At 45.0% G+C, this 72089-nt stretch overlaps 1 protein-coding gene across 1 annotated transcript; it reads right to left on the reverse strand.

The window, feature by feature from the left end:
- Positions 1-3771: 3771 nt before the first annotated feature.
- On the reverse strand, positions 3772-51158 carry NDRG1 (N-myc downstream regulated 1). The gene is made up of 16 exons (XM_049765585.1): positions 51081-51158; positions 40325-40401; positions 38041-38076; positions 24907-25012; positions 22524-22644; positions 20006-20068; positions 19113-19173; positions 18508-18594; positions 15735-15791; positions 13626-13729; positions 12629-12685; positions 11649-11700; positions 9701-9748; positions 8333-8368; positions 7382-7433; positions 3772-4156 (listed from the first exon to the last, which is right to left on the reverse strand). Exons 2-16 carry the CDS (start codon positions 40385-40387, stop codon positions 3915-3917), a joined length of 1185 nt encoding a protein of 394 aa, XP_049621542.1. The 5' UTR covers positions 40388-40401; positions 51081-51158; the 3' UTR covers positions 3772-3914.
- Positions 51159-72089: the final 20931 nt, after the last annotated feature.

The following is a 72089-nucleotide window of genomic DNA, read 5'->3' on the forward strand; positions in this document are numbered from 1 at the left end:
GGGAACCTGAGGACCACTAAGAGTCCACCTGAACTCACTTCTGGCCATCTGAGCTGGCACCCAGGGAAGGCCTGGAGTCAGGGGAAAAAGACAAGGACGGCTGGGGGCCTGCCAAGCCTCCCAGCACTCCCCAGGCTAGGGAGAAAGACTCTGGTATGGGGCCTCCCCAAACCCCATGCCTGGCTTTGCTTTGTTTCTTTATATGCCACTTACGAGTGAGATCAGCAAATGTTTATTTTTCTCCTGATTTATTTTGCTTATCATGACATCCTAAAGTTTTAACCATGCTGTTTCACAGACAAAATTTCCCCTTTTCTTATAGCTGAATATATTTCCTTATGTTTATAGAACACATCCTTACTAACTCATGTACCATTGGGCACATGAGTGGTTTCTAGATGTTGGCCTAGCGACAACACTGCAAATGTTTTCAAGTTAGTGTTTATGTGCCCTTGAGATAAATGTCTAAGAATGAAATCGCTGCATCATATAGTAGTTCTGATTTTAATTTTTTTGAAATTCCTATACAGCTTTCTATAAAGTATGAACCAATTTGTATTACCAGTAATAGTGGACCAGAGTTGCAGGATACTTTTTTATAAAAGGCAATGAGTGTGGTCAGAGCAATAAAACAGTTGGTAGGAAAGTAAGGCTTTTCCCTTGCTCCTAGCAGACACAGGTCCTATCCCCTGCATCCCATGTGATGCCCATAAGGCTGCCAAAAGTGATCTCTGAGCAGAGCCAGAAGTAAGCCCTGAATACAGCAGGGTGTGGTGTCCCCCCCATCAGAAACTTCACTTAGTGAGTTACTTTCAATGAATGAGCATGAAAGAACAGGAAAGGGAACTTGGCTTAGCAAGCAAGATCGCATCCAGGTGGTCAAGGTTAAGTGCATGGATGATAACTCTTTCTGTCCCACTGTGTTGAGAAAATGATTAAAATGATGCTTCAGCTCTGTGCCTTTGTTCCTACAGCCTCACACTACTAATTGAAGCATGAGAAAAGCACCACACCAAGCTCAGCTGGGCAGGAGCTGGTCTACAAAATGTCCCACCGGTGTTTTTTCAAAAATCTCAAAGGTCCCTCAAAGCAAGAGAAACTTGAGGAATGGTTAAGGCAGAGAAAGCCAAGGGGATTTGCTGATCAATGTAATAATGTGATATGTTCTTCAGAATAGAGATCCTGGGACAGAGTTTAAGAGACCTGGGGAAAGCTAGTGACATTTCAATCAGGTGGGACCTTAGTGAACAGTAATCGACCTGTGTTGATTTCTTAGTTGCTGCAGAGTTCTCAGTTAAGACGTTATGAACAACTGGGAAACTGACTTTCAAGCTATATGAAATTCTGTGTTGAATTGTTCATTTTAAATTGATCTTAAATAAAAATAGGTTATTCTAAAATATTGTGTTTATTTTGGGGGGAGCCTTTGGGCCACACTCAGCAGTGCTCAGGGGTTACTCCTGTTTCTGCACTTAGAAATCCCTTCTGACAAGTTCAGGGGATCATACAGGATACTGGGGATCAAACCTGCATAGGTCCCAGGTAGGCCGCATACAAGGGAAATGCTCTACTGGCTGTACTATTGCTCTGGCTCCTATAACTTGCTTTTAAATTATAGTCAAAACAAGCATGCAAGATTGGCAAGAGATGGTCTTTCTTCATGCTTTTCTGCGATAAAAAATGAATTGTGGGGGAAAATTCTCTTTAATTAGAGGTTAGAAAGCTTTCTCTCTTGGTTACAGCTTTGTCTTGGTTACAGCAATGGGGCCTTGAAATGAAGCTGGTCTGAACTGAAATGAGCTAATACACACTGGACTTTCTTAATATGAAGATAGTAATAGAAGGTCCGGAGAGAGATCTTAATGGGCTGAAGACACGCTTTGCACGCAGGAAGTCCATGTTTCATTATTAACACATGCCCCTGAGCAGCGCTAGGAGTGATCCTCAAGCTTTGAGCCAGGAGTAGCCCCAGAGCACATCTTAAAAGAGTCCCAAACAAAACAAAACAAAACAAAACAAAACAAAACAAAACAAGAACTTAACAATTGTTTCACTAATTCAGTCTTGGATGCATCAGTTTAAACTAAATATACGGTTAACACCGTTCATCTTATTCGTCCTTCCTGCCTTTTAAATGAAACTATTATTCCGAGTTTCATCCATGGCTCCTGTTATTTGTCTACTTCGCTCTAAAGCAACGTATTCCACAGAAAATATCAGGCAGAGGAGACTCCAATGATGGTGAGACCCACACCAGGAAAAAAAAAATAGCTACAAGCCATTGCAAAGTTACAAATTTATTGGTCCAGAAATAAATACAAATATCTCATTAAGAAACTCCTCTGGAGAGACTTGTACATACATTTCCTGTTTCCTGCCCTAATCCCTAATTCCCCCAGTCAGGCAGGGGAAGCTTTCCAGGTGGTAGGTGGCAGGTAAACTGAGTCACTGTCCTCTAGTGACCTAGGAAAAGCTTGACAATCTCCTTCTACCAACTCTAGGGTCCCAGAAACCATGAGACCTCAGCAGCTAATTCAACAATGGTTGCTCACTTTGCTCCAATCTCCTCTAAAAAGATCCATGGTTAGCCAAAATGAAAATCAAAAGGCAGTAGTAGCACAGGAACTGGGCAGCTTTACTGACATTGCCCAGAAACGTCAGTGGTGCTGCCCATTCGGCAAAAGGAAGTTAAGGGATCAGAGGAGGGATGGAAAGTCTATGGGATATACATTCCAAATCCTTACAACTTCACTCATGCCCCGCTGAATCCCAAGAGCGAACACAGCAATCTGAAGATCGGGCAATGTTACAGAAACATCCAGCTGTTGAGCTCAGATTCAACCCCAACTGTCTCAGACTGGATGCTGAATTTCATGCAATCCCTCCAGATTCCTGGGAAGCAGGCTGGGCTGCCCTGAAGTCACAAATGAACTAAATTCTACCATATCTACAATAATCCCTTACATCTAGTAACCGGAAAATCACCCTTACCCCGATACCCCCTATCTCCCAAGGGCTGAAAGTTGATCGAAGCCAGGCCTATCTGTTCACAATGTAATCCTCCACTTCAAGCAAAACAATTACAACTCTGTAAGATCTGTCCCATGAACAACAAAGTCAGTCACTCATGATCTGGGGGTGGGAAGCAAGGAGAAGAAGGGCAAGCCAAAGCCTTCAATTCCAGCATTTCCAAGCCAATGTTGGTGCAAAGCCTGGAGATTCTATTCCATGCTTTCTCTGTCTTTTCTGAGTGGCCAGAAACACGGGCTTTGGCATGAGAAAGTGGAAAGATGAATCCATTTTTGTTTTAAAAAAAATCTACTCTTAAACATTAACTAAGCAAATCCAAACACTGCTGGATTCCACATAAAAATTCCATCTTTTTTCCATTTCCTGTTTGTCCAAGTTCAAAGAGTCCCCCACAATTTGCTGTTCTCCCCCTCCCCAAATCTGAAAGGCTTTTGTTTTCAGAAACTAGGTCTGTTCTTAGCTTGAGCTGGAGAGGAAACAGGACGTAGGTGGGCCAAGCCCTCCAACAAACCGTCCATTGAAATCAGGATGCACAGGTCAACCTAGCTAGGCTCAATGAAGTGTTGACTGCCGTGTTTCTTGTTTTTGGCAATATGTCGGGTCTCGGGAGGGTTGGGGGCTAGGAGTAGGGAGGGACAGTAGCACCAGGCTGGTTGCTTATGGAAACAGGACATTGATGACCTGCTTCCTTTGGTCTACTCTCTCATTCTTATCCCAAAAGGTGCTCTCGACAAATCCAGTCTAGCTCACTTACTCAAAACAAGCTTTGGATTAACATCGAGTTACAAGTGTTTTGGCAGGTACAGGCAGGGGTACAGGAAGGGACTGGAGGAAGGGAAGCTACAGCAATCCAGAGTCCAGGGGTGGCCATTCCTGCAGGCCACTTAGCAGGAGACCTCCATAGACTTGGGCCCTGCATTGTTCCCGGTGGTGCCAGAGTTGGGAGTGATATCTAAGCGGGCACCCTCACTGGTGTGGGACCGGCTGCGGGTGCCCTCACTGGTGTGAGAACGGCTTCGGGTGCCCTCGCTGGTGTGGGAGCGGCTGCGGGTGCCCTCCAGGGAGGTGACACTGGAACCTGAAGCTGTGCGGGATCGCATCAGGCGGGTCATGCTGGCCGAGGGCACTGGGGAGAGAGAGAAAACAGTGAGTTAGGAGAAGCGAGAGGCTAGGCGTCACTGCAGACCATCAGGGGTGCCTCCTACAGGCCCACCTCTGGTCTCAAACCCATGTCCTGCTCATCCTCAGAGAAACCCAGCTTCCCAGCTCTCTGCCATTCTGTATCTGCTCAGAGATGGAGCATGGCATCCAAAGGAGCAAAGACTTTTGCAGTATCATTGGCCTGGTCCCTCCAAAGCAGGTCTGCGGTTGCGTTTCAGTTCTTTTACTTCCCTTTGTGTGTGTTCTTCTCCCCAGTCCCATTTGTAAAAGTGGAAAGATTCATTCTAATCCCCATGTGTCAATGCCTGGTATAATCTCACCGTCGTATGTTTTCATTTATTGGCTTCAAGAGGGTATTTGAAGATACTGATGCACTTGCCTTGCAAGTCATGGGCAAAGGACTTAGGTTGAAGTATAGCTAGCTATCAGTCCCCCCCCCCCACACACACACAGAAGAATGATGAGATTTCAGGAATGATCATTGTACCTTCTTTTGGACTTTCTATGTCCTCATGCATGGCAGGTGGCTGATAGAGGGTGGCAAAAACAAAAAAATCTGACCATCCCTACAGAGCTGAACTAGTCATCTCCAAACTTATGTCTCCGAAGACCTTAAACTGGAACCTTATTAGGAAATAAGGTCTTTGCAGTAGTAAAGAGGAGGCCCTAGAGGATTGGAGTGAGCATTCTCATAATGGCTAGGATCCTTACAGGAACAAATATAGATAGACTGGGAAGACAGAGACACAGAGTCAGCAATATAACAGTTATCCAGCGAAGTTAACCTCATCCACCAGAAGCCAGGAAGAGGCAAGGAAGGATGCTTTCCAGAACCACTGTAAGTATAGCCCTGACTACAGATTGAGTTTTTTTTTTAATGTCTAGACTTTAGAACTGTACTGGAAGAGCATATATAGTTAGTGTTTTAAGCTACTCCACTAATGGAACTTTTTAGTTCCTGGCTTCAGGAGAGGAAAGCACCACTTAACCAAAGCAATGAAGCACATGCCATATTGAAGAACCACGAGTGGAGGCAACTGGAAAATTCATATGTATGAATTCATATGTATGAATGTCATTCTGTGCTCATAGGTAGATGACAGCTCTCTGCGAGATACCCATACACAGACAATTAACTAGACTTTACTATACTAAATTCTTTCCTCAAAGGCTTCATGATTGAGCCTATAAAATATGGGGATAAACTCCAGACATGTCTTTATCTTGATCTTAAATCTTGATATTGTACTGATCTCAGCTGACTTTGGTAAAGACCGAATAATGAAAGGCCAATCCTGCCTGTTGCAGCAGCTAGAAGGAAAGTGAGTACAGTTGATGCTTGAAAAACAGAGGTCTGAAGTGCAAGGGTTCATTTCAATGGAATTTTCTCATGAATGGATGATATGTGGCATCAATAAAATGCTGTTGAGTACTGAAAATAGGTGCATTTCCCTTCCTTATAACATTTCTTAAGAACATTTTCTTTTCTCTAGCTTTGCTGTAGGCATACTGTTTTACATATATAATAAATATAACGTATATACATCTATATACACAAAACGTGCTACTTGGCTAATTATATCATCAGGGAGACTTCTAGTCAACAGCATAAGGTTAGTAGTTAAGTCCACACTCGGATGTGCAAGGGGTTCAATATCCCTGTTCTCAGATTGTTTCAGATTTAACTATCTTTTCTCCTTGGTTGATGCCTCTGGGATGTTAGCTGTGCATATTGTCTTCCCTAAAACTTGCAGGATTGCTTTCTGGAAATAGAAGCTGATTTAGGGTTGAGATGGGACTAAGACTTGCTTTTCACTTCCTTCCTCTCTATAAAACACTTTGAAGGCAAAAAGTAAAACCCAAGGCAGGTCCAAGACAAGCACACTGATTGAGATTTACAGCCTACAAGGGGCAGAAGGCTATAAGGAATCTTTCTGCAGTGGCTGCTTTGGAACTTCCGGTCCTGAAAGGACACCAGCCCTAAAGGTGGGAGACCACAGACAGATGGTTGATGTTGAGGGCACCTGGGGATTCCAGCCCCACTCCTCCACAGCCCAGCACTCAGCCTTGCTGAAATTAAAGCTGGCTGGAGCCCATTTCAAAACTGCGGTCAGTTTACCAAACATATTGTTACTATTTTAGACGCACAAGCAGTTTAAGTCTCAGGAAAAACATAAAAGGTTAGCAGTTCAGAGTAACCAGTTAAAAGGTGAACACATAAATCATATGTCAAAGCAAGAGACAGAAAGAGTCAAAAGTAATCCTATGGCAGCCCAAATCATGGCTAGCATGGATGGTGGGTGCCAAAAAAAGACACCTCTCTAGGGAAGAAGGGACTGAGTGTGCAAGAACCAGTGAGAAACCTCACAAACTGGAATCCTCAGGGAAGACTTTACAAAGTTCTTGAATTTTGTTCCTGTTTATCCTTCTATTCCTGAATCTACTTCTTAGCAAAGACTTGCTCTGGAGTAAAACTACTTAATTAGCCTCTTACACGGAGCTTAGTTTTCAAAGACCCACGTAGAGCCCAAATGTGCTTCTTACTTAATCTCTCAAAGCTTTAGGTTGTAAAACAAGGATGAGAGTGTTTTGGAGGATTATGTGATGGTAACAAGAGGAGAAAATAAATGATGTATTAGTCATCTTCAACACATCACCTTCATCATCAAAAACAGTATGGGGGTTGTCTCTTGGGACTGTAAATGGGGACCTGGGATGTGGATCAGAGGTCAAAAGCATGCCTTCCTTTTATGCAATAGACCTGACTTTGGTTGTAAAGAAAAGAGGAAAAAAAGGGGGGAAATGGTAAAGAAAAGGAAAACCCATGCAGTTGAGCTGGAATGATGGCTCAAAGGGCAGGAGCACATAGATTTTATGCAGAAGGCTTGATCCTTAGCACCACAGAGACACAAACATCAACAGATATGGTCACAAAACAAACAAATTCTCTGTGTGGACCAATTTCTGTTCGACAATGGAAGAAGAAGGTAAGATAGGACCTCATGCTGCAGCTCAATGGGCTTCTCCCTCACCCTCAATTTTCATTCCCTGGATTTGTTTATCTGGCAAAGGGCTAATTCCACTGGAGAGACTTCAGTTTATCCATCCCACTATCCTGGTTTCAGGCATCAAGTCTCCATTTTCCTGCCCTTTCCCCTTGCCCTACCCCTCCTGGAACCCGCATACTTACTATAGCCCATGCCCTGCACAAAGTACTTGAAGGCCTCGGCGAGCTTGGCAGGCTGTAGGGAAGAAAAAGTAGGGTCAGTCACCAAAAATCCTGACTATGACAGCTCCAGGGGGAAGAGCCAGGGGTCAGCAGGAAAGAGTCTGGCAAGGGTCAGGGTTACCTGCAGGAGTCAGGTGCATGCATATGGTTAGTGTGTCCTGACCCTGATTTGGTCTCTGGCACTGCCAATAATCACTGTCTGGTATAGCCCTTGGTGGTCCTGGCCCTAGTAGGGCATGGCGGTGGGTCACTTGGGAGACTCAATAAACAAATAAAAAGAAAAAAAAGAACTTGGCTCAAATAAGGCCCACTGTGGTGACAGTACAACACAGAGCAAGCCTGTGGCCTGCTCTGGGAGACTATGATTAGTTTTGGCCCAGGAGATAAAGTTCAAACATAGGCCAGGCCTGGGAGAGCCTGATTGAGGTGTCTGATTGGATGAGGCAGCCATGTCTGGAAAATCAAGGCAGAACACTTCCTGCTCCTGTTCCGAGGGGTTCTTTGCAGTTTGCGCTAGAGAAAGAGAAGTTCTCAGAGCAAGCCAAAGGTCTCACTGACTTCCGCCACTGAGAGAGGCTGGGGGCTAGAGAGTTCTGGAGTCCCTGGCAAGTCTGGAAGAAGAAAGAGTGGGAGCCCAGGATTAGCATGGCGAGCAGCCTACCATGTACAAAGACCTCACTTTCCTGAGAAGGACACAGAAAAGTATGTCGTGGAGATTGTGAGGCTACAGGTAGAAGAGCATCCAGGTCTCACTTGGTAGGGAATTGAGTCGGTTGAGAGGAAAGCAGCAAGTAGAGGCAGATGTGGAGGTGGGGACAGGTGTAGAGGACAGGTGTGGAGATGGGGACGGGTGGGGGGCAGCTATGGAGGTAAGCATGGGGTGGGAGCAGAATGGACCTGGGGCACACTCACCTGGGAGATCTGAGGCAGGCCACCACAGTCAGCCATCTGGAGAGAGAGGGAAGCTGTCAGTGCTTGAGAGTGTTCAGGGCAGCTCAGCTGGATACCAGCTGTCCCAAGCCCTGGTGAGGTGGACTGGCTAGGTGCCAGCCCCACCTAGCGAGGCTGCTTTGATTAGCCTTCATGCCAATAACCAGCTGTCTCTGGTGCAACTCCAGTGCTTATAGTGCCTACCATGCCCGGCCTTTTGGATCATGTGTCTGTGTTCCCAGGAACACTAAGTTGGAGGGCTGTCTCTGTCCACCTTCCTTATCTGCAGCAGCATGAAGGCTGCAGAAGGACCAATGCAGATGTTTGGGAGACCTGGACAAAGGGGCTCAGAGGCCAGCCCATGCATGAGTTACCCTCTCAGGCCCAAAGCCCATCATATCATTACATGCTTTTCTAGAATGCTTTTTTGTTTGTTTGTTTGTGTTTTGGGCCACACCCAGTGGTGCTGAAGTAGGTTATTACTGGCTCTACACTCAGAAATTGCTCCTGGCTTGGGGGACCATATGGGATGATGGGAATTGAACCCGTGTCCACCCTGGGTTAACCACATGAAAGGCAAACACCCTACCACTGTGCTACCACTCCAGCCACTCTTTTCTTGGCAGAAGAAGACACAAGACACAAAAATAATGATAAAACATGGGTCTTGAAAGAGCTCCGATGGATTAGAAGATACGTTTTGAATGCAGGAGGCCTGGGTTCAATCCCTGTTCCCCCAACACTGCTGACAATCGCCAACCTCTCACTTCACATGGCCCTATCTTTACATAGATACAAGGAAGGTCTGGTCTTAGAAAGTCTCTTGGGTCATGACTGCCCCAAGCATTCCACTGGCTTGGGTGATCCACACTTGCCAGCATGTTGGCAGGCCATGATATAGACCCTCATTTAGCACAGAGATCACAAACTTAATGCTCAAATGAGCTCTGGCCTTTCTTCTTCTCTAGTCTTGGGCAATGGTAGTTTCCCTTTTGGACAGACAGTGCAGAGCTGGGCTGGAAGGATATGCAGTCGGTAGGAGAGCCTTTGTCTCATATATTCCTGGAGTCCCAGAAGTCAATAGATATGGAACTTCGTAAACATATTTTTATCTTATCTTTTAGTTTCTTGGGACACACCAAATTCATGGCTGGGGAACTATGTGGTGCTTCTGGGAACTGGATCCAGGGCAGTCAGTACATGTATGCATGCTCAGCACATTTCCAGCCTTAAATAAATACTCAAACAATAATTTCTAGGGTTCCTGACCATCAGATTCGACTCAATCATGCACACCTCGGTTTTACAAAAAATTTCGAATCAAGACCAAACCAAGCACCCATCCTGTACCTTAAGGAGCGTGGTCTTTGTTGGGTCCAATTTTGAGTTGCACTCCACCTGGATAAGAAAATCAAGAACAAAATTCATTAACTTTCCTACCTACACCCTGACACATACTTTCTGTTTATTTCTGTACCTCTGCCACTATCATTAAAAAATTTTGACAGTGTTTCTACTAGCAGAGAGAAAGGAATGTGGGTTTGGGAGAAAACTTTGTCTTTAAAACACAGCGCTCCCATGACTAGCTATGAAGTCTTTCCTCCGTGAAGTTTAGTTTCCTCATCAATAGAAAGAATATAATGATTTTCCAAAGGGCTGGTATGATGATTAGCTAAAATAGAACTACTTGCTAAATGACACTCTGAAAATGTTTTTATTTTTGACTTATAATACTGTTAATATAATTCTGTCACCATATCCCTCACCTGTGTACCATTTTTCTCCACCCAACCCCCTCTCACCACTTCTAACTCAATTATTTGGGTCAGATACCCTGCTATGCTGCCTTTGGGTCTTTGTTTCCTCACTTTATATCTTTAAATCCCACATAAGAGAGATCATTCCATGTCTGTTCCTTTCATTCTGACTGACTTCACTAAAAAAATAAAGGCTTTATATCCAAGAAATCATATATATCTAGAATATATATATATATCTAGAAATATATAGAAATATATCTAGAAATCACTCACTAAACATACCAAAAAGAATATACTAACTCTATCCATAAATAAGGTGAGAAGATGAACAGATATTTCCCCAAAGAAGACATACTGATGGTCAACAGGTATGTGAAAAATTGTCATTCATAATTAAAGAAATGCAAATCAAAACAATGATATACCATCATATTCCTGTGAGGATGAAAGGTATAAAAAATTTTGGAAACAGTCATTGTTGGTGGGCTATTGTAAGAAAGGAACCCTTATCTTCCTTAGTGGGAATTTCATCTAGTTCAATCTCTATGGAAAGCAATATGAAAATTCCTCAAAATAAAAAAGAATAGAACTCCCATATGATCCAGCAATACCATTTTTTGGCACCTGTCCCACAAACAACAAAACATTAATTAAAAAGAATACACACACACACACACACACACACACACACACACACACACACCCCTATACTCAATGCTGCACTCAGCTATGGAAATAACCCAAATGCCTAATTACAGATAAATGGATCAAGAAGGTGTGGGATATATACACAATGGAATACTATGAAGCTATAGAGAACAAAAACATGCATTTTGTAGCAACATGAATAGAACTAGAGGACCTAAGACTAAATAAATGCTCTTAATCAGAAATGTTAAGGTTCATCATCCTCAGTTCCTATACCATCAAGCTTGATGTCTCTCTCCATAATGCTAATCTACATCTAAAACTGGGCAAAATACCTACCCATAACCTATGATAAACTCATCGTTCATGAGGAGACATCAAATCTTTACTAAGTTATGTGACCTCTTCGGGTCTCTGATCCATACAGCCCAATTCCTAAAGGGCCCAGCTCTGTGGTTAATGGAAAAAGAGAATCTTTGCTTTACCTCACAACATTACCAGTGGTGGTTAGATTTTAAATGAACCAGGAACCCATGCTCTCCAGGTTCCTCTCCACTCTGCCAGACAATCAGGCACCAACTGGTTCCCCAATTCCCAAAAGGGAGGAGAGCATCTTGGCCAGGAAGCCAAGTGACAAACACACCCATAAAAATAAACTGTGGGAAGTGGGAGGTGGTGGTGGGGTGGAGCCAGAAAAAGTGACAGAGCTTGTGCCCAGTAGCAACCACCGGAACTAATGACCAGATTAAGAGTATGAAGGATGGGCCAACCGGCATTCAAAAGACGTCAATGCACAGAAGAGAGCAGAGGAGCAGTGGACAAGGGGTGTCCTACAGAGCCAGCTAGATTTGAACCTGCATTCTACACAGAAACCACTGAGTTCTACTTACCACAGCATCCACGGCAGGAGAATTATCTCCAACCACCAACAAAGCTGGACACCTGGAAAATAGGGAGACAAAAAGAAGGGGCGGTCAGTATCTTAATCACTTGTAGATTTCCAGACACCAGGTCTGGACTCAACAAATGCATCATTCCTATTTCTTCACTTCCTTTTGCTATTGTTACTTCATTTCCTTTATCTTGTTTAGTCCTAAGTATAAATACTTAAGTGATGTGAATTTCAGTCAGAGAATTTCTGTCTCCTGATATTTTTACTATTTCGAGACCGTCCTTCTCTATGGAAAGATGTGTAGGACTTTGTCAACAATCCAGTCTAGAGACAAACTGACTTGCCCAACAAAGGAAATGGCATGTGCCAAATTCAGGTACCCAAGGCTACAATTTGCACAAGGAACTATATAAAGCACATGGTTATTTTTGTTGGGATGTTAGAAAGTTTGCATCTACAGCTGTCTTTTTCTCCTCGGTTTATAGACCACTTTAGGGTGGCCACGGTTTTTCCTCTCTGTGCTTGGAGGTAACGCACTTCCCACCATATGTAAAACATGATATGTACCTGACAAATTCTGCAGATGACTCTCAGTTCTTCTCTTAGATGGGGAACTCACACAGAAGTCTAAGAGGTACCCTAAGAATTGTACAGGAACTGAAGAGATACAAGTGGAGTGCTTGCTCTGCATGTGGCCAACCCAGATTTGATCCCTGACTCCCAATATGGTTTCCCCAGCCCTGGCAGGATTGATACCTGAGCACAGAGCCAGGAGTAAGTCCTACGTATAGCTGGATAGACTGAGGGGACAAAAATCACTTCACAAAGAGTAAAAGGTTGTGCTCAGGTGGTCCCTCGGCAAATTGCCTTCAGTCCTTATTGATGTAAGATACTACCACAGGCAAGTCTCACCAATCTCAGATGACCTAATAAGCAACTGCAAAGCTAAAACATATGCAGGAGAGAGAAAGGACTCACTGTAAGGTGACTGTGTGGGTTCCAGGCATGGGGCGCTCGATCTCCAGGTCCCGACGGCTACAGACAACAAACACACCATTAGCACCAGCTGAACCTCCCTTGGAAACACAGCATTCAGCCAAGGTCCCCAGTTCTGCCACTTGCCCCAGGCCCTGAAAATTGCTCCTGTACTGGCAGTTTGGGGTCTTTGCAGAACTCTACCTGTTACATTGAGTCCATCCAGGTGATTTCAGAAATAGTGCGCCTCAAACCTTTCCCCAAGAGCATCCCCCATTCTTTGTCCCCAATGGTCTATCTTGGTTCTTCCCAAATTGTCTCTCTCTCCTGGAAGTCCACCTGTCCAGCAGCAAGTCTCCCCACTGTACCCAGCTTCTCTATTCAGACTGAGCTACACTCTCACTTGTCCTCAATTTAAGGGTTGAATGGGATAGTTGTATTATTCTCAGGGCAAGAGGAGGGTGTTGAGCTGTTGTTGGCATCCTATGTGCCCACTGTCCAACTGAGAGTCTTACCTGATGAGCAATGCCTTTACTCCTGTGCCCTCAAATGGAGCAGGATAGAGCATGGTGCATTCATGGAGATCCAAGTCTCTAGGACAACTAGACCCAAGCTGCCATTTCCAGGCTGAGGTCCTAACTAGCCCCACCTAGAGTTAATGCCAAAAACTGTGGGAAAGAGCACCTTGTTCATAAATAGATCACTTGTTTTCCAATGATCTCCCTGGAATCCTCCATTTTTTCCACAGAATTTTACTTAGTTGTTCTGGGATCGGGCCTCACCTGAATTGGCCTGGACACAGACATTTCCTCCATACACTGGAGGGTACGAATGGTCACGGATACTTACACCCCTAATAGTATGTCTCTTTAATCTCTATGCTCAATTTCAGAGGCTAAATCTTCTACTAATTGAGAATTGCCTTTGCCCCTCCCTGTGCTCCAAATCTACAGAAGGAGGCTGCTGAGTGGTTGTGCTGTCCCAGCACTGGAGCCCATACCTGTTATAGGCATTGATGAATAGGTGCAGGTTGCCAGGGTTCATGTCATGGATGATATGATGGCGGTAGGTGTGGACCACCTCCACGTTATTCTGCATTTCCTCCTGTTCAAAAAGAGGGATTTAATTGGCACTGCAGTCTGGGCCATCACTTCTCTATGCTTTCCCTGTTTTTGAGATTCCCAGTGAAGACAATGAAGCCTAACTCCTAGAGAAAGCTGTGGAGCCTACATTACCTTACAGAAGTCAGAAGTCACTACTCAGAGGAAGATTATGATAGAATCTCAGCTGAGAGCAGGAAGAACAATAGATCTTCCTGGAGAAAACCTGTCCTTTGGGGCTCATGGATTCTTGAGTTCAGTTAGCCCAGACCAAGCTTAGCTCAATCAGTGCCCTATGAGATAGGCACTTGCTCTAACAGTTCTGAGCCTAAGTTTCCCCAGGTAAACAAGAAATCACATTTCTACTTCATTAGAACCTAGAATTTAACAACCATGTGATTACTTTAAAACATATAACACCTCATGCAACAATTAGCCAGTGGTGTTTTCTAAGGGGGACATCTGAAGAGATATTGTTCTTATTTGAAAAACAAAGAACACTCCAGTCATAGAAAGTGCCCTGAAAGGAGTGAAATCACCATCCCAATACCCATGCAGGCTAGCCTCAGTTGTCCCTCTCCCTGTTTCCGTTCTGAATGTGATTTGGGATGGACAAACAAGTTAGGCACTTGATCTGTTTCTCATTTAGACATCAGCAGATGCTGTAGGTTTACAGAGCAGTGTAGTGTTATGAGTGCCTGCAGAGCCATTCTGGGAAGGAGCTGTGAGTATCCAAGCCAAGTTCAGGCCACAACGTCCAAACAGCTCCCACCATTCCCACAACACAAAAGACGATTGCTTATTAACTGAAAATTATAGAATGGAAGGTAGAATCTGAGGTGTAGTGCCAGAGCTTCAGAGCAAGACACACTTGTAGTAAGTTGGTACTACCTGTACCAGCCCCAGATCATCTGCCTTGATGGATATGACTGAATCTTAACCTCTACTTGACACCTTTCCTTTGAGGAAGTACAGATCTTTTGCCACATTTCTATCAGACACTCAGTGAGAAGAGAGAATGTATCAAAAGCTGTGAAGTGAAGTTTGAAAAAAGAAAGGGGACCCATGTGGGCAGATGGTAGCCCCCAAAGAATGCAGGCATGGCATGTCCTGAAAGTGAATCATTTGGATTTAATTAAAAGGTGATTACAGAATTAAGGGAAGTGTTCTGAAAGGGAAGGTCATGGTGGATTAGCTCAATGGATTCTAAGTCCAATGACGAGTGTTCACCTAACAGAAAAGCAAAGATAGGAGACTGAAGAAGTCAGGAAAAGCTGGAGGCAGAATTAGGAGTAACCAACCACAAGTCAATAAACGGCTAAAGCTCTGGGTCCTGGGACTACTGGCACAGTTAAAACTTTTAAAAGCTACACTACTACTCTAACTACACACACATAGCAAACATCAAAGAGCCTTTATTCTGGGCAATGACCTCAAGCAGGAAATAACCAGGATGTACCTTCAGCTGTGAATGGCAAACCTACCCAGGAACCAATCACCACACGTTCCACCCAGGACCACAGAGCAGTGCAAGGCTCCCACATCCAGAAAAACTGAGTATGTCAACATAAAGCTGCCGTGAACCCAGAAATGAAGTGTTGCCGGAGCTCAAATGTGCTGGAGGCTATTAGAGCTATCTCTGGGGGGGGGGTGGTGGTGATCAGGGGCCCATCAAGGGCTGCAAATAGAACTCAGGGTCTTGTGTATCCCAGGCAGGGGCTTCCATTCTTTAAGATCTTCTAGCCCCACCCCTTATCTTGGTTTTGCTTCTGATTTTATTGTCAATCTTTTTCAAGTTCTACCTTTCAATGTGTACATTTGTCTTTATTCAATAAGGTTGTTTTCAAGTCTGAAGGCTAAGGATACGACTTGATTATGAACCAACAATGTCACACTTACGTGGGGGTAACAGCATGTGGCACTGCTTGCCTGTGTCTTGCTGGTCTCTCTGTCCCATGTGCCAGGGAGCACACAGACAGACACTCAGAAAGCTCGGCCACAGAACTTACCTTCCCAAAGAAGTGTGACACCACCATGTCCGGAAGGGCTTGGGTCCATCCAGAAATCTGGGGAATAATTTGTAGAATTAGAGAATGGGGAGGGGGGGTCACAGTGAAACAAGTTTGCGAACCCTGACAAAGAGGTGATATATGTGCTTTCTGGGTCAGAGGCCTCGGAAAGGCAATCTCCCCTTTTTGTCAGAGTTCCACACACAAGAGGCATACAGTGAGTGAGTGAGTGTTCAATAGAAATGAGACTTTCTTCTAACTTTGTCCCTCCTGGGGTCACCGAGTCCTCAGCAAAGGTTTCTAAGCACACCCCAGGATCTGCTTTCCTCAAACTAACCTTCCTATACCAGTCTTCGGATATCCTCCCTCAAGATAATTTCTTCTCTTGGAATATAGTAAGGATTCTGAGGACACCGCAAACCTCCCCTGTCTCCTCTCTCTAGTGGAAATTATTAGTATCTAACAAAAATTCCATAAATGTTCCACATAGCTGGAGATTCATAAATATGAGATATGCATGCAAATGGATAAAGTTTATATATCTGTTTTGTTTGGGGGGGGAAGGTACACTCAGCAAATGATTAAAGGTTAACTCTGGCTCTGTGCTCAGGAATTATTTCTAGCAGTGCTCGGAAGACTGAGGCTGGGATGCAGGGGATAGAACCTGGATCAGCCATGTGTAAAGCAAATGTCCTATCACTATACATTGTTAAGCTCTGCAATATTAGGTACACAGCAGGAATTCCCTAAGTGCTAGGCACACAGCAGGACCTCCTTAAGGAAATGCTGTCCTGTTTACTTCACTGTAGGAACTGTTTGGCTCCAACCAAGCAATCCTGCTATCTAACTGCCACCCCAGCACTAAGGCTCAGAGCACTTCTGAGCTATCACAGGGTGCCAGGAACTTCAGAGACAAGACCAAGTGAAACCTCACAGGAGATACCATGCGTCCCAGGATCTTCCAGGGCCCTGATGCATCACTGATCCTAGTGATGACTTCTTTCTCAGAGCTGAGGTTAACAGGACATAGCATAGAAAGTGAAGCCCCACTAACTTTATTCTATTCCATGTCAGTCATTTATGAATGTCCTCTACCCTCCACTCCTGGTTCAGGAACCAAATGAGCTGACCAGGATGTTAAGTTTTTCCAGAGAATATAGTAAAAAAAAAAAATAGTGTTACTTCTCCCCAAGGCCAAATTCTAATCTTACCTGGATGGTCAGACCCTCCCACCCCTGGGAGGGGTCTGTGGTTGGTAATTAAAGTGGCCTGGGGAGGGGCGAGGAAGAGACTGAGCAAGGAAGACACAGCAGGTAGAGAGGAAACATAGGCTGGGTGCAAAAAGGCTGTTTAGTTTAAAGGCCATGTGAAGAATATGCACATGGTGGTTAGGGCCTTGTAAATAAAGTTGGATGTCTCCTGAAACTTCATCTGACTGCTGTGGGTCATTTCCTTACCATTACCCTGATACCTACAGACCCACCAGGCCATAGGGGCTGCTGGCACTGGGCTGAGCTGAGAAAAACCTCACCATCCATTCCACCCATCACTAGGCCTTTATAATTATTAATTAATACAACAAAAAAGGAGAGTGTCTGCTTCTAAATGTGACACAGGAGGAAAGCTTGTATTTTTGGACAGGGAGGGGCATCATCCTTTCGAACACTGTGGCATGACGGCCACTGCCACTTGGCAAAAACACACGTCCACGGTGAGAAGCCAAGATCATCTCAGCTTGAAAGGCTTTGCCCTGTTGCAATTGGAATGATTCCCCCCTCATCTTGGCAGATACCAGAGCCTTTATGAAAAAAAAAAGCTTCATATTTAAAAGATAAACAAGCAGTCCTAGGCCAGCTGCCAGAGCCAGAGCCCAGCTTCCCAGAGCACAGGGTCCTTCCTCTCTGGGGCTCTGCAGTCACCTGCAGTGCTTGGTCAAAACAGCAGCTGGATGAGGCGGGACAGGAGAACACAGCATTCTGGTAAGTGTAAGAGCCACCGAAGCAGCACTGGGCCCAGGTGTCCCACTAGTTGGCTTTGTGTACCCCTGGTCAGCTTTCTTCATTCTGCTGAGACTCAGTTTCCCTTTCTATAAAGCAGTCCTGGCTATCCACACTACTGGCACTGCCACAGAGTTAACTAGACTCATGCATATAGAGCCAGAGAGGAGAGAAACAGCAGCTGGTAGACAATCAATAAATGTTAGCTAATTATTATTGGACTTCATGTTAAGTAGCCCAGATGGGTACTCAATCGCAATGTCTTTACTCCTTGATAAGATGTGGGTTCCTGAGATTAAGGACCTTAGTTTTCTTCTGATTTTCAAACACTTCTTTTGCAGGGAGGTGCTCCTCGTTAGTGCTCCATGGGTCCATAGTTCTACTACCACTCATACTTGGCCAAACTGTGCAGGGCTGTTGGTTCGGTGCTCAGTCCTCGTGATATTGTGATAGCCTGGTTGGGGACTACATGATGCTAGGGATGGCACTCCAGCCCTTGCACATGGCCAGGCATATCCTCAATCCTCTAAGCTATCTTCCTAGAATCAGCAAATATTTCTGACTCACACTCTACTTATCAAAACTGGCTTAAGGATTCCGGTTTCACTAGAATCTGCTTTATATGGTGGCCTCTCAATGACCTTTATGTGGCACATAGTGGAGGCCATTTACTTCTCTAGACAAATCTGTTTTCTTTGCAGGGCAGAACATTGAGGGCTAGGAGAATGGAGTGTAGCACTGGATGCCAGATATGCGACCCAGGGTTCCAACCTTACCTTGGAAGCAGCCCAGTCCATCCAGCCTTCTGCACAGGGATTTACATTGATGAGAACAAGGCCCTCTACCATCTCAGGGTTGTTCAGCTGCAAATCAAGACAGGAAATAGGAGAGAAGCTCAAGTAAGACATGAGGAGTTTCAAAAAATCAAACCAAGGGCTATGGAGAAAGCTCCAAGGCTCAAGAGCTTGCTTGAAGCGTGGGAGGTTGGGGTCCCTTTGTTCCCTGAATACCACTGAGAGCAACCTGGGAGCACTGAGACAGTAGTAACTCCCGATGTCCACCAGGTATGAATCCAAAACAAACCAACAAAATCAAACCCTAGATGGAATAAAAGACACCAGAACAGGGCTCTGTGGGGTGCCAAGTGGGTTGCTATTCTCAATAGTACCATCATTCAGAACCAGAACGAGATACTTGTCATGTATGCAGTGGATTGGGTTCAATCCTAGGCATCCCAAATGGTCTCCAAGCATTATTATTTTATGTAATATTTTATATAATATATGAATTTTACATAATATATAATTATTTTATATAATATATTATTTAAATCATTTAAATACTTTTATTTAAAATACAGTTTTTTAGCTAAAAAACTCACAGCGAAACGAGTGAGGATGTAGGCGCCAGCTCCAGTTCCCATGCCAATAACACTTTTCAGTCTGGAAACAGAAAGAAAGTTCATGTCACAGAAGGCCCTAACAACAGCTTTAACACCAGGATGTCCCACTTCCTCGCTGTCTTAGCTGTTACTGGGGTCTTAAGCTGAACTGGGCTCTATGAGTTAAGAAAAGTCATGTTCTTCTCTGTATGTTTCCCTTTTTCTTTCTCCTCTCCTGTTTTTGCCTAGACTTTAAAAACCACCTAACATTTTGAGGAAGGTCCACTATGGCATCACAACTCGTAAACTTTAGCCTAGATTTGAAGAGTTGGAATGAAAGTAAATCAAGCAAAAGCTCTCAAAACGTCATCACATAATATCCCAGAAAAATAATAAAGGCCAGAGAGAAAGTATCGTGGGTTAAGTGCTTGCTTTGCACATGGCTATCACTGGCATCCTTTATTGTCACCACCCTACATCACCAAGAGTGATTCCTGAGTGCAGAGTCAGAAATAACTCCTGAACACTGCTAGATGTGGCCCAAGAAAATGAGCATTGGAGAAATAAGACGCTGGGTAAAGGTATAGAGGGATTAGAAAAGCCTATTCTAAATTGTTCCATTAGAAAAGGAACTCAGTAGAGAAGAGACAAGGAAAGGATGGGCAGGTGAGTAGCTATGATGAGGTAAAGTATTCAGAACAAGGAGAAAAACCTTATGCTACAAGATAAAGAACTAAAGAGACAGTACAAGAGTGTTTATACAGGAAATAAGCTCATTTATCTCTAGACTATCAAATTCGACCTAAACTTCAGTGGTCAGGCTGAGGCAAGGCCAAAAGGAGAAGCAGAAATGAGAAGGCAACCTTCTTGAAGGCTGAATTGCTCAGTCTTACCCAAACTGGTGAAGGACTCCAGGCAGCATTTCAGCCAGTTGATCCATAGATGGGTACATGTACCTTGGGAGAAGTCCAGGAGAGAAGTTAGCTAAATTATGCTCAGACTTTGGCAAAAGTGCAGACTATGGCAGAGGTGCCAACAGGAACGCCCTGAAAAGCAGTGAGCCCACGTTCACCAATCCTAGCCTATATACTCACACTCCCCAATTTGGCCTCCCGGAGTCAGAACATGGCCTTGCTCCAGTGGGTCAGGACAGCCTCATCCCTAGAGCTCCTCCTTTCATTCTGTAACCCTAATGAAAAAGCTGGCAAGCTTTTTATGGGTGTTTTAAGATCATTTAGTCCTTACTCCAGCTCTCAGAGGTTGCTGTAATTTCCCTCTCTATAAAGATTATAAATACCACCTGGGCTTGGAGATAAATAACTTGGTTCCACATCTGAGCAAGAAATTGGAGCCTCATCTTATGTGGCCTTTGGGTTTGTGTCCAGGTCATGTATACACTCGCCCTCAGAAGCTCTACTCTCCAATCTCCCTAAAGTAGCCCTGAAAATAAAGAAGTTTTCTCCTCTCCCAGCCTGCCCCTAAACCCATGGGATTTTCTGTAAAGGTTCTGGCAAGCCACTCATGGGCTCCATCATCTTGGACGTTGTTGCCTAGGGTGGGGGACTAAGGCACAAAAAAGCCTGAATTTATGCATCTATTAACAGAGGGCTGGGCTCTTCTTCCACTCAAAACTAGTTCAAAATCAGGTTGGGAAGAAGATGAGAACTTGAGGATTAGGGCTTAGCAAACCTGCAGACAGTCCTGTGTCTGTTCATTCAAGAGTGGAAACAGGAACCAACAGTTTCCTACCACCCGCTCCGCAATCAGGCCCAAAACGGTTCTTTGTTCCCACATGCCCACTTCTAATAGTCATAGCAGTCACCAACCCATAATCCCACCAGGAAACACTTCTCTGTGTGACTATATACAGTCCCTTGAGCCCAACCTGCCTTTTAGTTTCTCTCCCTGTATCACCTCTTGCAGCCCTTTGCAGAAGGCACTCCTTCCATCTCTTCAGAAGTGAGTGCTGACCCTCCATCCCCAGCCTTATACCTATACCATCATTGGCAAAGAAGCACGGGGCCTCCGTCTCATCGGGGACCATCAGTGCTAGCCTAAGTTCTGCCCTGTTTCCTTCACCTTCCTCCACTAGGAGCTCCATCCTTTCAGCAAGCCCAGATGTCATCAGTGATTCTGGCCTTTTTCATTTGCTAGTTTGTTTACTGATGGCATTTGTTGTGGTTCTTTAAGTGTTTGGAGGTATTTTTATTGCAATCTTGTTTAAATGGAGGCACATAATTTCTTTCTTTGTTTTGGGCCACACCTGGCAGTGCTCAGAGATTCCTCGGGCTCTACACTCAGGGGTCATTCTCGGCAATGTATTTAGTAGAAACATAGATGGGGCAACTTTCGTGATGTGATGTGATGTTGGGTTGTGGCTGTTGAGTCACAGCTTTTCGGAAGTTAGTTTTTCCATGGGCCCAGTTTGAGCGCACAGTTGGGTGACATGTGCCACTAGAAGTTAAAAAAAGATCTGTCCAATGGGATTTGCTGATTTTTAACCATATCAGACGCCAGAAATTGAACTCAGGTTGGCTACATATAAGGCAAATGCCCTATCCGCTGCGCTGTTGCTCCAGCCCCAATGGAGGCACATTATTATATTAGAGTGGTTAGGGACATACTATAGGGATTAAATCACATGTTTTGCATGCTCCTGATTTAGGCTAAAGCCCATAAATCTTGTGGTCCCCTGAGTAATACTGGGTTTAACCCTAAAGACTCAGAAGCAGCTCCAGGTATGGTTGTAAAAGACTCAAGTGCCACAGAACAATTCAACTGTCAAGGCACAGAGAATGACGCATTAGTGTTTCATAGGGATGGGGCTTCATTTTGGGGTGATGAAAGAGCCCTGGAGGTGGGTGGGGCACTGGTTTCTCCACAATATGAATGTGCTGAATGTCACAGAGCTGAGCATTGAAAAGAGCTCACATAGATTATTCCTCAGTCTCCTGACTAAGATTAGGGTAGAGTTAAAAGTCAGCAAATCCCATTGGACAGATCTTCCTTAACTTCTGTCACATGTCACCCAACTGTGCTCTCAAACTGGGCCCATGGCAAAACTAACTTCTCAAAGCTGTGACGCAACAGCCACAACCCAGCATCACATCACGAAAGTTGCCCCATCAGTGTTTCTACTAAATGCAGCCACCAAAGCAGTCAAAGTAGTAATACTAGGATCTGTCTGTCTGTCTGTCTGTCTATCTATCTATCTATCTATCTATCTATCTATCTATCTATCTATCTATCTATCTATCTATCTATCTATCTATCCATCCATCCATCCATCCATCCAAAGTTACAATGATAAAACAAATTCAAAGTCTGTCTCATCCATTCTTTTCCCCACCTATTTGAACCCTGCACAGCGTAAGTTCATCCCTCCATTTCTCATGGGTGTTCCCTGCTTACCCTGCAGGGAAAGATGCAGCGCCATCCTGTTGTCCCGGGGCATCCACATGGCAGACAGCAAAGTGCTGTGTGATCTCTTGCATATCCTCAGAGTTGAAGAGGGGGTTGTAGCAGGTTTTGTCTGAAAAACAGGTAAGACAGAGAAGAATAAAGGAGAGAACACATAAGGTTGCTCAGTAGCAACCTATTTCATTTTGTTCTTTTACTCCTACTTAGCAGGGAGAAAAGAACATGTACAGGTCTCTATTCTAACACCAGCTGCTACTCCATCCTTCTTTCTAAGAGTTACTGGACAGAAAACATGATTATCAAATGGAATGCACAAGAGCGAAAAGCACAGACCTTCCATGAATTATGAGGCCACAGATGAGTCTCTAAATGACGAAAGTATAAGACAAATCTCCACATACTACATTTCCTCTTTCTTCCTGGACAGAGTTGAACTACATTTCTCAGCCTCTCTTGCATTTAGAAATAATTCTGGCCAAGAGCATAGGGTTCATCTATCATTTTCTCACAACTCAATCATCTTATCCTCCAAGTCTCTTTTATGTCATCTAGTTTATAGATATATAGATAGCAGTAAAAGTCTCTCAGACGCCAAGGAATGTCATAGCCAGAGATGACCAAAATATGGGTCTCTAAGTCATCTGTGGGAAGATATCCCACAAGATGCCTGCTGATAGTTACCTAGTGAGAAGCAATTATTTTGTGAAGCCACAGAGAAACAAGCCCTTGTTCTATTGTAAGAGACACAAAGTCTCTCTATATTGAGAGACTACCATATGCAATTCCATTTCCCTATCAGAGGCCTATTAAGTAAGAAAAAATATAACAAAACATACCTAGCATGATATCCAGGATAGGGTGGAAGAGGGCTGGGAACAAGGAAAGAAATGAAATGACAGAGAAGCAAGAGTGAAGGAAGGTTTCAATAACTGACACCCCCAGCCTCAGACTCTGAATAAACTATCAGGAAAGAATGCAAATTATGTAGTCTGTCAATCAAACATCAAGCAAGCATCTGCCATGTGGTGCTCATGTACAGAAGTCAGAGGACCAGGAAGGTGTAGAAGAGTCTTCTGAATTCCCAGAGAAGTATTTCACTCCATTGCATCGTTTTATTTTATTTTTGTGACTAGAATGTAGCTTATTTAGTTTTAAAATCCTTTTTATTATAAGACCCTGATTTATCAAATTGTTTATAACACAGCTGTTTCAGGCTTTAAATGTCCCAACACCAAGCCCGATGTCACCAGTTTCCCACTGACCTGACCCCTTATCGGGGTCAAACAAATTTACTTTATATTATTCATTCCAGCACAAGTCAAATAGAATTCTCAAAACTTAGATCAATAAAGTCCACTTGTTGGGGCCTGAGTGGTGGCGCAAGCCGTAAGGCGTCTGCCTTGCGCACACTAACCTAGGATGGACCGCAATTCGTTCCCCGACATCCCATATGGTCCCCCAAGCCAGGAGTGATTTCTGAGCACAAAGCCAGGAGTAACTCCTGAGCATCACCAGGTGTGGCCGAAAAACAAACAAACAAAAAATAAATTCCATTTGTGATAATTATTGTATCTCACAATGATTTTACTGAAATTATCACCTGACGATGTACTGACCTGGTCCATGCTAGTAAAAGTTGTCATTTTAGTATTCTGTTGGTCTTTTTCCTTTCCCAGCTTTGAAACATAAACATACTATCTAGGGGAACATTAACTGGCACTTTTAAGAATTCACCTGTAAACATTCAGAGCAGATACTCGGAAATGCCCAAGAGTAGAAACAAACTAAATGCCCATCAGATAAAGACTAGAGAGAGAAAACAAATGTGGCAGACTCGCACAATGGCGTATCGTTCTGAGAAAAAGGGAATAGTACTGATGTGGCTATGACATGGAGGGATCCTGGAAAAGCTAGGAGAAGGCCATAGAGGCCTGGAATGTGATTCCTCTCAGACCATTCCTTAGAGAACGGAAATCGTCACTGATTCCCATAGGCTGGGGTAGAGACACAAAGCGGTCTAAGATTATGGGGTAATGAATACAGAATACAGGATTCCTTTCCAAGTAATAAACATGCTCTAGAACGGCTTTGGCTGATGGCTGCCTGATTCCGTAAAAACAGTAAAAAATAATGCTGCGATATGAACTCAATAGTCAGAGACTATTACAGAGACTGTAACCTTTTGGCACAGAAATATCTCTATGCCCCAAAGTGGCACTTTCCAGACCCTGCCAGTCTGTGGCAAGAGCTCTTCCCAGAACAGCTCCAGGAAGTGACAGAAAGGAGACGCTGGCCCCACTACCCACACAGCCTATCTCCACCCTCGCAGGCTTAGGCTCAGGCTAGCAGGGAACCCAGGCTCCTTAGAACTTACGGTTCATGCCAATATCATGGTAGGTGAGGATGACAGGCCGGTTTCCTTTGGGGGTTCCACAGAGCGTGACATGGAGTGAGCCATGTAAAGTCTCTATGTCTTGCTCCTGGAGAAGATAGAAGGCAGAGAGGGCTGTCAGGAGAGCAGCTCGACACTAGACACTGTGTGGTTCTAATTACAGACTGCAGACAGTGGGTGAGTTCCACCAAGCAAGAGCTTTTTTCTCATTCAGTTCTGAGGGCTTTGGGTTTGGGGCAGCAGAAGCAAAGAACTTCTTCAAGAAGCAAAGAAGAGGAAAGGATTCAATCAGGAGGTAGGGGAGTTCAATTCAGAATATACCTTTAACAACACAAAACCTGGGGAGGGTCCAACCACAGCCACCATGGCCTTCTCTCCCCAGGGACTTTTGTTTCTATCACTCAAGAGCTGAGGCCACAAAGGCATAAACTTTCCCCCTTTTATACCTCCTCTAGCCCTAGAGCCAGTAGCACAGGAAATGGGCATTGAGTGGTTTAAGGCTGCCCAAAATATATTCCCCTCTTGCCACAAGTGGCCCCTGATTTCCTGTAAAAGTCTAATTCAAACAGGCTGACACAGAGAGCAGAAGCTGCCAAGAGAGATCCAGCATCTGGGATACTCTTGAAAAGGTCAGAGTCTCACTTTATAACCTTCGTAACCCGGAAACACATGCCAAGTGTGCTCATGTTCTTGAGGTAGTCTAGACCCTGCTTTTAAAATAACGTGGTTTGGAATTCCTAACTCTGTACTCTCCTGCTAGCTGCCTACAAACGCCTCGGATATTCTATAAAATGGAGCATTAGCTTTGTTCTGAACCCAGACCTGAAGTTGGAGCTCCATTGGTTCTGCTAGAATACTATAATAAGGTTTTCCATGTTGTTTGCTTTGTCTCTGGTTTCTGGTGGGTATTTCAACAAATTCATTCTATTCATCCTCCGTCTTGGTAGGTCTGTGTGTGCTAAGTTCCTTCTTCTACATTCCACAGATAATGCCAACGTGTTCATTCCCACCTTACAATTATAGGACAAATTAAGGGAAGGACACTTTAATTAGGGCTATCACAGTCGATTATACTCATGATCAGCTCTTGGGAAAGTAGACGGGATTTGATCCAGCAATGCTAAGAGGACTGGATCTGTAGCTGCCATATTGTTATCAGAAAGCAGGGATCTGTCTGGTAACAGCCAGAGCAGAGAGGAAAAGAAAAATGCTCTCACCACCTCAAATTTCAGTTACACAAATCAGTAACCTCTAAACCCCCTCTAGTCAATGTGATTTGCTGCCCCAAATCCTAAGTGATATATCCATCTCCCATTTGTCATCCTTTTCCAAAGGAGAGCTTCACAAGGTCAATTCTCCAGTCTGTGTTGTCACCCTGGCTCACTCAGTCAATCTGTCCCACACTCATGGATGTTGGCTTAGAGACTCTATAGACACACCCAGCTGCTCAAACCCTGTGCTCCCCAAACCTCCTCCCCCTCCCACTCTGAGACACTTAAAAGTCAAACTCCGCTCACAGCCCAGAAGTCCAGCCTAGGTCAGTGGTCACTATTGATTTTCCCAAGAGCACATGTGAAATACGGATTAATCAAGATGCCAACATTCCCACTCCTAGAAGCCAGATGCAATGTTTGCCTACTTGCCACTGCTGAATGATGGAAGAGAGAAACAGGATGCTAATCTCACCTGAGAAGGAGAGGATGGTAGAACAACCCAGCAAGGAGCCCTGTCGACTTGCACTGTTTTCTATCCTTGACCCTCCTGGGACTCTGGGTGGTCACAGAACACAGTAGGAAGGACTGTGCCTGCCATACTTAGCACCCAAACCTACGGAAGATCACTTCAACCAGTGTGTTATGGTCCATTATCTCCACCCCCTGGGGGAGACCAAATTCTACCTCTGCTGTTGCTTTCTGTTAAAGCCTAAGCCACTTAATCTTCATTCAACCTACTTTCATCACATAACCATTATATATCAGATCCCTTCCTACCTGGAGGGCTGGAGGAGGATGATAGAGAGATGAGGAAGCAAAAATTCATTAGTCATCTGTATGGGCCCATCAGATGGACCACCAAGATAAAAATAAAAGGTGTCAAGATTTTACTACAAATTTTTTTTCATAATAGAAAGGAAGAGGATCTAAATCATGGGAAGTGGAAGGGCAGGACCTAACCCTTTATATCAATGGTTCTCCATCTTAGGAACTTGGTTCAAAGATGAAGATAATTCAAGGGACTGAGCACTTATGTGGCATACAGAACAGGAGGTTTAAGTCCGTTGAACACCAGGGGAATGATCCCCAAACAACAGAACATCTTCTGATCACATCTGGATATAGCCTATAAACCCACAATGTATAGACAAGTACCCAAATTCCCAGCTTTATACCCAGAGAACTGGTAAGCATAATATCTGCCTCTGTGAACATAAGCTTTTCCCTCTAAAGCTGGTCTAAAAGGTATAGAGCCAAGAGCTTCCTGGCCTTCCCTTTGAAGACCCCTGAAGAGAGTTTGCCTGAACAGGGGTGAGTGAAGGGTGCATTTCCCACCATGATGCCTCAGTAAAGACAACTTCATCTGCAACTGGAAATGCTCAGGGACTTAAAGGTGCCCTAGGACATAGCTGGAAGAGGAGCCCTGGCCCCAGCACAGGGCCCTTTGAAGCACCTGCTTATCATCCCTACAAAATGTGTCCCTGGCACTCTCTACATCTGGGCACCCAACCCCTCTCCTGACTTGAGCAAACACTGGAAAAATCCACAGAGGATGAAGCAACAGTCTCTGCAGCATCCTGCATCAGCTGCTGGGCTGAGCCCTGGCCCTGGGAAAACAACAGCCCATTGTGGGGGGCCACATTCTCCATTGTCTTTCAAGCTGAACCCACATGGTGCCTTCTAAAAATAGCACAAGCCTGGCAGTGCCCCACCAGCCTGGGGGCACCAGAGTTCAAATCCAAGTTCAGTCTTTCCTCAGTCCCTCTGAACCATCAGGATCCTTCAGCAAGGAGATCACCTGGCAGTGGGAGACATAGTAAGAGAGGAGCCTTGGCCATAGGTGATATTAAATGCGTTGTCAGGGCAGTACCTTGGGGGGAAGATATGGGACCCTCAGGTCCAGGTGGAACCCAGAAGTCCTTGGCAGACTCCTGAGGGGAGAGGGGGTCATGGTGGCAGATGGCAGATATTGACTCATCTCTTTAGAAGCCTTAGCATGAGAACAGGTAGTGTTCAAAGGCAAAGAGCTGCCCACTTCCTGACACCACTACGTGCTCACAATCTAGGCTCAGAATCTTCTCCCAGCACCCTTGTCTGCCCACAGTGAGGGTTCAAGGTCTGTTGGAGCAAAGTCTCTCAAGATCATAGTACCGTAATTTCGGCGTATAAGACAACTTTTGAAACAAAAAGAGTCAACCGAAAATCGGGGGGGGGGGGTCGTCTTATATGCCGAGTATATCCCGAAAAATGTTTCAATATGCCGCTAAACGAAAATTGTCTGAATATTGCCACAAAACAAATTTTCCAACTCGATCCTGCACCAATCACTGCCAGGCTGGAACCCAAGTCATAGTACAGTGGGTAGAGTGCTCGCCTTGGTCCATACTGGCTGTGCTCAGAACTTACTCCTGCCTCCCCAACTGTGCATTACTCCTAGAGAGAGAGGCTTCCGTGACAAAACTTCGACTTGGGTCAACTGCTAGACAGGTGCCCTACCCACTGTGCTCTTCTCTCCACCCTTGTAGATTAGTGTTTTTGTTTTGTTTTGTGTTGAGGCCACACTTGGCAGGGTTCAGAAATTACTGCAGGTTCTGCGGTCAGAATTGCTCCTGGCAACATAGAGATGAATTTTACTAACTCATCATCTCCAAGGACCAGAGATCCTCAGGGCTCACACTGGGCTAAAAGGCACAGAATTGAGAGAGCGCATTTATCCCTCCCATTTGCCCCACCTCTAAACCCCACAAGTGACTGGTCAAAAGGCTCTGCTCAATGGCTGGAGTGTCGCTTTCTACACAGGCCTTTCTTCTCTTCCTTCTAGCACCTGTCACCATGACAAATCTTCTCCCTTTGGGCTCTGACCTGCCTGCCAATTCCCAGAAAGAGAAATGCTGGCTCAGTGCAGGCAAGACCTGGCCAGTAGATTCAGGCTGAGATTTATAGTCTACTCTACACTGCCTGAAACGCCACAGGAAGTAGTAACCTACCACTAAGTAATCCTCCAAGATGTCATTTCCTAGCTGCTGATCTTGGCTCTGGAGCTTTCTGGAATGTGACAGGCTCCTTGGTCTGGCCTTGCAAACACTTCCTGAGGCTGGAATTCCCAGCAGAGAGAGAGCCTCATCAAAGCCACCCCTCCAAAGTCTCTCCCTGGTAGCTAAAGCAGATCTAAAGATTTAATTCCATACCCTGAAATGTCAGCAGAACTTGCCAGATGTTTGAGAATCATTTGTTTAAGGCTCAAGCTAGATATTTTTTCCCCTTTCACCTTTGTCTCTACTTTCTATCTGTAATATCCACGAGATGCTTAGTAGTTCTACAGCTACCTCATGAGCAAGAGGACAGAAACTGTTATGTGGGAATGACAGAGGAGTAAGCTATGAAAGAAGGGAGGGACTAGTGACACATGTCATATGCTACGCAGGCCTCCAAGGTAGGAAAAGGGAAGAAAAATATTTACTTGCTGAGGGCATTGATGGCTGAGTGATCTCAATCTGATTGTGCACTCATTGGCCAGGGGACAAGATACTTCTTAAAATCCTTTCTCTGCACTATTTATCCAGATCATTACAAGCCCATCTGTTCAGGAAGCTGCTCGCAAGCCTGAAACTGCAGCACAGATGGGTGAAGTAGCCTGCAAACTCCAGTGCTTCCCTCCACGCTGTCTTCTTCAAGTGTTTGTCCCGATCATGAACACTGAGAAGCCACAAAGGCTGACCGCAGTCATCCAAGGGAGTCCTGGATCTAGTTACTGCTACCCTACTCCTTAATCCCCCGTCCAGCCATCCTAGAAGCCAGCCCTAAAGAGAACTCTAAATCAATTGATGTGCTGGGCTGGCCCTAACCACTGTCTCTGCTCCCTGTAAGCCTTGGCCAGGCCCAAGGTGGATCCCACCTTCTGAACCCTCTGTAGAAAGCTGATTTTAAATAGTCAGTGGCAGCATTCATTAAGCCAGGACTTGCCCAAGTGAGGGAAAAAGGATCATAGAGAAGGCAGAGAGGCTCCAGAGAAAATGTCAGGGGATATCATCCCATCACCATCTTTGAGGGAGATAATGCCTTATTGCCTTAAAGTCTTAGGTCTGCCATCCTGGTGATCAAAAGAATGAGGAAGGTGAGAAAGGCACACCCGTGGAAAGGTGATGTAACAGTATCTGCATGTAACACAAATGTACAGGCAAGTCTGCTGCTATGAAGGTAATACTCATGGCACAGAGAGAAAAGAGGCCTGGAGCTGAAGGACAGCACTTGAGCTGCAAGCCCACTAAGCAAGGAGAAAAGAATTAAGATTCCAGAAGGGACCTGAGGCCCTGGCTCCTGCCTCTAGGTCACAGCTTAACTTCTGGGAGTTAAGAAGACATCAAGGAAAGCAAGCTGGACTTAGGACTAGCCCTCACTGTCTCAAGCCCCACTGTTCTGCCATCAGAACTTGAGAGGGAAGGAACACAAGGTGAGAGGGAAAGTACTGTAGGCAGGGGCCCTCCACCATCACCAATGAAGCAGAACCCATACCAAGGGAGTCCTTTCTCGGGTGGGAAGAGCCAAGGAGGGACAGCCATTCAGAGAATGTCTATGTGCTGAGTCCCATGTTTGAGAATGTTCTATTTGCTGCATTCCCAGAAATGACGATGCGACCCCCAGCACGCACACACACCTACCCATCAAGTTTATAGATTAGAAAATTAGGCTAAGGGCACAGAGCTGGCCAACACAGGGGCAGCTCTTACCACAACACCTGTTATGAGGTAGACTCAGGCAGCTACATTACATTGGTCTGAGCTGAACAAACTGGGAACACAATCAAGCCTATGCTCCTGGGTGCCAGGTGGGTCAGGCAGGCTTTTCTTCCTCCCCCAGGGCAATATTCAGGAGGAGGAAGAGGAGGCCACAGCTCCATGGGCACCGACCCAGACATGAGATCCCAGCCTTCACCTGCTATACGGCTTTGTGAAGACATGGGGCTGGCACTAGACAGGAGGAGAAGTGTGGGCCAAATGCTTCCAAGCCTTGATTTTCTGCCCAGGGGGCATGAAAATCAGAAGCAACTGTGTGGAAAGAAATAAATCAGCAGAAGGTCATTTTTTCCACTTTCCCTGGGAGCTGATCTGCTTCTGAGACAGCTGGGGCTCCACCTCACAGGATGAATTGCCCCAGCACCCCACCAACATCAGTTCTTGCAGATCGAGAACTCTAGATGGGAACCCATCCACAAGAGTCCTGGCTCTTGCCCCTCCTGCCCTAATCCCCTTTCCTCACCCAAACTCTCCCTTTGTCACATTGGGTAATATTAGTTCATTGCCCCAAGAACCCTAATACCTGCCCCAAACCAGCTTCCCATAGAAACAAAATTGAGGGGACCCTCTGAAAACTAAAGATCCAAATGGAAAAAAATTAGATATCACAAAATCTAACAGGAGCACTGCTGGTGGTGGTGGAAAAAGAAAGAGACCATCTAGGGAAAAAGTAATGAGCTTCGGTGGCTCAACACAGCTGTCCTCCCCCAGGGCCAGCTGACCCGGACACTGAGTCAGATCTCAACCATCTTTCTGTGATGCTGACTGTATGCCTCAGAACTTCTCTGGCCTCACCCCTTCCTTCAACAATAAAAGGCCCCTCTCTTGTCCTGAGGGTTAACTGAGATGCTACAGGAAGAGATGTAAGCAATTTCTGGGGTAGTTTCTGGGGTACTAAAACGATATCAGGGTCCAAAGTGGTGGCACAAGCGATAGGGTGTTTGCCTTGCATGCGCTAACCTAGGATGAACTTGGTTCGATCCTCCGGCTTCCCATATGGTCTCCAAGCCAGGAATGATTTCTGAGCACAGAGTCAGGACTAACCCGAGTGTCACCGGATGTGGCCCTCCCCCAAAACAATTCCTATCATTCCTATAATTGATATCTCTGGGCCCAAGAGATAACATGGAGCTGGGGCCATTTGCCTCGCATGCAGAAGGACAGTGGTTCAAATCCCAGCATCCCATATGGTCCCCCGAATCTGCCAGGAGCGATTTCTGAGTGCAAAGCCAGGAGTATCCCCTATGTGATGCCGGGTGTGATCCCCAAACCAAAAAAAAAAAAAAATCCCTATAATTATTTCCTACTATTAAATTTTTGTTCTGTTTTGGGAGCACACCTGGCAGTACGCAGGAGCTACTCCTGTCTCAGTGCTCAAGGTTACTCCATATAGTTTTGAGAAACTATGTGTCCTGGGGATGGAATGTCCATCTGCATGCAAAGCATCTTAGCTGGTTGATGTATCTCCTGTCCAGATCAAGATTCAGCTAGGGAACCGGGTTGGTGGCGCTAGAGGTAAGGTGCCTGCCTTGCCTGCGCTAGCCTAGGACAGACCTAGTTCGATCCCCTGACGTCCCATATGGTCCCCCCAAGCCAGGCGCGATTTCTGAGCTCATAGCCAGGAGTAAGCCCTGAGCGTCACTGGGTGTGGCCCCAAAACCAAAAACCAAAACAAAACAAGATTCAACTAGGCTGAAAGCTGGAACTCTCTTAGTAAAAACCCTTTGACAAGTTTCTTACCATCTAGACCAGTTCTTCCATCTTCTCACTTCAGCAAGAGCCTCAAGATAAGTAAGCGAACGAACATTCAGTATCAGCTTCCCACCCTCTCCTCAAGGCCCTGCCAAATAGTCCTTTACCCAAAGCGGAAGGGGTTCAGTAGAATGCTAAAGCTTCTGCCAACTCTAGATATTCTTGGATTCTAGAATTCTAGCCAAAGAAAAGAAGCCAGAACCCAAAATACTTCCACCTCCTCATGCATGAAATTTGCAAACACAACTGTCTACCACCTGATGCCAGCACCTTCTCTGCAAAATCAACTCAAATGCCTCATTCCTGCCATCTCAACCCCTCAGCTGGCAGACCACCCAGCTGGAATATTCTAGGGCCAAGGAACACAACAATTAGCCCAGCTAGCATATGAAGTGCACTCAAACATCAGCAGGCCTAAGAAACAGCCTCCCCTAAAGTCATGTAAGCCGGGACAGAGAAGGTCTCGCTTAGGGAGCTATGCTGTGTCCTGAAACAGGCAGAGCATTCAGGCAACAAGTCTTAGATCAACTTCTCCCTGTAAATTCTAGGCTACAAAATATAATTGGTATCAGGAAAAGACAATGTCTTGGATCAGATAAATAGCACAGGGATTATATTCTTGCGTTGCATGCGGCTGACCCCAATCCCAAGCACCACAAACGACCTCCTGAGTGCTTTGAGGAGTTATCCTTGAGCAGAGTGCCAGAAGTAATTCTGAGCACCATCGGGTATGGCTTAACCCCCAATCTTTACCTCCTCCACAAAATACTGACTTAAGGAAAGAAAGAGAATCTGTCTGACTTCATCAAAATGCTTAAACATCAAATTTTTCAGAAAACAACACTGCCTGCTTTCAGATACACAGTCAGATAGCTCAGCTGCCTTAAACTCGATGTCCAAGGAACTGCCCAATTAAATGATACCCCCCAAACCAACAAGCAGTAGGAAATCAACTGAAAGCACTTTACATATTAAGTTTGCATATGCCAAACACATAGACTCTTAAGCTGGGAGAAGGCTCAAAGGGTGAGAGCACACCAGAGACCTAGGTTCAAAATCCAGCAACACTTCCTTCTCTGAGCACCTCCAGTTATGTTAGAAAAATAAAAATAGGGCCCAGAGAGATAGCACAGCGGCGTTTGCCTTGCAAGCAGCCAAACCAGAACCAAAGGTGGTTGGTTCGAATCCCCGTGTCCCATATGGTCCCCCGTGCCTGCCAGGAGCTATTTCTGAGCAGACAGCCAGGAGTAACCCCTGAGCACTGCTGGGTGTGGCCCAAAAACCAAAAATAAAAAAAAAAACACAAAAATAAATGGAACAGAAGGGAGCATATTGACTATGGAATCCTATATCCCTACATCATTTGTCTCAGAAAGTTAACCCAGAGCCCATCAAAGAAAGCATCACTAGGGATGACCTGCTTAGACACAGACATATCTAGGGAGGATGGGAATTGACCAGAGGGCTGGAATCTAGTGTTTATGCTGGAATCTAGTTTTTACATTGTTTATAATGATACAAACTGGTTGGAATCAGAGATGGGTTTGGAGTTGGGTTTCGATTCTTTCACAGTTCACTTTCAGAAACTCTAGGATTCAATCAAGACAATCTGTTTCATCAGCTCATGTATACACAGGCTTTCCCTGGGTGATTCACACATGTGTGAGTTTTTGGGAGATGCAGATGAATGCTGGAGCCCCCAACTTGGGAAGAAGAAACAAAGAGCCTCAACACAGGCATCCCACCACATGAACCTGGGCTTCTCCCTTATTCAAGAAGACTTGGCTATGATCCAAGGCCCACCCTTCTGGTCTTAGTGACCGAAAGGGTAAAGCAGGAGTGCTCAAGCAGGAGAAAATAAATGAATAAGTAGCATAAATAAGTCGTTGATTGGGAAGCCCCTTGTACAGCTACCCATAAGGGTGGCCAGGATAAACAGGGCTGGGAGATTGTTGGCCTGGAGATCTGCCACCACCTTCACAGGCACTGCAGCTGGCCCAAGAAGTCATTCTTCAGCTCCAACCCAGTTCCAACATGGTGGCTTCACGAGGTAGGAATGTGAGTGCCTGAAAAGCCATGGAAGATGCCAAATCCTGGGTGCAGATGTGGCCACTGAAATATCAAGTTCAGGGATCCAGAACTTGACTCCATGGCTTAGAGCACTTGCTTGGGCAGTTTGAAGCTATCAATTCGAATACCAGTGCCACCCCCTTATAATGTGGCTATCTCAACAAAACTGCCATTAGGAATCCCCAACAAAGAAAAGATACAGGAAATAGTGCTATGGTTTAGAAAGCACCCAGGAGGAACATGAGATCTAGAACTTAAATGTTCATATTCCAGATAAGCCTTATCTCCCCAAAGGCTAAGATCCCCAGCAAGAGGGTAAAAACAATGATGATCAACTAATAATAGTAATAAAGCCAGAATTATTGTACAGGAGATAAGATACTTACAAGTAGTTGACCCTGGTTTAGGCACTGGCACTCTCTACTCTCTACGCTACGCTATGCTACTGTGTCCATCAGAGTAACACCAGGAGTCATCCCTGAGCATAGACTGGGAGCAAACCCTGACAACAGCTGGGCAAAAGCCCCAAAGCAAAGAAAAAAATTAAGTCCTCCACGAGTTCAAGCTCTGTACTGTCTGCAGTGGCCTAGCAGATGGCTGCCAGTCTAGAACACAATGGGTAAGAGAACTAGACAGTGGGAAGAGTGGGCACAGGAAATGACCTTTCATCCCGCTGGTTCACATTTAATCCAGGTCCTTCCTTTTCCTCCCAGGGCTGGACTAATACAGCCAGATGGCGCATTTCCAGTTCTAATGGGGCTTTAGGCTCAGCCACATATACTCTGAGACAGTACCCTCATATATACATATATCCTCAGTGTCCTCGGAGAAGGGGAACCAGAAGTCCTGGGACAGTCTGCCTTAGATCTCTCTCACTCCAAGGATGGCAGCAGGAAGAAACAAAGCCTCAAGGGCCTTGCACTGGTGTTAACGGAACCACATCCACCCACCCATTCATGCCTGAACTCCGTACTCTAGCTGGAGATATGACTTCTCCTTTGGGAGCAACAGGCAACTCCATAAAGAAAGTGGGTGCAAAGAGGACCCAAAACCAGGGAGAATGGACATCTCAGTGTTCCAGAGAGTCCATCTTAGTGGCCTGCCTCCCAGGCTAAGTGAGTTGGAAGCCCACAAGCCACTTCTGTGATAGTAGAACCAATGGTCCAGAGCTTTGGTGAAGCCCAAATTGAATCCAAAGCAGCGTACTTAGAATAGCACTACAAGAGCGAATGCCCCAAAGCAGCCATTTGTGACCTGTTCACTTACAGGAGGTGAAACAAAGAGGCTCAGGGAAGACATGCACTGAAATTGCTTCCCAAGGAGTGTTGGACAATAAAGTGTGAGCCACCAGCAGTACGTGCAAGGGAGGAAAGAGTTCTGATGTTGTGAGCAAAGTTAACTACCAATTCATAGTGTTCTTCTCAGACTAAGAAGAACCTCTCCTAACTAAACAATATACAGTGTAGGGTAACCAATGGCCCCTGATCCTACTCTTGAACCATGAAAACGACACTAGGTGATTCTGAGAACAGGTTTGTAGACTCAAACTCCTGAGTCCCACACCAATGTTGCCTTGTTCAAAGTCATGGCCCAGGCTCTCTGAACCTCTGTGAATGAATCTCATCAGTATTCCTGGGGCTAGAGAGATATGACAGTGGTTAGGGATTTTGTTTTGCATGCGGCCAACCCAGGTCTGATTCCCAGCACCACATATGTTTCCCCCACAACCCCCATTACTGCCAGGAACTGCCTGTACCCCCAATACTGCCCTGAACACTGCTGGGTATTCCCACACTCAACTAAAATAAAATGCAATAAAATAAAATAAGATTTAAAAAGGGGAAGGTCTAGGCCTGAATACAGATGGTAAATGTTTTCCTTGTGCACAGTTAAAGATTATTCTATTCCCAGCACCATATATAGTCACCAGGCACCTTCAGGAGTGACCTCTATAGCATAATGCAGGAGTAAGCCCTGAGCAGTTGGGTACAGCCCCAAATCCAGCCCCCACACAAAAATGGGAGAAAATTAGATGAGAGTATGGATAAATGTTGGTATAAATGCAACCATAGATCCATCACTGACACCACTGGTCCACCAAGCATTACGTGGGATAGCCCTGGAGATACCCAAGTACTGATGGAGTGGCCCTTGTTGGCCCTGGAATTGAAGGCCTGAATAACTCTGCATGGAACCATAAAGTCTGCATGGCAAGGAATCACAGAAAGTAGCCCCTGGGCCCCCTGAACACTGGCCTAAAAATAGGGGAGAAAATAATCTCACCTTTACAGGACTGTTAGGGTATAAATAAGGTGATGTTGGCAGTAAAGGTGCCAGCATGTGGGGTCTGGTTCATGAGAGAAGATCAGTGAATGTGTCTGGACAAACCTGAATAAGAATGTGCAGGAACAAATGACCAGACAGAAATCTCTGACCACAGGGAGGTGACAAAGTACAGATGGCAACCAAGAAAACAGGGAGACCAAGTCCCTGGTGCGTTGCTTAAGGTAGCCAGTATCTTGCACCAGACAATGCTTCCAACCCTTCCCATATTTCTCTCTTCCTTCCAAAAGCAAAATTCCCAGCTTCTGCCTCGACAATGGCCAATCACAGAGTGAGGAGATTTATGAGAGATGTGGGGTTGTTTATAAACAAGGGACAGCAGAGCTCAGGACAGAGTCTATGTAATGAGCAGCGGCAGTGCAAGCAAGCAAACCAGCCTACACCTCTCTGTACTTGCTTCTTTATCTTTTCCAGAAAGTCCACAAGCCCTGATAACTCTGGCTTCCTGTCCTCTCTCCAGGGCACCACATACCAGGGAGGAAGATGCATCCAGGATTTACAACTCTTGAGATGCCATCTATGTTCTCAGCCAAGAGACACCAGCCAGCTCTGAGGAAAGATGACTCTTAAAATTTTAGGTGCTTGCCTCTACTCTCCCTGCCCTCAAGTCAGCCCAAAGCAGGGCTGGTCTCACATTCCCAAGCAAAGCCAAGAGTGAGGGTCTGTGTTTCTATTCCCTCTCTCTTGCAAAACTCTGGCCACCATGCATAACCATTGTTCTTCATGGCCCCATCCACACCCTGCAATGTCTTCAACTTTGCAGGCTCTATAAGGACTTGTCCTAAGAGTGGCCCACTTCTTTAGCCAAAACTCAAACCACTTTTTCTCTATGGAGAAGGATGAGCTTTCTTTCCCCAACCATGAAGTCTGAAGACAGAGTTATTTTAAGTCAGAGGAAGGAGGAAGGAAAATTGGGAGAGGAAAAGGGGTTGCCCAGTACTTACCTGAACATCAAACTCCTGCAGGAGGCCAGTGATGGTCTGTGGAGACAAAGGAGATATAGTCAGTGCCATTAATTACCTTGGGCCAAGTAATAATATCAGTGTACCAGTTTCCTAAAAGCCCTGTTATGTATCTACCTTTCTTGCTCTTGCAAAAAAAAAACTTTCTAACTCAAAGAAGAGCTTAGCAGAAAAGTAAAACACATAGGCTGGAATCCATTTTTACTATAGCCTTGTTTTTGTTTTGTTTTATTTTGTTTAAGCGATCTCCTAGGCACTGAGCCAAGAATCATTGCTGTATAATAGTGATGTGGTTCCAAAACAAATAACAAAGACATCAATTCAAATCTCAAGGTGGATGTTGGCCTCAAGCTTGAAGCAATGATGTTGTAGCTGAGAATCTGTCCGAGTTTTCCCTGTATGTGTATTTGCATATTTGGATGCAAATGCCCTGCAGTGCTGTAGGGAATTCAAAGGGTTGGAAAGACCCGAGGGTCTTTAATGGTCAAGTAAATTTGGTGGGATATTGAAAAGCTGGAAAGAGAAAAGAAAACATTCCAATGATCAATACAAGAAAGATCTCCTAAAAATAAATGAATAAACCCAAGAGTAGCATACTAAGTAATAGAGAAAGTAAGAATATATTGATATATATCTGTATTTATCTGTTTTCTTATAGTATGTCTCAGAATCAGGTTGAAGAGGACATGGATTGAGAGCATGTATAGTGAACAGCAAACTGCAGTCCACCAATTGATTTACAGATAAAGTTTTATCAGAAGACAACAAGCATTTGCTACAGCTTGTCTAGGGCTGCCCATGTTGTAATTGTAAAGCTGAACAGTTGCCCTATTGAATAGCCACAGTCTTAGATATTTTCTCTTGAGTCCTATAAGGAAATATTTGCAGGCACAAAATATGGAACAAAGGGTATTCTGTAGCTCCCTGGGGCCCAATTTTTCCCCTGGTTGTTCACTTATCAGAAGAACCCAAGCAATTCCCTCCCCAGTTTCCATCTCATTTCATGAGAAGTTCATGAAATCACAGAGTGGCTATGTGCAGAGTCATAAAGGACCAAAATGAAGAAACTATTCAGCAAATGCAGTGGGCCTTGGGTTTGATTCCATGCTTCATAATTTGTAGATGGCTATCTAACTGAGGAGAAATTTACCTCCTTGAAACTCAGTTTCCTGTAGTAAAATGAGGCTAATTGCAGAATCGAGCATCTCACCAATAGCAGAGGTAAGTCTGGAAATATGGCTGGCCCTGAGGCAGGGCTATCATACAGAGTTCATTCATAACAATAAATACTATTTAAGACATTTGGGTAACTTCACTTCTGAGTTTGTTTCTAAATTTTAAAAAAGATATGTCATCCCAGGCAGTTATGCAGCTCAGTAAGAAAAGGTATGAACACAACCCTGAAATCCAATGTCAACTGTGCAAGAATAAAAGTCTTTGATCAGGACCACTAGTCCAGGACAGATCATGGCAACCTAAGAAGGGCCAAGTGACATAAGAAGTTGGGCCCGGAGAGATAGCACAGTGGCGTTTGCCTGACAAGCAGCCTATTTAGGACCAAAGGTGGTTGGTTCGAATCCCGGTGTCCCATATGGTCCTCCGTGCCTGTCAGGAGCTATTTCTGAGCAGACAGCCAGGAGTAACCCCTGAGCACTGCCGGGTGTGGCCCCAAAACCAAAAACTTATAAAAAAAAAAAAAAAGAAGTTTGACTTCAAAACTGATCACTAGAGAGAAACAAGGGTTCATAGCAGATTAACCTGGCCCCATGATATCCTTATATCCCTATTTTATAGTTAGAGCTTAAAGAGGTGTGATATCTGGCAGTGGGCACAAAACTGCACTGCCACCACCAGGACCTGGATATGCAATGGCTGGCTTTTTGAGTTCGAACTCCTTACTTTACACCTTTAGGGGTATAGACTTCATGGGTAATGGGGCTTCAGTGTTGCTTACTCTAGAACAAGATGATGTCAAGGTGGTTGGGCTCAATGCCCTCACTTAGACAATAAAAATGATGGGATATGAGCAATTGCACAGAAAGGTGGGCAAAAGGCCATGGCAACTAGTGGCCAATCGGGAGCTGGACTGGGAACTCTCATCCCTTTGCATTATCGAACAGGAGCAAAATGTGGAAATAAGAGAAACATGAAACTGGCATGCATATGAACATGCACATTTGGGCATTCATAGTGTTCACATGTGTGTGGTTGTTTATATCTATGCATCAAAGCCTATGTCTTGGGCACCAGGAGCATTCCCACTTACCTCTCCTTTTTCCACCAGAGGTTTCACCTCAGCAAGGTCCACGTCCTGCAACTCCCGAGACATGTTCCAGCTGTCACCTGCCAGCAAAAGAACAAGGCCCGGAAGTCAATCTTTTCTGCTGAGAGAGGGCTCTCACATAGCCCAAACCCTCCCTTGATGCATTTTACAAAAATGGCTGCTTAAACTCAGGTAGGCTGATTCAAGTTGATAAGCAGATTGTAGACAGACAGACAGACAGACAGACAGACACACACACACACACACACACACAACCATCAGTGCAGGGATTTCTAGAACTGGGAATAAAGGGATGGGGAGGCAGGGTAACTTTAAGCCCAGATTCTGACTGGCTCAAAGGCTCAGGAGAATTCTGAAAAAGAAAATCAAAACCAAGATATTTCTTAAACCACAGTAGGGAGTGGGAACAAGGAGTAGGCCAAAGCAGATCTCCCTCTTGTGGCATCTGCAGGGTGTAAAGGGGTTAGTCAAGAATGCCAGAGTGAGACAGGGATAGAGGCAGAGTCTAAGGAATGGCACCATCATCATGTTAGCAAGGAACCAAACTGAAATATTAATGTGACTGAGCAGAGTCTGGTAGTTTAATCTAGGAGCCAGAGGTACAAATAAAGACAAACTAGAAAAATGAGGGGCCCTCTGTACCCAGGAAAAGCCCAAATAACCCAGAATAAGGGGTAAGCATTGCAAGCGATGGACTGAACAAGGAGGGGTTACTATGTCCCCTTCATCCTCAAGGCAATTCTTCAGATAACAAACCTCCCATGACCAGTTTCTGGAAAGAGAACTAGGACTTGTAGCTGCCCAAGACCCCCAATAATAGGAGAGACAGAGACAGACAGAGGAAGGGGGAAGAGAAAAAGGGGAGAAGAGAGAGAGAGAGAGAGGGAGAGAGAGAGAGAGGGAGAGAGAGAAAGAGAGAGAGAGAGAGAGAGAGAGAGAGAGAGAGAGAGAGAGAGAGAGAGAGAGAGAGAGAGAGAGCGCCTCTGAAATTCCAGCCCAGGATGACTGAAGACTCAGCTCCCAAATCACAGAATCCTCTTTGTGAAACACCTCTGAGAGGTCAGCTGGAGATGCCAGGGTAACCCTACCATGCCAACACATGCATTCCAGAGGCAGGCCCTCAGGGATGCTCTGGTCAGGGGCCTCAGCCTGATTTTCTTCAGTCGATAACCAGCCCCACAAGAACGCCTTTATGCTGTCTTTGGAGCCTATGCTCCAGAAAATTCCAAACACAAAGTCGGTTTTATATTTGTTAGCATTCATGGGTAACTGCCAGCACGGAGGCAGGAGGCTGAAAAGCCATGGTCTTGCTAATTCAGCATGTTCATGGTCCCGAGACCCTGGCTCGTGGGACACCTCGCCTACACACCCCAGGGAACCTTCCAGAATTGCTGGCAATGCCATGCCCCATGAAAAGAAGAAAAGCACCCCACATTTCACAAAGGCTCCCTGAGAACCCAGTGGTCTTGAGTGGGTTCCCACGGGCTTTTCTCAGCCATCTGGAAACTCTCTTGGACAGGTAGCCCAAAAGTCTTGTCCAAGCCCACTTTGACCACAAAAGCAAGGATGGACAGATTTTTGCAGTTTATAAGTTGTGACATATCTCTTAAGTGATGCTGGCAATGAATTTCCCTCTTAAATGAGCACTGCCCCCACAGAGGGAAATGTTTAGGAAGTTAAGTCTCCATATATATAAACACAGTAGTGTTACTTCCACCAGATTGAAGTGGCGCTTGGAGACTTCCAGAAGCCCTGATTAACTGCAGCCTGGACAGTATCCATCCTTCAAAACAAAAGGACCCTTGCCCAGCCCTCCTGCTTTTCCAAACATGCTAATGCAAACATGCTATATTGTTCAAGTCCCTCTTTCCCACAAGCTCTTAGCTTCCCAGATTCACCAGGAAGGACATTGAAATGGTGAGTTGCCCTCCCATAGCAAGCACTGGAGGAGCAGCTGTTTTGGAGAATTGAAGCTTAAGCAGCCCACCCCACTGCCTGTTCTCCCCACAGCTGAGGGAGCAAGAGTGTGCCCCCTGAGAACTCTCATTAGTATGTTTAAATCCTAGGTTGTTAAACTGGGTCTAAATATGAGGGCACTGGCATACTGTTTTACATTAAGTTTATAATGAATTATCAGTAAGTATTTGATTTATTCATGTTGTGGGGTTATTGTTTGAAGCCACCCATGATGCTCGGTGGTTAGACCTGTCTTTAGAATTGCTATGGACAGTACTGTAATAATCTGAGCTCCTTGGGAAGCATGAAATCAGCACATGGAGTTCTCCCATGTATAGACCCTTCTATACCTAGCTTATATATCCAGGAGCATATCAACATTTCTCAGGCCAAAAAAGAGTGGCTAATGGAACCAGCGAGCTCATATGGTAAGTAAGGCCCCCATCGACTGTGGCTGGCTTGAATAGAATCTCCAGCATTGAGCAAGGTCTCCTGAGCACAACCAGGTGTGATCCCTAAACACTCTCCCTCCAAAGTCCTAAACAGAAAGCAATCACGAGTGGAAAAAGATTAGCAGGCCAGGTCAGAAGTTAACACTGACATTCAGCAATGTCTGCACATCTATTTGACATGTCAGGCAGGCATCTCAGTGGGTGGGGACCAGGCTTGCTGTTGCTTTCACATCACATAGCCCAGAACAGTCCCCATTAGAATTGTCAGAAGTCAAATGACAACCATACTAAGACTGAGTCACAGCATCAGCTAGGTTGCACCCTGGATCTGAGGTATGTAGGGAAATAACCTGGAGCATTCTTGTCCATAGGGGCAGTGGAAAAACTACAGGGCGTTATGAGGAGGCAATGAAAGATATGCATATTTTCCTTAAATTTCATCTAAAGAAGATCTCATACAGAAGTCCAACATGAAGCCAGTGATATAAAAGAGAGCTAAGGACAGGACATAATAGTCCCCAGAATCTCCTCTCCCTCTGGCCTCAGGTCCCCTTCTCCCCCAAATCCCCACTACAAACCAGATGACCTCAAAGGCCAGCAGAGTTCTGGGAAAGGTGTTTGCAACAGTGCTTGGTTCCTAGGCTGTGTCCTCATGGTCTCGGTTCACAGTTGGCCAACCCCATAAAGCCCCAACAACCTTGTAAAAGGATCTGGTTAGGTGACAGTAGGGTTAAGCCCATGAACAAATAGATCCCTCTAGGAGCTCCTAACCTCATGGGCTGGGCTCCCTTCCTCTCTTTAGGTCCCAAGTCCACCCACTGCTCAGTTAGCAGGTGAGGTAACAATTGTCCTATCTCCCAAGTCAACCTGAGACATTTCTTCTTTAGAGAATTGTCATAGCGGGGTCCCAGCAAAGGAAACTGATCATGTGTGCACCTCATCAAGTCCTCCTTCCATATTCTCTGTCCCTCTCTGGAACTGGGGGGTGAAGGTAGAGGCCACATGAAGGGCTTTGTCCATTCTTCTGGGGAGTGGGCACCATTGGCAGGTCCCACGTGGTGAGTACTTGGTGGAGTGGTGAACGGGAACTTAGACTATGTGGTCAAACCTGTCACCTACCCACCCAAAACTCTGTTGGTACAACTATGCTGGAATTTTCCAAAAAATAGTCAGAAAAAATTGGCTCATGACCCTCCACTCCCAACCCCTTTCCTGGTAAAGTTGCTCTTGGTTGTGTGTGAAGTTACATCAATCAATATCAGCTGCCTCAGGACTTTAAGGACTGGGCTGTGCGTTTGCAAATGTTTGGGGTGGGAGAAGGGAAGAGGAAAAATATGTGTCCCAGAGTCTTCCTCTGAAAGATGTTCCACAAGTGTGCTATGAGGGATGTCAGTGATCCTACCCAAAGTATCAAGTTGGAGTCCACCCTACATTGACCACACAGATCCATAAGCAACAAGGATTCAGAAGAAGCAGGACAAATTCTTTTGTGGTTTGACTGACATGGAAGGCAGGAAGGAAAAAGTTGGACACCTTGAGTCTTAGAGGAAATAAAATTTGGAGTTCTCCTATAGAAGAGAAGAGGATGCCCTTAGGGGCTGAGAGGGTACTAAACATGGACAACCTCCATCACCAGGTCACATAAGAATTGGGAAAAGCATCCAAGAAGCCTGTTTATCCAAACTGGAATGAATAGCAAGAGCAGTGTTAAAAATGTCAGGGTGTGCGAATCTTGTCCTCTCTCTCACTACAGGACCCAAAATCTTTAGGGAATTTAGTCACACACACACACACACACACACACACACACACACACACACACACACACACACACACACACACACACGGAAATCTACATCATTAAGGACAATAAATCTGTAAGAAACTTAGCTCAGACGAGAAATCAGATGGAAAACTTTAAAACTGAGTCCCTAGTCCCGTAAACTTGACTCTACCAGAATGATCCCAGGGATGATGTAAGACAAGCAATCAACTATCTCTCTGGTCCCTAATCTCCCTTCCTAAAGATTCCATGTTTCTCTCTCTTTCAAAGGTCCTTCCTACAGCAAATTCCACACTTCTAGAAGAGTGTTAGCACCATCATTCCATTCCTTCCTCAAGGAGGCCCCTGGGGGAAAAAGGATGTCATCGCCTCAACTTTCAGATGGGTAACCTGAGACTCCAAGAATCCAACTATCCACTCAAGAGAAAAAGAACATTCACTCCTTGGGCAAAGGCACAGGAGAGGGAAAGAGGCAGGCAGACTAAACCTCCCAGAACCAGTTAGTGAAGCCTGCTGGAAAGAGGGGGCTCCCTCACTCCAGGGACTGTTGACAAGTTCACATCGATTGTGACTATCGACAACTGGCCCAGATTTCATCTCCACCATAACATGCTTGGTTTCAAAACCATGTGAGCTGCGTTCTTTCCAGCACACCAGGCTCTTTATAGAAGAGAATTGAGAGGGTGGAGGAGGGGAATCGATTTACTCCACTGTTGTCTGGCATAGCACTTCCTTGAATTCAGCGATTCCCAGAAGGCTGCAGAACAGTCCCCCTGTCAGCATGAGCCTCAAAAATACGGTTTTGCCCAGATGCCCCCTCTTTTCCCTGCATATGCTCTGTTATCCTTGCTCAGCCAACCAGATTTTGACGTCAAGCTATAAGGGAAATCAAGGATCCCTTAGACATTTCCTAGACCCGAAGCTCTTTACTGTAGAAAAGGGGAGGAAGTAAATTGCTTTAACTTGATATTTTTATTGTGCATTCAACCCACATAAGCAATAGGTCAGTACTAGCTGGACCTTGAAGAATGTTCACTTATACAAGGGAAGGAAAGTCAGTGATACAGGGACGCGAAAACAAACAGGCAAAATTCAGATAGACTAAGGCACAAGAAATATCTGGGGGGTGCCTGGCACTTTGAAGGAGTCTAAAGTCAGCTTGGGAAGTGAAACTTCGTAAACTGAATGATTGAAACGGAGAATTACTGAAGACAGGACAAGCCCTAGCTGCACTAGGTTACTGGGTATGAATGGGAAACAAAACTTCTCTGTTCAACCCAACTCCAGATCTAGAAGGAAGGATAGGCCTCAGGAGTGTCTGGGACATCATAGCAGGAAGACAAACTGTCAGTGGTCTGGTTATTATATCCCTTTCCCCCATCCCTACACCTAACCCTTCCAGTAGATTTTCCATAAAGTTTTTTTCTTTTTTTTTGTAGGAGGGCTACACCCGGTGACGCTCAGGGGTTACTCCTGGCTATGCGCTCAGAAATCGCTCCTGGCTTGAGGGACCATATAGGACACGGGGAATCAAACCAAGGTCCATCCTGGGTCAGCCACGTGCAAGGCAAGCGCCCTACTGCTGTGCTACCGCTCCAGCTCTGACTCTCCATAAAGTTTTAACAGCTCAGATTATCCACTGGTCAGAAAGCAGATGACCCGCTGAGGGGACAGGTCAAGTTGCAAGTCTAAAGCAGGACACTGCGGAGTGAAGGATCCTCTGTAAATGCACAGAACCCGGAAGCCCAGAAGAACCTAGTCGGTGAAATTTTTTAGTGAAATCATACAAACAGGGTCAGTGTGAGTCTTGGCCATGGAAATAGGTTCTGGCTACAAAACCCTTTGTCCCTGACATCCCAGGGATGATTTCCCTGCTGGCTCACCGGATCCTTTTCCTGTCTTGTCATCCCAATCGTCTCAGAAGGCCTTTCAATCTTTCCAAAACAAAAGAGAGCAAGTTATAACCTTTCTGAATGGAGGTTTCCATCTTACCCACATTTGATGAATCTTCAGGTCTGATATGAAAACACAGCCAAAAAGACTAAGGAGGAGAGTCATGAAACACTTGAGGTAGCCAACCTACAACCAGCTCCAGGAGGCTATCAGAGAGGACACTCCAGAAGGAAGAGGAGAACTTGGCGATTAAAATGAGAAGAGAAAGGAAGGAGTTGTACATTCACACTTGGAAAAGGATCACCAGAAACTTCTTAAAGGCAACAAGTAGAACGGGGGGGGGGGGGGGGGGGATAGTGGAATAGGATGGAGTTAGAGCTTCTTCCAGTTCTGCAAGCAGAGTTGCACATGGGTGTAGGATTTATGCTGATGTCGAGGTTTCCATCCATGGAGGAGGAATACTATACAGGAAAAGAAATTCCTAAGCAGACATTCAAGGTCCCACAAAATGCCAAAGAACCTCATCTCTTATTCCCTCCCTAAGCTGAAGGAACATCTCTTGTTAGACCAAAATCACAGAGAAGACCAAAGAGAAAAGAGCAGATAGGGTGTCTGTACTGCATACAGTCAACCCACATTTAATCCCAACACCTGATTTTGTTCTCCTTATAGCACCAGCCAGGAGTGATACCTGAGCATAGAGCAGAAAGTAAACCCTGAGCAGTGACCCCCAAATCCAACCAAACCAACTACACAGAGCCCAGGCAGTTCAGGGGTGGGGTGGTGTTTGGTCAACATTAGGGGCAAAGTTCAGTTGAACCTGAGTCCTGCCTATGGGCTTTCTTCTTATCATCAGTCCCATGCTATGCATCAAATTAAACTCCCCAGGACACTCCCCCAACAGCTAGGGTCTGTTCTTTAGTATTTACTCAGCACACTTCCCACCCCGACACACCCACCTCCAGCAAGCTAGTGCTGGCCCAGTGGGAGACCCAGGGAATTTAAGAATCACCCCGCAGCAGAGCAGTTTGCCTGCAACAGTGGGTTTCCAGATAAAAGAGAAAACAAGACAGGGAGGCAGCTCAGAGACCTCACAAGAATAGAGGAGACCAAGTTCGTGCCCCCAAAATATTTGGAAGAACAAGAAGGGCTATGCAAGAGACAGAGATCCCAAGTAGCTTGTCTGGCATAGCGCTCTACCCACTTGCTTCTGTGGCAAAACAAGCAAATTTCCTGCCCATGTTAGTTTTCTGACCTAATGAATGGCAAATGTCTCCTTTCTCCAGTGGAGGAGGCACAGAAAAGATCAGGCTGGTTAGCCGCATAAAAGTTACTGACGAAGCACTGACCTCTGACTGCTTCAGTGGTCCCTGGCCCCTGCCCAAACCAGGACTCTGTGAAAGAACATAGAGGCTCAGCCCAGACCTCCCCAACCAGGAAAAGAGACTGGGCTTTGGAAGCAAACATGAAAAAGCCAAACCCAAGTTTGCAGGTGTTTTGACTGATCTGGGTGAGTTTTGCACCGAAGTCTGTGTTATTGATGGCCAAGGAAAACGGTCCTTTGAGAATGTCCCTGTGCAAAGAAAGGGAATCAAACACCAAATGATATTTCCCTGATCTGACACTGTTCTCAGCTCTTTCCTTAAATTCACTCATGAAAATGTAGAAGCCCTCACCAGACACTCTGAATTTCATTTGACAGTGATGAAAACTGAGCCGGTGTGGGCTCCATATTGTTCTTCCCAGTCCAAATATCCGACGAGCTATTTTCCTCAATGATGTTTCATTTTAATATCATAAGAACAAAACAATCTGTCTATGATGGATTTGATTTAAGCACCTACTTTGTAATAAGTTCCTGGGCTGCAACTTCAAGCCTGGGAGATACAGGTGGCTCAGTAGTTGGGGTATGTGTGAGGCCCTGCATTTGAGCCCTGGACCACACAGAAAAGTTGTCATGCAAGGGGCTGAAGCGGTGGCGCAACCAGTAGGGCATCTCTGCTTTGCACGCGCTAATCGAGGACGGACACTGCTGTTTGATACCCCAGCATCCCATATAGTCCCCCAAGCCAGGAGCGATTTCTGAGTGCATAGCCAGGAGTAACCCCTGAGTGTCAGCAGGGGTGGCCCAAAATCCAACAAAAAAAGTTTTCATTCAATATTAATTTGAAGCTTCAAAAACCTAACCAAGACTTGAAATAAGAACTTATTATCCTTTCCAGTCTAGACTCTCATAGCCCCCCAACATCCTACTGTAGTAAAGAATGCTGAAGAAACTTCCAAAAAAGCCCCGTTCCCCCTTAGCTGGCCAAATGGCTAGAACCAAGACCAACTCATAAGCCTGTTCTTTCCTGTTTCGTGCAAACAGGACAAGCCAGATAAATCTGGGCAAGGTGGAGAGAGTATGAGGGGGCTGCAGCAGGCTCCTCTAGAGAGATTCTGGCCCTTCCCTGCCTGAGCCAGGCCCCTTTCCTCTTCCCCTTGAGAATCCTCCATGCTGACTCATTTGCCTGGCTTCCTCTCGGAGGCACAGGGCCTTTGAGTCATGCCTTGGATGGGCTTCTCTGGACTGGGGTCCCAAGCAAGAACTGCAGCTTAAGGCTAGCTGGGAAACAGAAAACAAACTGTCATCTTTCTTCCCAACCCTGCTGAGGCTAGCAGAGGTGGGAAGGTGCCTTTGAACCTCCTGTGTGGGGACTGGACCAGTGGTCCAATTCAGTTCAAGTGTGACATCTAAACTGTGAGGGTAACCAGAATACAGGCAGGTTGGCCCGATCATACTCAGCAGAATGCAACCCATCCTGGCACAAAGGCTTTGTTAAAGGTCTAAAATACAAACACAAGAAGCACCAAAGTTTTGCCTAGAGAGCTAGGCACTCAGTAAAGACTCAACTTCTTTTCTATGCTCTGTTAGCAAAAAGACTAAAGATGAAGAGAAGAATAATCCCTTCCTTGCCTTTTTTTTCCCCACCACATGATCCTCAGTTTCCATCTGAAAAATGGGTAGAAGTTTGGCCTGAAACCTGTCTGCTTGTAATGACATCTTACATGATCAAATCAGTGATCAGTGAGCCTGGGTTGGCTTGTCTGTTTGGTTTCACAGGAAAGGAGCAGAGAGAATGGAAAATTCAATTCACTCGAAGAAGATATCAATGCGGGACCTTGGGCAAGGCCGCCAAAGTTTCCCTCCTCGCTATCCAGGAGGGAGAGTGAAGGATAAATTCCACAAGATTAGATCTCATCAGTCGGTGAGTTGCCCTTGAGAGATTCTGTTCGCCTTTGTTCACTGACCCCTGCTATGCTCGGTGCTACCCAGATCTGTGGTCTGTGCCATCACATGTCACCTGTACATCTTGCTACCCTTTGTTAAGAATCCCCTTAATAAAATAAATAAATAATAATCCCCATTTTCAACTTATGTTGCTGAGATTCAGGTAAGCTAAATTCTGTAACTTCTGGGCAGTGCAAGAAAAGCCTGGGCTGAATTTCAGAACTGCCTTTGAAGCTGCATCCTGGTGGCAAGAAGGCATTTGTTTTCAAACACTGTTTTCCCTGGAGAGTTTTGGAGAAGGAACTCTCCAGAACACACACCCACAAGAGGACCTGGCCGTGGCTGCTGGCTGAACTCTTCTTGAATCTCCGATCATCTCCAATCATTGGGAAAAACTCAACCCTTCCAGGTGGGAAGAAGAGCTGGTCCCACCAGATGTCGTTCCTCCCTCCCCATACACTTATACTCTTAGGCATTCTCTCCCTTTCCCCAGTCCCTGTGCTCTCCAGGCAGCAGAGGTAACAGAGAGGAAAGCTGGTGACTGTTGGAAGGAGCCCTAAGTCCCACTCTCAGCCTCTGATTTCACACTGTGACACCTTTCCCAAGCCGGCACTTTCTTCGGGTGCTGCCTATTTCTGAAAATTGGAGATGAGCCATTCCAGCTGTTGTGCCCTGGAGGAGAGGCTGAACAACTGTCTGGTCTGGCCAGCCACCGGGGTGGGGAGGAAAGTGGGGGCGTTGGGTGGAAGCTAAGATGACCCGCTTCCACCCCAGCTCCTCCAGGTGATCTGGGGGGGGTGCACCCCACCCCTCCCAGAGGCCTCTCTTCCAGAACCTTATATCCAAAGCCAGAGAGTCCCAACCAAGTGCTGTCCCATACCAAGAATTCTCTCTCCCCCAGGGGTGCTTGCTTGCTTAGCACCCACCCACCCACAAGGCCTTCTGTCTCCCCCCCCCACCTTCTTCCCTAAGAGATCCTGCTCCCCATCAGCTCAGGAAGGGACCTCACCCCATCCCACATGCACCCCGGGGTAGGGGGGGGGCGTCCTTCTTTCTCGTCCACTTTTGGGACACAGCAGCTTGGACTGAGAGAGCAGTCTCTGGGGGTCCCTGGCTCCTTCCTCTCCTTTCACCCCAGGAGGTCCCAAGCCCGGGGAATGAACAACCGGGGGGGGGGGTTTCCCTCTGCTGCTGCCAAGGCTGGGGGCCCCCACTGCAGCAGGGGGGGACTCCCCAGATGTTGCTCCCCGGGGGTGCTCCCCAGATGGTGCTCCCCAGATGTTGCCCCCCAGATGTTGCCCCCAGATGTTGCCCCCAGATGTTGCACCCCAGATGTTGCTCCCCGCCCCGGGAAGCCAAAGGCCTTCTGTCGGGCTCACCCACCTGAGCAGACCGATCCGGACAGCAGGAGCCGGGTTGGGTTCGGCTGGCGGCGGGGAGACGCGACGCGCAGCTGGGAGCACCGCTGGAGGCGCAAGACAGACGAGCTCGTCCTAGCAAGGTCCAGGCGCGGTTTGTTGCCGGCGCGGGCAGACGGAGGCTTTATAGGCGAGCTCTGGCCACGCCCCCTGGTCTCCCCGCCCACGACACGCCCTCTAGCCACGCCCACTCCCTGAGCAAAGGGAGCCTTGCAAGTTCTCGGGCGTCTGGCCACGCCTCCTCGAGGCATTGGCCACGCCCCCTTCGCTGAGCAGAGGGGCGGGCTTTCTAGGCGCGGGCTATGGCCACGCCCCCAGCCGCTCTCTGGACACGCCCCGGACACGCCCCCTAGGCTCCGTGCAGCGAGGCACGCCCCGCCCGCCCGGCCGCCGCCTGTTGCGCAAGCCCGGTGGGGCGCGGCCGGGCGCGTGTTCGAGGCCCGCTGCCGCCCTCCGCCCGCCCGCCCGGGGAGGCCGCGTCTGCGCAGATGAGTCTCACGCAGGTGTCATTTTCAACTCTCCCTCACTCTCTCTCTCTCTGTCTCTCTGTCTCTCCTCCCTCTCCTCTCTCTCTCTCTCTGTGTCTTTGTCTCTCCTCTCTTCTCTCTCTGTCTCTGTCTCCCCTCCCTCTCCCCTCTCTCTGTCTCCTCTCACTGTCTCTCCTCTCTGTCTCTCTCCTCTCTTTCTCCACTCTTCTCTATCTCCTCTGTCTCTGTGTCTCCTTCCTTCCTCTCCTCCCTCTGTCTTTCTCAGTCTCTTCTCACTGTCTCTGTTTCTGTATCTCTCTCACCTCTCTTATCTCTCTCCTCTCTCTGCCTCTGTCTCTCTGTCTCTGTGTCTGTCCTCTCTCTGTCTCTCTTCTCTCTATCTCTCCTCTCTCTGTGTCTCTTCTCTCTGTGTCTCCTCTTTCTCTCACTTCTCTCTTTCTATCTCTCTGTCTCTCCTCTCTTCTCTCTCCCCTTCCTCTCTCTCTTCTCTGTCTCTCTCTCTCTTTGTCTCTCTGCCTTTCTGTCTCTCTGTCTCTGTCTCTGTCTTTGTATCTCTCTTTGTGTCTCTCTGTCTCTCCTCCCTCTCCCCTCTTTCTCTGTCTCCTCTCACTGTCTCTCCTCTCTGTCTCTCTCTTGTCTCTGTGTCTCTCCTCTCTATCTCCTGTCTCTGTCTCTTCTTCCTCTCCTCTCTCTGTCTTTCTCAGTCTCTTCTCACTGTCTCTGTTTCTGTATCTCTCTCCCCTCTCTCTTCTCTCTCCTCTCTCTGCCTCTGTCTCTCTGTCTCTCCTCTGTCTCTCTGTCTCTGTGCCTCTCCTCTCTTTGTCTCCTCTCTCTGTCTCTCTGTCTCTCCTCTGTCTCTCTGTCTCTGTATCTCTCCTCTCTCTGTCTCTCTCTGTATCTCCTCTGTCCCTCTCTGTCTCTGTGTCTCTCCTCTATCTGTCTCCTCTCTCTCTGTGTCTCTCTCTCTTCTCTCTGTCTCTGTCTCTCTTCTCTTTCTTCTCTCTCTTCTCTCTGTCTCTCTCTCTCTGTCTCTCTCTCTGTCTCTCTCTCTCTCTGTCTCTCTCTCTCTGTCTCTGTCTCTCTCTCTCTCTCTCTCTCTCTCTCTCTCTCTCTCTCTCTCTCTCTCTCTCTCTCTCTCTCTCTCTCTCTCTCTCTCTCTCGTCCACACCAGCTGTACTCAGGGGTTGCTCCTGGCTCTGTGCTCAGAAATCGCTCCTGGCTCGGGGAACCACATGGGGGATGCCTGGGATCAAACCCAAGCCAGCCAGCCGTGTGCAAGGCAAACGCCCTAGAGTTGTGCCGCAGCTCGGGCCCTTGCCCCTCTGGCCCCTTCTCAGGCTTCCTTCCCTGAGTCAGGTCACACTGCTCACCACCTCACCCCCAGGCCCCCTTGGCCTGCACGCCCAGGCTGCTTCCTCTGCCCCTTCCCAGCTCCCTGTCTTTCTCCCCCAGCCTCTTCCCTGCAGAGTCCTGGGCCCCCCTAAACCCTGGGCCCCTTCATCTTGGCCATCTCTGCCTCCACTTCTCACATTGTAAACAAACGTGGGGTAGGTGGCTTTCCCTTTGGCTGTCTCCCCGATGCATTCATTCCTGGCACGGGGAGCCCCCAGTCTCGTCCTGTCCTCCCCAGGCCTTGTGCAGCACCCTTCCTAACCTCAGCTGCCCTGGCCTGCTGTCTTGTTTTGGTTTCGAGACTGCTGAATGTTCTGGGAGCAGACTGCTATTACAATTCCCTTTAATAGGTGCTTGCCAGGACCCCACCCTAGGCTAGTTTCATCAGCACCTCCCAAAGTAGAACCAAACACTGGGGTGTTTCTCAAAGTTCCCCTTGTGCCACTAACGTGCTCTGGAAGAACACAGTTTATAATGACACGCATTTTATAAATCAAGCAAGGCCCTGTCTCTCTCCTAAGGCCCCCAGCCAGTCTTGGAAGTACAGGAACTATAAATCTTACCCATCTTCCAGCTGCCATCCTGCCTACTGAATAGCAAAAAACTCTTCCCTCCACTAATTCCTTTCTCAAGGCGGGAGACTGGGTTTTCTCTGTACCACAATAAGCCCTGGTACTTACTTATTTCACACTCCAACTTATGTACTGAGATGCTCTGGTAGGCCCTGTGCCCTGTCCCTAAGAACAAGGCTGAAATGCAAAGTTCCTTTTCTTTGAAGCTCCACGTCTGTGCTTCCCCATCAACTTGGAAATTGTCTCCTCTTTCAGAAACAAAAGTGGAGCCCTTCTAAGTGGCCAGAGAAAGACATCTGGGCAAGGTCAGTATTCCCTGACCCACTGAGGAAGTGTTTTTGGACAGGTCACCCAGAGCAGCTCAAACCTGCTTCCAAAACCCTCTCCCCCGCATCCAGGAGAGGCTGGCTGGGTTTGTGCTTAGGAAGCCCAACTGGTTCTAGGCAGTGAGCAGAAAACAGATTAGGCCAGGGGAGAAGGCAAATGGCAGAAACAGAGGATAAGAAGGGGATCAGTAGAAGGGCATTTGCTCTGTTATGGTTGAGGAAAGTTCAAGTCAGTTTGGAAAAATTCTAGGGACGGCTTGACTCAGCTCCCATCTCCCTTTCTTCTGGAGCCAACAGTCAACCCTTTTTCCTTCATTGTTGTGATGGATAATGTCTTCCTCCAGACGAAATGATCTTCTTGTGCTAAGTGGAAGTAGCCACACCATTGAAAGAAAAGCTGACCTTAGTGCGGTGTTTTTCAACCTTTTTGTGCAAAGGCACACTTTTTTCATGAAAAAAAAAAAATCATGAGGCACATCACCATTAGGAAATGTTAAAAGAAAATTAACTTTGTGCCTATATTGACTACAGATAAAGTAATTCTCTTGAATAGGAATAAAATAAAGGAAGAAATTATTTTATAATTACTGTATTATGGAATAATCTAATGATTGGTCTGTTTGTAAGCCAAAGCCGCGTGTTACGGATGAAATTGGAATTTTTCCACAGCACCTAGAGAGTATCTCACGGCACACTAGTCTGCCGCGGCACAGTGGTTGAAAAACACTGCATAAGTGCAACCGCTTGATATAAATGCTGATAGAAGACATTCCACGTATCTCTCAGCTTCTCTAAATCAACTGCATCATGATCCCAATGTAGGTTATGGTTGTGTGGAGCTGTTAAAATGATTTCTATTCCTCACAGATCTTTCTTAGAATTAACATGTTTAGGAAATGGATGTATGTGAATTTATTTCACGGTAAGATTAGATTTGCTAGTTTGATGCACCGATGCCTCTATTTAGCAGCGCCCCAGATTTGATCATAAAGTAGTCAAATCTAAGAACTTAGGTATTATCTTTCTGAAGATACATAAAAGAAGGAAAGAACCTCTGACCTTAGGAGTGACTGCACTTTTTCTCTCAGTTCTTCTAGTTTCTGACATGGACACTCTGAAGAGCCATCGGAAATTGCTCTCAGTCTCCTACACTATGCATGGGACCGTATTCGTTTCTCTCCTCATGAGACTGGTACCTTGAAAGATGAAATAAGATAGAAAGGAAAGAATGAGAGCCAGCACCATAGCGCAAAGGTAGGGCATTTGCCTTGCTTGTGGCTGACCCAGGACAAACTTGGGTTCAATACCCAGCATCCCATATGGTCCCCCAAGCCAGGAAGGAAGGAAGGAAGGAAGGAAGGAAGGAAGGAAGGAAGGAAGGAAGGAAGGAAGGAAGGAAGGAAGGAAGGAAGGAAGGAAGGAAGGAAGGAGGGAGGGAGGGAGGGAGGGAGGGAGGGAGGGAGGGAGGGAATGAGGGAGGAGGGAGGGAGGGAGGAAGGGAGGGAGGGAAGGAAGGAAGGAGGGAGGGAGGGAGGGCAGGAGGGAGGGAGGGAGGGAAGGAAGGAAAAAAGAAGGAAGGAAGGAAGGAAGGAAGGAAGGAAGGAAGGAAGGAAGGAAGGAAGGAAGGAAGGAAGGAAGGAAGGAAGGAAGGAAGGAAAGAAACCCAACTGACTTGATCAATTTGTCAATCATTTTGTATCTCATCTCTACCAAGAATCAACTACAGTCTATCACTAGTCAAACTTGATCATTCTCTGCCTTAATATTCTAAGCTACAAGATTGTTAACTTTTAGAGTTAGGAGTATTGTGAGAAATAGGAATGACTGCATATAGACACAAGGTAAATGTATTAGTGAATTCTAGTGTTTCCTTTTGAAGTTTTTCTACTTTATTCAACTGATTTAGCCATACAAGAGGGCAGGATCTTTGTCCATACTTCAGGAGCCCAACTGAAGGCCCTCTAACTTGGGCCAATACAAATCACCCTAAGTCTAATTTATAATACCCCATCATGTTCACTGGGTGAAAACCTACAAAAAAGGAAAAGAATTTCAAGTGGGTTTAAATGTCAGCTGATGTTCCAGGCTTTGAGTACAAATGGCTCTAACTTTTGGCCCAAGAAAACCAATTTCTTTCAGCCTCTGGTTTATAAAGGTTTGTTAGGGCTATTGTCATAAACTTCCAAAAAGAAAGTGGCTCCTAACAATAGACATGTACTTTCTCACAGTTATAGAAATGAGAAGTTTCAAATCAAGGTGAAGGGCTGGAGTGATAGCACAATGGAAAGGTATGCATGCTGCCAACCTGGGACAGACCTAATTTCAATCCCAAGCATCCCATATGGTCCCCTGAGCCTGCCAGGAGTGACTTCTGAGCGCAGACCCAGGAGTAACACCAGAACACTGCCGGGTATGGCCCCCCAAAACAAAAATAAATAAAATTTTTTTCATTAAAAAAATAAAATCAAGGTGACAGTAAAGTCAACCTTGTGCCGTGTTCCTTGACTCTTCCTTAGTGCTGAAGTTGCTGGTTGTGCCTAGGTTCTGTGTATCATTCTACTCTGATCTTGACCTCTGTATTCACATGATCTTCCATGATCTACCAATCATTTGGGATCAAGGGCCCACCATACTCTATAGGCCTCATACTAACCAACCTCTATGTTGCTACTATTTCTACATAAGGACCTATTCTGTAGTTCTGGGGAAGAAGGGAAGGAGAGGGACAGACCAACTTAGTACATAGATAATATTATTGAATAAATACTTATGATTTATTTGCAAAGACCTCCTGAGCTATTAGGGCAGCCCTAATCACTCACTAACAGACTCCCTACAGGCCGTGCTTGCCAGTAGTATCCTGCCATAACAACATTGTCTTATTTTCTTTATCTTATGCTTGCCTCTAATCTTGAGCAACCCAAATCATAGTTCCTGTCCAATTAAACCTTTTACAGGGTGTGCTGTCTGCCAACTTCACATCTCTCCTGCCCTGGCCATAGACATGACCCTCTACAAGTTCAGACTTTTCCCTCCCTCCTCCAGTGACTGGGTGACTGACTCATGGCTTGCCCTTAAATATATCCCTCCTCTTTCCCTTAAACCTCTGTCCCAGCCATTTCTCCCTTTAAGACACTCTCCCACACCCCCCTTCACCTCAGAAGTGTCAATCTTCTGGAGAAAAATAATATTTGGGCTGTTGGACACTCTCTCTTCTCTCTCTCTCTCTCTCTCTCTCTCTCTCTCTCTCTCTCTCTCTCTCTCTCTCTCTCTCTCTCTCTCTCTCTCTCTCTCTCTCTCTCTCTCTCTCTCTCTCTCTCTCTCTCTCTCCTCTCTCCCTCCTGCTCCATTCTCCTGAGGCTGCCCAGAGGCCTGTGACTACCACCAGTCAGGAGTGATTTCATTCTCTCCCCAATGCTTCCTCAACTCTTGTGAGGCCACAGAGTGAAGGTTCTACCTTCAGGGCTACCTCCAAATGAACATGGAAAAGGAAACCCTGCTTTCACTTACCTCTAGAATTCTGAAAGGCTTTGTCCCTGCAGCTCACTACAACCTGTCCTGACTGGGTTATATTTCTCCAAGGGCATGCCAAATTTTAGCTTTTTTTCCTGTTATATAGCTAGGTTCATTAAAAATAACTGGAATGAGAGAGAAAGAGAGAGAGAATTTCTTAAGTGAAATGCCTTAGACTCCACCAGACAATACTTGGAGGAAATGAATAGGACCTGAATGGCCATAACATTGTACTCATTGTCCATGAGATCTTTGAATAACTTGTATCCTCAAACTCCTGGAAAATGGGAAGAAGACATATTTGAAGGATAAATTTGTTAGCATTAGGTCTGAAGAATATGAATTTACCACTTACTGATCCTGAGGTTTTCTTTATTTTTTATGAGTTAAAACTAATTTCGGGGGCTTTATTTCATTTCCATTCTTTGTGTCTCTTGAGGAGACCACATCTGCAAGCTCTCAGGGGCTATTACTGACTGGATTGAAAGGTTATTCCTGGCATTGCTCTGGGTTATAAGGTGCCAGGGACTACACCAGGGCCTACTGCATGTAAAGCGTGCTCTCGGCATCCTGAGTTAGAACTCATTGGTGTACCTGTGATGTGAGTATAACTTTAAGGAGTGTACATAAATAAGGGTGTAGCCAGGAGCACCTGAAGTAGTAATGTCCCAGGGTGAGTCATCTTCAGGTGCAGCTGTGTTCAGGTGATGACCAGCCCTCTGTCTTTTATGCCCTCAAATCCTCCTCAATTTGGTTCTAACTTTGGCTTTGTTCCTCAGAAACTCCTGCCTTGATAACATGGGAAGGCTTTTAGGTAATTTTCAGTCAGTAAGTCAGAAGGGAAAAAGTCTTAGAGTCAGAGTCCTAGGATTTTTTTTTTTTTTTTGAGATACCTTTCATCCTTTTCCTGTCAGCCTGAAATAACTGACCCCTCTTGCCCTGACTACTTTCTGGCTTGAACACTTTCTTTTCTTTTCTTTCTTATTTTTTAAGAGGAGAAAAGGATTAAAAAAAATACAAAGATTAAAAACATTTGGGATGCAAATTAAACTGTTTTGGGGGGTTAGGAGATAAAAGAGAAAAGTGATTGAATTACAGATACTGATTTCAGCTCTACAGTCTATATAATGGGATCCAAGATCTTTAATTTTTGTACTTTTTCTACTTACATAATTCTATGGAAATTTCTGGTACAAATGACAGAGTCTTAGCGAAAAAATACATACTAAGCATGTCCTGTAACTACATCATGGATGTCCAAAACCAGCTTATAGATTAGGGTGGCTATTGTCTTAAGTTAAAAAATGAATACTGGGGCCGGGCGGTGGCGCTGGAGGTAAGGTGCCTGCCTTGCCTGCGCTAGCCTAGGACGGACCGCGGTTCGATCCCCCGGCGTCCTATATGGTCCCCCAAGAAGCCAGGAGCAACTTCTGAGCGCATAGCCAGGAGTAACCCCTGAGCGTCACAGGGTGTGGCCCAAAAACCAAAAAAAAAAAAAAAAAATGAATACTGTAAAAGCTCAATACAAATCCTTCAAAGCACATGTACGTCTAAATATTTTGGAAATTATATGCATATTTAACCATAACCAAAATAAACAAAACTGAAAATGTTTCCCTTTTCTCTATGCTTCTGCCCTGTTGGCTTCTCCAGTTGATAGGATCAATCTGTAAGAATTGAAAGGGTTCTTTAAGAGTAGAGTCAAACACCCTCATTTAGGGCAGATAATTTTTTTAAGGTCATGCAGCACATTTATAGCAAAACCAAGACTAGAAGTCAGATTTTGATTTTGAGGCTGGCATGCTTTCCAGCATATCATGCTACCTCTTTATACAGTGTGATTTGCTAGAGATATCTAATGACTAGACCATTTTCTTTTTTATCACTATGAACTGTCTCTTCCTGTCTAACCTGCCTGCTCTCCTCATCTGGTTATGCTGGGCAACTCCAGTCTTTGTGCCTTTATCAGTGTCTCACAGGGCAGAGTTCCTGGGACAGGGACTAAAGCTCCTCCTCTGGGCACACCTACCTGGCACAAGGCAGGCCAGCAAGGGTTGGGTGGTGATTAAGAATTGAATGTACAGAAGAAAAAGAGGGTGGAAGGAAAAAGCTTTATTTTTTTTAAATTTTTTTCTTTATTTAAGCACCATGATTCCATACATGATTGTAGTTGGGTTTCAGTCATGAAAAAACAACAACAACAACAACAACAAAAACCCTTCACCAGCGCAACCTTCTCACCACCAATGCCCCCATCTTTCTCCTTCCCCACCCTCTCCCTGTCTGTTTAAGAGACAGGCATTCCAGGCCCGGAGAGATAGCACAGTGGCGTTTGCCTTGCAAGCAGCCGATCCAGGACCAAAGGTGGTTGGTTCAAATCCCGATGTCCCATATGGTCCCCTATGCCTGCCAGGAGCTATTTCTGAGCAGACAGCCAGGAGTAACCCCTGAGCAACGTCGGGTGTGACCCAAAAACCAAAAAAAAAAAAAGAGAGAGAGACAGGCATTCCATTTCTCTCACTCATTAACATTTTCATAACAGTTAGTGTAGTCATCTTTCCAACTAAACTCATCACTTTATGAACAGCCATCCTCCATTTAGGATTTAGAGAGAGGCTATTCTTTTGTTTTGTTTTGTTTTGGTTTGGTTTGGTTTGGTTTGGTTTTGGGGCCACACCTGGTGACACTCAGGGGTTACTCCTGGCTATATGCTCAGAAATTGCTCCTGGCTTGGGGGACCATATGGGATGCCAGGGACACTATGCCTACCTAGGCTACCTTGGGGAAGGCAGAGACGCCTTACCGCTTGTGCCACCACTCTGGCCCCAGAGAGGCTGTTTTTTAGCTGGAAGCTGCTATTTGCTTTCACCCCTGTATATCCCTTATCCATGGAGGTTTCCAGCAATCGCTCTTATTGCTAAAGGGATCAGACTTGAGTCCGTCATCTCTCCCATTACTACTCATGGATGGTTCCCTGCTCACCTTCACCTGTTCTGGCTTGAGAAATGGAAAATGATTTTTTTAAATTTTATTGAAACCATTGTGATTTACAAAGTCATTCATAGTTGGATTTCAGACATATGATCAATCAAAGCCATCCCCACCACCAGTGTCATCCTCCATCCATCAATGATCCCAGGGTGCATTCTGTACAACCACCCTTCACCCCCAGTAAAACAGGCCCATTTAAGTTTAGATTGTTATGAATTTTATAGCTGTCTTGAGACATCCATTCTGTCTCCAGTTAGATGACAGAATAAATATCTCAGGATTGTGTATCCAGAGACTCAGAGGACATCTCAAGGGATATTCCCCTTTTGAGACACCTGGTGGAAAATTTCCAATGGGCCAACTGATTATTCTACCACCACCTTTAAACCCCTGCAGCAATGCTTTTTGAAGTTAAAGCAAAATGACGATTTGGTTCAGAGCAGGACATATCCCAACCTTCTCCTAACCTTAGCAGCCTGATTCTACTCAGAAAAAGAACATTTCTCATCATCCAAGTATTTTATCTTTGTGACTTTTTGACCTAGAAGAGTGTGCAGGCAAACACCTTGCAGGCAACCAGAGGACAGACAGACAGATACCCATTATTAAAAAAAAAAAAAAAAAAAACCGCTGGCTTGATGATGAAGGCACAGTACCTCTGTCAAGGTCAAAGACCAAGGCATAGTGTCCAGGTTCTGAGGGAGCCAAGTCCTGACTTAGAACACGCCATGTTTAGAAAGTTCTCCGAAGCAGCCAGGGGGATTTGTACTCTCTTCTTTCTCACTAGAGCAGAACCCTGTGACTGCAGATGGAAGCACCACTTGTCTTAGAGAGACTTTTCATTACATGTAACAAATGAGGACCCAGAAGCTGAGACTTGATTGGCTGCATACAAAAAATCTAATTTAGGGGCCGGAGCTGTGACACAGTGGTAGAGTGTTTGCCTTGCATGCGCTGATCCAGGATGGAACGCAGTTCGATCCCCCGGTATCCCTTTGGTCTCCCAAGTCAGGAGCGATTTCTGAGCGCATAACCAGGAGTAACCCCTGAGCGTCACTGAGTGAAGCCCAAAATAAATAAATAAATAAATAAATAAATAAACAAACAACAAAAAAACTAATTGGAGTGTGGAGGGGAGGTTAGAGGTGTCCAGAGCAGTGTCCTGGGTTCCAACAGTCATTCCCCTTGATATTCAGTCAAGCTATGATAGATCATATAATTGATCACATAATATTTTGGGGGTGTTATTTGCTGGCAACACCCAGTGGTGCTCAGTGTCCACTCCTTTATTTATTTATTCATTCATTCATTCATTCATTTGTTTTTGGACCACACCCAATGGGACTCAGGAATTGCTCCTGGCTCTGCACTCAGAAATCACCCTTCGCAAGCTGGGGGACCATGTGGGATGCCAGGAATCAAACCAGGTCCCTCCCAGATCAGCCACATGCAAGGCAAATGCCCTACCACTGTGCTATATCTCTACCCCCAAGGGTAAATTTCTTGAGGGTTAATCCCTGGTAGTATTTGGGGGAATCATGCAATAGTGCAGCTCACAGCCTGACTTTAGCATGCAAAGCATGTAGAGAAGCCCTTAGAGCTATCTCCCTGAACCCTGAACATATTCTATATTATAGGAAATATTCTAGAAATGGTGTGACTTTCACCATAAAAGAATAACACATTTTAGAAATAAGCAAGATGATAGAACTATTCATAAATTCTTCTAAGCACTAAATTCATAGATGTATAAATAATCCCCAAATAAATCACAACATATTAAAAATAAACACCTGTTTTGATGTGTTTTGTGTATCCCTACATCAATTTATATATAATCTTCAAATCACTTGGGGGGCATCTTTCCAATGTGGTTCAACAGATCAGCTATTTGCCAAGCATGCATCCTAACTTTGTATCAGCTTCTGGCACTCCCAATGAAATATTTTTTGTCAAAAGCAAAATCAAGAGCAAATTTCAACTGAAAGATATGAATATTTAAAGGTTTTTTGATACACTGTTGTAGACAATATTATAACAGGAGGGATGGGTTTAGTTTATTAATTGAAGTTGGGCAGTCTAGAGTTCTTCCTTTGTGAACGGTTGCCTGTCCGATAAAACAGAACTGATACCTTAAGATTATCTCTGCATATTTGCATGTTTTTTTATTAAGGCAGAAAATGGTATCATTAAATTTACATGTGACCTCTAAGGTTTAGAAGTGGGGGAATGTTCTTATTAAGATAGACCTTATACAGCTTGTCCCAGCTTGATTTTCATCTAAAAGAAATAAAATACCACTGCATTTCACCCCCAAACCTTACATCTCAGGTACTGTGGCTCCCAGATTGGAAGTCACATTTAGTCTAGTTTTTGAAAAGCAAAATTTGGCTCTGCTAACAAAGGGCTAACTGTGGAAAGTGGATTACACTTCTTGACTCACACTACTCTGACACGGGCTTAGAAAATGAGAAGATAATGAAGCAAAAGAGTGATGAACTACTCTTTCCTTCCTTCCTTCCTTCCTTCACACCCTGCAGTACTCGAGACTTGCACCTTCCTCTGTGATCATTCTTGTTGATGCTTGGGTAGAAATATTTTAAATTTTGGTTGTTAAGGTTTGGGTCTCATTGTTGTTGCCTTTGGCATGGATATTTAGTTATGTGCTTGTATTTCTATTTCTTCACTCAATTTTTTCCTTTTACTAACAATCTGGGGACTAGAGTGTTCTTTACAAACTCCCATTTAAACCATTGCTTACTTCATGCAATGGTTTAATTTATAATTATTATTAATAATTATAATCAATAATAATTACTTAATTATCCTAAACACCACATAAAAGTGATATACTGTATTTATCCTTCTGGCTTACATCATTTAACATAGTATCTTCCAGTTCCATCTGTGTTGCAGCAAATTGCATGATTTCATTATTCCTCAAACCTTGTGGTATTCCATTGTATATATGTACCACACCTTTTGTGACCAGTTCTGAATTTTCTGAGAACCCTCCATTCTGTTTACCATAGGGGTTGGACCCAACAGCATTCCCACCAACAGTGGATGAGAGTTCCTTTCTCACCACATCCCCATTTATACAAATGAATTGTTTCCAATAGTTTTGAAATGTGCCATCCTCGTTGGTATAAGATGACATCTCATTGTTGTCTTGATTTGCATTTTCTTTCATGATAAGTGATGATGAGCATTTTTTCATGTGTTTGCTGTAGACAATATTCTAACCGGAGGAATGGTTGCCACTGGGCTGTTCTATTCTGAACCATTGATCTGAAAGTCTATCTTTATTCAAATACCCTGCTGTTTTGATCACTAGCGCTTTGAAGTATGGCTTTAAGTTAGGTAATGTGATGTCTCCTGTTTCTTATTTTGGCTATCCTGGGTCTTTCATGGTTCCATAAGAACTTTATAATTGACTATTATAAGGAATGGAAGAATGTTATCTGAACTTGGATAAAGATTGCATTGTATATAGTAGTTTAGGTAAGATGGTCATTTTGATAACATTGATTCTTCTGATCTATATGTATGGAATTTTTCCATTTTTTGGGTCTTCTTCAATTTTTATTTTTTTTAAATTTTTGGGCCACATCCAGAGGTTTTCAGAAATTACTCCTGGCTCTATACTCAGTAATTACTCCTGGAGGTGCTTGGGAGACTGTATAGGATGCTTCGGATCAAAATCCAGGTTGGCCACATTCAAGGCAAATACTCACTGTGCTATTGCTATGGCCCCCATAGTCTTCTTCAACGTTTTTATTAAGTATTTTGAGGTTTTGTGATATGGGTCTCTTAGCACTTTTGATAAGTTGATTCCTAGGTTGATGGTTTTTGACACTTTGCTTTGTTTTTTGGCGGGGGCAGGGCACAACCTATTGTGCTCGGGGTGTTCTCCTGTCTCTGTGCTCAGAATTTGCTTGTGACTCCGAGTATCATATGGGATGCCAGGGATCAAACCCACATCCTAGGTCAGCTGTGTGCGAGGCAAACACCCTACTACTGTGCTACCACTATGACCCCAGTTTCTGAAACTTTTAAGTGGGTAGACTCTTTAATATCTTTCTTCTCTGAGTCATTATTTGAATAAAGGAATGCAACTGTCTTTTGTGTATTGACTTGGTAGCCAGCCACTTTGATGTATTGGTATATTGTTCCTAGGACCCTTTTCATGCACTTTTTATTGTATATCATGTTATCTGCAATTAGATACAGTTTTTTTTAATTTTTTAAAATATTTTTTATTTAAACACCTTGGTTACAAACATGATTGTGGTTGGGTTTCAGTCATATCAGATGACACCCCCCCATCACCAGTGCAACATTCCCATCACCAAGGACCCAAATATCCCTCCTCCCCTCCCCACCCATACCTGTACTCTAGACAGGCTTTGCACTTCCCTAATATATTCTCATTGTTAGGATAGTTCGCAATGTGGTTATTTCTTTAACTAAAATCATCACTTTTTGTGCTGAGCTTCATGAGGTCGGCTGTAACGTCCAGCCCTCCTCTCTTTTGTCTCTGAAATTGTTGAGAAATGTCTTTCATTTTTCTTAAAACCCATAGATGAGTGAAACCATTCTCTGTCTTTCTCTTTCTCTCTGATTTATTTCACTCAGCATAATAGATTCCAAGTACATCCATGTATAGGAAAATTTCATGACTTCATCTCTCCTGACGGCTGCATAATATTCCACTGTGTATATGTACCACAGTTTCTTTAGCCATTCATCTGTTGAAGGGCATCTTGGTTGTTTCCAGAGTCTTGCTATGGTAAATAGTGTTGCAATAAATATAGGTATAACGAAGGGGATTTTGTATTGTATTTTTGTATTCCTAGGGTATATTCCTAGGAGTGGATCATATGGGAGCTCAATTTCCAGTTTTTGGAGGAATCTCCATATAGCTCTCCAGAAAGGTTGAACTAGTCTGCATTCCCACCAGCAGTGGATAAGAGTTCCTGTTTCACTGCATCCCCGCCAACACTGCTTGTTCTCATTCATTGTGATGTCTGCCAATCTCTGGGGTGTGAGGTGGTACCTCATAGTTGTTTTGATTTGCATCTCCCTGATGATTAGTGATGTGGAGCATTTTTTCATGTGTCTTTTGGCCATTTGTATTTCTTCTTTGTCAAAGTGTCTGTTCATTTCTTCTCTCCATTTTTTGATGGGATTAGATTTTTTTTTCTTGTAGAGTTCTGTCAGTGCCCTGTATATTTTGGATATTAGCCCCTTATCGGATGGGTATTGGGTGAATAGTTTCTCCCACTCAGTGGGTGGCTCTTGTATCCTGGGCACTATTTACTTTGAGTGGCAGAAGCTTCTCCCTGAATATATTCCCATCTGTTAATCTCTGCTTTCACTTGCTTGGAGAGTGCAGTTTCCTCCTATCTTCAGCCTTTAGTCTCAATGTCATGGAGTGTTATACCTATATGTTGTTCTATATATCTTATGGTTTTAGGTCTGATATTAAGGTCTTTAATCTATTTGGATTTTACCTTCGTACATGATGTTAGCTGGGAGTCTAAGTTCACTTTTTTGTAAGTGGCTAGCCAGTTGTGCCAACACCACTTGTTGAAGAGGCTTTCTTTGCTCCATTTAGGACTTCTTGCTCTTTTATCAAATATTAGATGACTGTATGTCTGGGAAGCATTCTCTGAGTACTCAAGTCTATTCCACTGATCTGAGGGTCTCTTTATTCCAATACCAAGCTGTTTTGATAACTATTGCTTTGTAATACAGTTTAAAGTTGGGGAACGTAATGCCTCCCATATTCTTTTTCCCAATAATTGCTTTGGCTATTAGAGGATGTTTATTGTTCCAAATGAATTTCAAAAGTGCCTGATCCACTTCTTTGAAGAATGTCATGGGTATCTTTAGAAGGATTGCATAAAATCTGTACAATGCTTTGGGAAGTATTGCCATTTTAATGATGTTAATCCTGCCAATCCATACTGAGAGGAAAATTTATAGCTTTGCAAGCACACATTAGGAAGGAAGAAGGGGCCTACCTGAATAGTTTAATGACTTAGCTCATAGAATTAGAAAGTGCTCAACAAAAGGACCCAAAAATAGGGAAACAGAAGGAAATAACAAAGCTGAGAGCAGAAATTAACGAAGTGGAAACCCAAACTTGACTAATGTAAAGGACCTATACAAAGAAAACTATAAAACTCTGCTCCCAGAAATGAGAGGACACACGGAAATGGAAATTAAATATAGTTTGACTTCTTCTTTTCCAAGTTGGATTCCTTTGATTTCCTTCTCTTGCCTGATTGATATTGCTAGGACTTCTTAATATAACTATTACTGAACACCTTATATGCTAGATATTATCATGGACACTTATATTTATTTCTAGTTTTAACAAAAGCCCTACAAAGCAAGCATTAATATAATTGCTGGCTACATGAGGAAGCTGAGACTGAGAGAATTGAGTTGATTTGTCCAGAGTTCTACAACAGGGAAGATTAACTTGTCTAGCTAATTACCAAAATTTTTTGTCTCTGGAGTAACTTTATCCTCTCAACACTGTTTGATTGTACTAAAAGTAGTAGGTGCCTCTGATATTGGTAGGGGGGGAGATTTTCTTGGAGAATCTCATTGCTCTGTCATAAAGTCCCACTGTAGTTGGTCTTTCACACACATCCATTCTGTGCACACTGCCCACTGCTCCTCATCAAAAAACCATACTGGGACTCAAGGCATGCTGAACCAAGAACCCAAGAATAAGAAAGTAGAGACACATTCTTCTCTGGTGCCTCTCTTCCTCTCTAGTCTTGTTTTCAAAACCTGCCAAGTCTCCTCTTTTTCTGAGCTCACCTTGAAGGAATGTCCCAGTGTGGAAAGGAAATATGTTTAACCGGAGTGATCTTAGAAGGAAAGAGTAAGATTGGAGAGATAGTGCAGTGGGGAAATGTGATCAGAAGAGTTGGGTTTCATCCCAGCCTGATTAGTCCCCTAAGATTAGATCTGGAAGAATCCTCTGAGCACTTTAGGGTGTGAGCTCAAAAGAAGAAGGAGGGGGGAGAAAATAATAATAAGAGGATGGAGTAGGGGAAGGAGAGAGGATAAATGAGGAATAGGAGAAAGATGAATAAGAGAAGAAAAAATAGAGTAGGAGGAATAGAAAAAGAGAATGAGAAAGATAATAAGTAGCAAAGAAGGAAAAGGCTTTTCAATAATGAAATTATATACTAATTTTTCACCCCAATCATTTTAGGGTTTTTTCTTTGTTTTAGACAATGCCTGGATCAAACCCAGGATCAAACCTAAGGTAAATGTTGAGCTACCTCCCTGACCCCTATTTGAGGGCCCTTATATCTATCATCAGTCATGTCATACAAGTAACCATCCACATGCTCAGAGGTGTCGTTTTATTTTCCAGAGGTACACAAGGGGAAGCAGAGCCTTAAATAGGAACAGTTTTAGGCTCGTGGATAATGAAAATAATTAGAACCAATTTTCCCAACGTACAAAAGACTGTCAGCAACCATATGCATGAAACAATCCTATTCTTTTTGCTTTATTTTGGGGCCATACCTGGCAGCTTTTGGGAGTTACTCCTGGTTCTGTGTTCAGAAATCATTCCTGGTGGGCTTCAGGGGATCATACAGGATGCTGAGGATCAAAACCGAGTCAGGCAAATGCAAGGCAAACTCCCTTTTTGCTGTGCTATTGCTCCAGCCCCATGTTCTTTATAATATATTTAAGATGTAATATCTACTTTATAAATGAAAACAGCCAAGCAGCAAAAAATAAATAAAAATAAGTGATATATTTTTCCCCCAGATGGTGGGTGGAGTGAGTTAGCGATAGAGTGGCATTTGAACTAGGCATTCCAGCTCAGCTAACTATCTCCCTCCCCTCCTAACCACTAACTATAAATAATTTGTCCTAAATTCTTTCTCCTAAACCATCATACAGTTTCTAAAAGGAAGTGATACCAGGGTGGGAGAGTTAAGCTCAAAGATTGCCTAGGGAGGCCTGGGTTCAATTTCTGGTACCACAAGGTCCTCAGACCACCCTGCAGAGCTATCCTCTACATCTAGAGTCAGAGAAGTCCCGAAGTTCCATTAATTGCCCCCTTTAAATCTTAATAAAATAAAATAAAGAAAGAGACTCTACAAACATTCTTGTATGTCACAAGGACAGTGCCCTCATGCAACCAACTATCTTTCTCTGAGTAGCCAAATTGTTCTGGCCACCAGCAAGCACACCTCTCACTCCAAGTCCCAGGTCATAGTAGTCAGTGCAATCTTCGCACCGGCTGGTCAACACCTTCTCTCCTCACATGGACAAAGGTTCCTCAGGGGTGATGTCATCTTCTTTGTCTTCCTTCCCCCAGAGTCAGTCTGGCTGTGCTCTCTGAAGGGGTGATGCTATGTTTAATCACTTGGCAAGTCACCGCAGAAGACATCCTGTGGCTGATCATTAGTAGAAGCTGAGCAAGGTATACAGGGAAAGCCAGGTTAGTCTCATCTGGATTTCTGAAGTCACCTCGATGAGTCAGCCTCCAAGCCTTCTCTCTTGACTCATGGATAAGTGACTGGTTAAGTGTCTTCCCCTGGGACACCCATTCTCCAGGAAAATAGAGATCTCATTTCCCTTCTTGTTTCTCGTTGACATCATCTTTTCTCATGGCTTCGGGACCTTCCTATTCAAGTGTCCTGGGTTGACATCCTGAGACGGTTTGACCAAATTTTCTACCTTCATGGAGCATCATAATCTTCTCCTTAAAAGGGGCATAACAACTTCTAGAAAGATCTAGTTATGAAAACGAACAAATCATCACAGCGGATACTCAGATGCCTCCACTTTGGGGATCAGTCTTAGCACTGCAGAAGCAAATAGACGGTCTGGGATCTGGCAACCCCAAGGGCCTCATAAGACCTTGTTCCTTTGCACCATGCTATTCCCCTTCACAGCAAATGTCCTTTTCAGGCCTCTCAGTTTTACTTCTATATGGGGAGCAACTGTTCTAACAGGAAATATAATGTGTGATGCAATATTGAATATGGCAGCTGGGGCTGGGGAAGTAGTACAGCATTTGCCTTGTACATGGTTGCCCCTGATATGTCAGAGGCATCACATATGGCCCTAAGCACAGTCAATTGTAGTCTCTGAGTGAGCACCACTAGATATGCTGAATCCCATAAAAATATTTTTAAGAGGGGACGGAGAGATAGCATAGAGGCAGGGCATTTGCCTTGCATGCAGAAGGGCGGTTGTTCAAATCCCGGCATCCCATATGATCCCCAGAGCCTGCAGGGGCGATTTCTAAGAGTAGAGCCAGGAGGAACCCCTGAGTGCTGCTGGGTGTAACCTAAAAACCAAAAAGAAAAAAAAATATTTTAAAAAGGATTACAACTTTTTTTTTTTTTCTCAAAAGGGTCTTAAAAAACAAGTTTGGCCACTTTAGCTCTCTCAGTTCTCTTTGATGGTTATTGGGGGATTCTTGCAGCAAGATTGATCCCTTGATGTTTTTTGGTAAAGCCTGAAACAAGAAATATTATGTGCCAAGAATTACAGATGGGAAGGACAGAAGCTTGAAAGTTAGAAAGGAATGGGGAGCAGGAACTCTGTCCTGGGACTTTGAGGTGCTGGTGAGGGAGTTACTCAACTGACTTCCTCAGGGATCCTAGTGCCCCAGGTCACAACATCTACTGAAAAGAAACTGTTATGTCTGGTTTCTCCACTGTATCACAGCCCTGGAAATGTTGCTTACTGCAGGGGTGTGGAGTAGGGTACCCCACTCATGAGTGAGGCCAAATTTCCACAGAACTAACAGAATTAGGGCTCAGAGGAGAGTGTATTTTATTTGAAATAAGTAAAAGAGTGGCTACTCTTTGCACACCTGTTTGTGGCCAGAGATCTGGACACATCCTTGCACCAATATGCCCAGTTTTCCTAGGAGAGGGGAGAGAGTTCCTTGAAAAGGTGTCACAGAAACCAGAGCATCTGTGAGTCCAGTAGGTGTGTCCTCCTTTTGTTATTTTGTTTTGCTTTGTTTTGGGGCCACACCCGGTAACACTCAGGGGTTACTCCTGGCTATGCTCTCAGAAATGGCTCCTGGCTTGGGAGACCATATGGGATGCTGGGGGATCGAACTATGGTCTGTCCTGGGTTGGCCGGGTGCAAGGCAAATGCCCCACTGCTGTGCCACCGCTCTGGCCCCTGGTGTGTTTTCCTTTGTGCCCACACTTGTGCTGTCATAGCCAAGAGTCAGTATCCACATGTGATTGCTTTAGAATTAACTGCAATGAAACACAACTTAAAATTAGCCCCGTTTCAGGGCCAGAGAGTTAGCACAAAGGGCTGGAGGACAGGTGAATTGGTCAAGGCCCTGCTCCATTTCTAACAATGTGTGGTCCTATAAGCACTACTAGAGGCCCCTTCTCCCAAATAAATAGTCAATAATTTGCCACTGTCAGGGAATCGATCGTCCCTCTGACCAGATAGATGCTACTGTGCTAGCCAGCATACAAGTCCAACCTCACAGACTTCTGCTGGCAAGTGTAGACGGAGACTAGTCATAGCCTCCTCCCCAGGGTGTTTGGGAAAGAGACTTTTCTACTCAGCTTGAGAGCCAGTGAAAAAGCTACATTTCATGGGGCATCTTGGAAGACCACCAACCATCAGGGTAGCAGGAAAAGGCTTTAGAATGACAAACAGTAAGTACAACATGTGCAGAGGAGGCAGTGTACAGATTTCGTTTTGTTTTTGTTTTGGGGTCACATCTGGCAGCACTCCGGGGTTACACCTGGCTCTATGCTCAGAAATTGCTCCTGGCAGGCACGAGAACATATAGGATGCTGGGATTCGAATCACTGTCCTTCTGTGTGCAAGGCAAATGCCCTACCGCTGTGCTATTTCTCCTGCCCCGCTGTACAGATTTCAAGCTGTCTTGAAGAAGGATTTTGTGGTTATGTCATTCTTGAAGATATCTTTCTCTGAGTCCTCTCTCAGCTGAGGATGAAGTTGCTATTGCCTGCATTCCCTGAGGACACCCCCAAGAAGAATGTCTATAATAGCAGTTTTCATTTAGAACCTCGTTTTGCTGTTGCAGATTTATTTCTACTCTCTGGTTTCTAGTTCTGAGAAAAATCTCCAGGTCCTCAGTGTGGCCCTGGGATCTACAACCTGGTTGGATACCTAGCAGGTACTTAATAAATATCAGTACAATGCTCATAAACTTTGCTTCTGACTGATAAGTCAACTCATTGGAAGATGGCTGGTTTGTGTCTTCAATATATCTGAGTTTAAAATCCCATCTTTTGGGGGGCCGGAGCAATAGCACAGCAGTAGGACATTTGCCTTGCACACAGCTGACCCAGGACTGACCTGGGTCTGATCCCCCATAACCCCCCAAGCCAGGAATGATTTATGAGTGCATAACCAGGAGTAACCTCTAAGTGTCACTGGGTATGGCCCAAAAACCAAAAATAAAAAAAAATCATCTTTGGGGCTCAAAGGAATTGTGCATTGGCTTAAAGCACAAGTTCAAATATCTGGTGCCCCCCATATGCTGAGCATGTGCTGTTTAAACCTGATGGTTCTTGCTGTCTGCAATCCCTATTGCCACAAGTCTCTTCCAGCTGAACCACAGCCAGATGTGCACCACAAAAAGGGGTGCAAGCCCCTGCCAGGAGTATAAGAATAAAATAAAGTGAGA

Source organism: Suncus etruscus, chromosome 19, assembly GCF_024139225.1.
Source record: "Suncus etruscus isolate mSunEtr1 chromosome 19, mSunEtr1.pri.cur, whole genome shotgun sequence".
Classification (NCBI taxonomy): Eukaryota; Metazoa; Chordata; class Mammalia; order Eulipotyphla; family Soricidae; genus Suncus; species Suncus etruscus.

What these genes read in the sequence shown, in the direction of transcription:
- NDRG1 (XM_049765585.1), bottom strand. Translation starts at nt 40,387, where the DNA reads ATGTCTCGGGAGTTGCAGGACGTGGACCTTGCTGAGGTGAAACCTCTG. An exon ending in CCATGATATTGGCATGAACC is followed by an intron (nt 22,645 to 24,906) that starts GTAAGTTCTAAG and finishes CCTGTTTTTCAG; the next exon opens with ACAAAACCTGCTACAACCCC. An exon ending in TGGACTGGGCTGCTTCCAAG is followed by an intron (nt 15,792 to 18,507) that starts GTAAGGTTGGAA and finishes ATTATTCCCCAG; the next exon opens with ATTTCTGGATGGACCCAAGC.